General features: G+C 38.6%; 3 protein-coding genes and 1 non-coding gene across 5 annotated transcripts; 3 read left to right on the forward strand and 1 right to left on the reverse strand.

Annotated features, from left to right (window-relative positions):
* Positions 1-593: 593 nt before the first annotated feature.
* Positions 594-22,102, reverse strand: LOC149068319 (uncharacterized). 2 transcript variants are annotated; one of them, XM_089251720.1, is made up of 2 exons: positions 21,946-22,102; positions 594-4,442 (listed from the first exon to the last, which is right to left on the reverse strand). In XM_089251720.1, exon 2 carries the CDS (start codon positions 4,285-4,287, stop codon positions 2,824-2,826), a length of 1,464 nt encoding a protein of 487 aa, XP_089107846.1. In that variant the 5' UTR covers positions 4,288-4,442; positions 21,946-22,102; the 3' UTR covers positions 594-2,823. The 2 variants fall into 2 exon arrangements, 1 of the variants encoding a protein (XP_089107846.1); XR_016195208.1 differs by lacking the exon at positions 594-4,442 and adding an exon at positions 7,462-11,663.
* On the forward strand, positions 20,002-20,075 carry TRNAS-GGA (transfer RNA serine (anticodon GGA)). Its single transcript has one exon. It is a non-coding gene; the product is annotated as a tRNA-Ser (tRNA).
* Positions 22,103-29,309: 7,207 nt separating the features above from the next.
* LOC149068321 (uncharacterized) lies at positions 29,310-42,622 on the forward strand. Its single transcript, XM_089251743.1, has 2 exons — positions 29,310-29,494; positions 38,616-42,622. The coding sequence occupies exon 2, from the start codon at positions 39,434-39,436 to the stop codon at positions 40,658-40,660; it is 1,227 nt and encodes a 408-aa protein (XP_089107869.1). The 5' UTR covers positions 29,310-29,494; positions 38,616-39,433; the 3' UTR covers positions 40,661-42,622.
* A 1,574-nt stretch (positions 42,623-44,196) lies between these two features.
* LOC149068322 (uncharacterized) lies at positions 44,197-46,142 on the forward strand. Its single transcript, XM_089251925.1, has 3 exons — positions 44,197-44,319; positions 44,428-44,474; positions 45,632-46,142. The coding sequence occupies exons 1-3, from the start codon at positions 44,290-44,292 to the stop codon at positions 46,140-46,142; spliced, it is 588 nt and encodes a 195-aa protein (XP_089108051.1). The 5' UTR covers positions 44,197-44,289.
* The last annotated feature ends 22,885 nt before the right edge of the window (positions 46,143-69,027 follow it).

Below are 69,027 nucleotides of genomic sequence, written 5' to 3' on the forward strand. Positions count from 1 at the left end.
TTTGATCGTGGGAGGGGGGCACGAGCCCCCCCCCCCCGTGTGCGTCTCTGATCCCACCAGTATGCGTTAGGATTCAGAGGGGCAGAGCTGATGACGAAATTTTACTGGCGGGGGAGGGTCAAAAATGGCTAAAAATTTGCTTACTGAACGGCCCATAGGCGGAGATAGACATGAAAGCTGGGGAGGGCATGATGATGCCAATTCATATACATTAGATCAGTTGGCTCCATGATTGACGCTGGGAGCGGGCATCCCCTCCCCCCCCGTATCTCCGCCCATGGAACGGCCCCAAAGGTTTTATTGTAACCTTCTTCGATCGCTCGCCTGATTGTAGCCATAATGTAATAGCAGGCAATTTAAAAATTTTCGATGTCTGGAGTATCAAGATACACACATTAAATCGTTTAGTTTCACTGTTTAATTGGTTTCGCCAATCGGTCTCTTGATGTCTCTGAAATTTCTAAATCCTCTTCCGTCTTCAACAGAAGTATACAGAATCGAAAGCAAAATGTCTATATTGCACACATTGGCTTACGCAAAGTGGGGGGGGGGGGGAGGGGGGTTTGGGGTTCTAACCTCCCTCAAGCCAAGATTATAGTGTTATTTTGCAAGGGACAGAAAATGACCATATGGTGCGACAAAAACGATCAAATTATTAACGTATCTAATAAAATGTGTGTGTAAATATATGCAAATACATGTATGTATATGCATACATAAATGTCTTCAGTTTTTTTCTTCAATGTAAGAATGTAAAATACTTATTGTAAGCCCCAGGAGCACCGAATTGCTACTCGCGAGATGATAATGGTGCTCCCCAGAGTACGACGTAATTTGTTTTTACCTTCGAGAAAATAAATGCATGCTCTGGGGGTTGCTTATATAGCTTAGTGCTGCTACTTAAAAAAAAAGTTATGAAAATGGGTTTGTACACAGTAATTAGAGTACAGTAAACACAGGCTACTTTAACCCTAATGTGTAATTTTGATCCAAAATGAAAAAATGACTGAAGCATGCATTCTTTAAGCTGATTGCTTCAGGTTTGCACAGCAGTCGGCGATTCCGCCAGGCCGTAGTTAGGCAAACCCACCTTCAATAGAGCTGCTAGGTCGCAGCAATGCTGTTTTCATAACCCTGTTAAATACACATGCTTTGTTGTAGTCAAAGAATTCGTTTCGTTTGTGCGAGGATTTTCTTTTGACAAAGCACCATCAGTGTAAACTAAGAATAAATAAAGTGTATTTTTGCATTGACATGTGAGAGCACGTTTCCATCGGTTGTATTGCTTCAAGCATGTTTTAAAAATTATAGAAACTGGATTCGTTATATCGCAGTCTTTGAGAGAAAGACTTGGTCATAAAGTATCTAAAAATTACCTTAAATCTCAGTATTTATTTCATTTGTGATTTACTAGCATAAGATTAAACAAAAAAAAGTTTTATAAAAGCGGGCCACAGTAACAAGTGATTACAGTACATTTTATTATTCTATAGTTTCAGAGCAAAGAAGGATATCCGGGCCAAAGCAGCCCGTGCTTATGGCGCTAGACAAGCACTGGGTCTTTTGCAGAGTGATTCTGAAAAGATGGGGAAAACTTTAAGAGGTGATAGTACACACCAATACAAACAATTGTCATCAAAGAATGCATGGTCTAACATGAAACGCAAACGCGCTAGCATGTTTCAAAACAAGCCCGTGAAGTTATACCGTATGTTACAACTGTTAGAACGGTTGCACGTTGGAGTAACTTCACAGGGCTGGCATCCTCGTCTTTTATTCACTGTGACGCAGATCTTGCATACGGTTTCTTTTTCTTCAGATAAATTTCAACAGAAATGAAATTTTAACGTTTGCATTTCATGTTAGACCATGCCTTCTTTGATGACAATTGTTTGTATAAGTGTGTACTCCTTAAAGTTTTTCCCATCTTTTCTGAATTGCCCTGTATAGTTCTTTCAAACTGAGGACCTTTTTTAATTCACCTGATAAGTTCTTCATATCTCGATTTCTACTGCTCGCAGACACAAAATTGAAGCACCGAAATGCTCAGGACGATTTAAGTCATTTCAGCACTCATTTGCTTCATAAAGATCAGAAGCTCGATGGCTAAAGGAGTAACAGCTGTCGACAATAAATGATTGCTGAGACGAGACAAAATGCAACACTAGCCACCGTGGTGAAATCATAAACATAAAATCATTGCGCAACTGATGAATGGCGCACAAAAAAATGACAAAATGATCCGCATTCATTTAACTCATCAAAAAACTAATATATGACCAAAGTGGCACATGTTTTTCTGACAACATTATGAAAATAACACTTTGAATGCAGTCAATGGCAGAATGTAGTAATAATATGCATAGTATGAACGTACGAGTCCATGAAGAGTAGAGTCTGTTATTAGAACGCAGGGCGATTGAATAACTTTTAAAGACACTTTTGATGTGCTTTCATTTCCTTATGCCTTCTTTCCCATTCTTAATGCTACAGTCGATTCCTGTTTTAACGAATACCGTTATAGCTAAAATCTCGTTTTAACGAAAACTTTTCCAATCCCCCAGATGATTTTACATTTTGACATAGGAACAATCTAAAAATTTGGAATTCCTTTATAACGAAATTTCGTTATTACAAAATTATTTCTTCAGTCTCTTGGAGTTCGTTATAACAAGATTCGACTGTTCTTGCTGGAAGCTGGGGTTCATACTCTTAGAAGTAGTGGTAAAACTTAGAAATACTTTTATGCCAAATCTTTTGGCTACCACTTGAAATTTCATTCGAAATCAATCCACTGAAATCAAAAGGAAACTTGTGGCAATGTTACTCGCGTGGCTTCTCGCCAGTGTGGATTCTTTTGTGCGTGATCAAATGACTGGTTTTAGAAAATGTTTTATCACAAAGGTCACACTCGTATGGCTTCTCTCCCGTGTGGGTTCTTTTGTGTTGGTTCAAATTGTCTACTCTAGAGAATTTTCTACCACAGATGTCGCACTCGTGTGTCCTCTCTGTAGTGTGGACTCTTTTGTGCATGTTCAGAATGCTCGTTCTAGCAAACGTTCTACCACAGCTATCACACTCATGTGGCTTCTCTCCCGTGTGGATTCTTTTGTGCATATTCAAACTGCCCATTTGAGTGAAGGATTTGCCACAGATTTCACACTTATGCGGTTTCTCTCCAGTGTGGACATTTTTATGGATTGTTAAAACGCCTAGTCGAGAAAATGTTTTACCACAGATATCACACTGATACGGCTTGTCCCCAGTGTGGATTCTTTTGTGCATGTCCAAATTGGTGGTCCTAGAAAACTTTTTATCACAAAGGTCACACTCGTATGGTTTTTCTCCCGTGTGGGTTCTTTTGTGTGAGATCAAGTCTCCTACTCGAAAGAATTTTTTTCCGCAGACGTCACACTCGTGTATCCCTTCTTTAGTATGGACATATTCATGCATGTTCAAACTGCTGGTATTAGCAAGCGTTCTACCACAGTTATTGTGAGTTCTTTTGTGCATATTCAAATTGCTGATTTGAGAAAACGATTTACCACAGATATTACACTCATGTGGCTTCTCTCCCGTGTGGATTCTTTTGTGCATGTTCAAAGTGCTGGTTTTAGCAAACATTCTACTACAGATATCACACTTATGTGGCTTCTCTCCTGTGTGGACTAATTTATGCGATTTTAAATAGCTTATTTCAGAAAACATTTTATCACAAATGTCACATGAATGTGGTTTCTCTCCGGTGTGGATTTTTATGTGCCTTTCCAAAGCAGCGAGTCGAGGAAACGTTTTACTACACATACCGCACTCATGCGGCCTCTCTGTGGTGTGAACTCTTTTGTGATTGTGTAAATTGCCCAATTGAGAAAACGTTTTACCACAGATATCGCACTCATGTGGCTTCTCTCCAGTGTGCACTCTCTTGTGCCTGTGTAAATCACCTGCTGCCAAAAATGTTTTACCACAGATACCACACTTATGTGGCTTCTTTCGGGGATGTACACTTTTTTGTCTGTTTAAATCACTGATTTCAGAACATGTTTTATCATAGATAGCACGTTGATGTGTTTCTTCTGTAGTGTGGTCGTTTTTGTGCTTTTCTAAATCATACTTTCGCAAGAATGTTTTTCCGCAACATTCACAGTCATACAAGCTTTCTTCAGTGTTAGAGTGATTGGAAACAGTAGATTCAGAGCGTTCCAGTATTATGGATAACGGAGGACAACTGGCATTTCCTTCATCTACATCATCGTCACCTTGTGATCTCACAGATGATCCATCCATAGTATCAAAGATCCGCTTGAACAGAGCAGAAAAACCGAATCCTATTTTCCACGATTCTTATAAAGTTTTATATTGATACGAAAATGATCTCCGCAGATCCACTTGTGAAAATCGGCTGTTTCATCCTGAGGATTCTGGTGATAGTTCTCAACTGCCTGCAAGAGAAGAGGTATCACCGTCAGAAAATCTACAATCAATTTATTCATTTCTAGTTTATCTATGCATGGAGGTTTCAAAAATTATAGGTTAAAAAAAAGTTTTTTAAAATAAAATTGTGGCCACATGAGAGAAGAGTGTTTTTAAGAGATTCTTAAGGGAAGTCAACCGGCTGGAAATGTTTCAAAGCAGAAATTCAAGTGAAAATGCAGGATTTCCTGCAGCATATTGCTGGGGTGGGAAGAGAGGGGTGCTTGTTCCCAAAGTGATTCCTCAAGAGGAAACGAAGACGTGCGAATCCGTAGGAAATTTTAAGTCACTAATTTAATTCATCAAATGGATTGAATTCCAACTTCATAGAATTGCTTTTAATCATTTGCCATTTAATTGCTTTTAATCAAATGAATTAGAACCAATTAGAAGTGAAATATTTTCGAAAGCGCTAACTGGAAAAAAAAAATTGCCCAGTGAAATATCGTGGAACTTCTGTTAAAGATCTTAATTCATTCTGCCAACATGCTTGTTTTCCAAATCGCTTGTATTTATCGAATCAAACTTCCCTCCGTAGGAAATAATGGAAACTCGGATGATTCGCTCCACAATTATTCTTTCACATAAAAATTACTAATAAAAACGACATTCAGGTAATAATGCTACACAATAATAATAAATATTAGAATTAAATATATATAATATAGTAACTTTGTAAATAAACATACAAAACGATAATGTATATAAATTAACTTACTCTAAATGAGTCAAGAAAGGAGGAATATCATTTACGAAAATTTACGGAATCTCTGTTGTTTGAAAACTAATTCTTTTTGTGTGACTTTGAAAAACAACTTATCCGATAACACTTGCTTTTGCCTCCTTTTTAGGAGGCAATTTCCCATTTCCGAGAAATGGGAAATTGCATCACCATTAGACAGCTTTATTGCTCGCTTTGCTACAGCTTCATTGGCGTACGCAAAGGAGGTTTCAGGGTTCTAACCCCCAAGCCGAGGTTATAAGTGTTATTTTGTGGGGGGAAAATGTAAAACCCCCGCCAGAAGGAAAAAAATTTCGAAACACCCCTCCCCCCGACAAAATTCTGCATATAGCTTTATTTAATTGCTTTTCTACAAAATTTTGCACAGATTCGCACATTCTACACAACTTTATAATCCCATTTAAAAAGTGAGGAATTTCTCCCTTTACCTCTTTCTTCTCAAACAATATACCCCTCCATAAACTCTTGCTTTTGCACGCAAAGAAGATCCATCTATCCCTGTACAGACATATGACGTAGTTTCAGAGCACTTAAGTGGCCCCGGTCAATACCATCTAGGGCAGAAGGTATGCTCTAGAACAGTGCTTCTCAATAGTGGTACTGGGATACTTCAAGGGGGTCACGGAAGAAAATGGAAAAAGGAGCCATGACATGTGGTTTGGAGAGCTTCAGAGAGCTGAGAAGAAAAATTAAGGTGTGAAGAAATGAAGCTTTCATATTAGTGACAAAACCACCCATAAAACCAGGGCCGTCTTAGGGCATGGACCTACTCGGGCCTCACCACCTACATTTTGCAACAAGTTCCTTAGAATGGGGTTTTTCGCAGGTCCCTTCTCTATATTAAATTATTGCGCGAAAAACAAAAAAAATGATGAAAACCATATCAGGCCTCGGGCTGCAGCTCTGACAGTCCCACTCTTGTGAGGGTTCATGCCCGGGGGCCTCGTCCATAAGTGACCCCACCTTATATGATATTTTGTATAGTACAATAAATTTTGAAAATAAGTAGGAAATATGTAGGCTGTTTATTTCCTGCTAAGTATGACACTACCACACCATCACTTTGCCTGAGGGGGCATGATGTTGAGACGGTCCTGATAGAACTCGGACTAGAGGGGAGATCAATAAATTCTAGGCCAATTTTCTTTGCAAAATTTTCGTTCAGTATAAATTCAATAAAAAAATTATTTCAATACGTATAAAGGATTTTGCTTCTACATGAGAGTTCAAGACTCAGGGTAAGACAGGGGAGCCACAAGAGAAAAAAATGGTTAAGGGGGGGGGGGGGGGTCACAGGCAAAAAAAGGCTAAGAAACGCTACTCTAGAAGGTATTGCCCCGGTGCGGTTCTACATCACTCAAGTTACCCACAGCATATAATTACGGACCACTTGAGAGATGCGTGGCACAGTTCCAGAGCACCTAAGCTACACTGACATATTTCCGGACCACTTGGATTCGCGAAACATCATTTAGAGATCATTAGAGTGGCTCTGTAGGGCACTTATCAATAGGGAGAATGTTACTTCAAGTGCCCACAAACTATCGAAAGGTTTATCTTGTTTTTGGCGCACCGAGTAAGATATTAAAAATATTTCATATTTTCGTAAAGGGTGGTTGATGACGTAAGCATTATCCAAACCCCCCTCCTTCCTTGTCAATCAGCAAATCGGAAACCCCCTCCCCCCTCGATGCCAACGTAATACTTGAATGGCCCCTATAACAACACAATTTTTTCTTAAATTTTAATGAAGAGGTTAATTATTCAAGTACCGTGTACTTAGTGAAAAAATGTAGAGTTCTCAAGTGCTCAGCATAATCGCTACTACTTATTTTGGCCTCAAAAAATGTTAAATTTTCGAGATTCGCAGAAAAGTGGTAAAAATCAAATTTTCACATTCATTCATAAAGACTGATGAATTTTGCATTTATCACATCCATTTCTCAAATACAAAAAATTACATATCCTTCCTCATCAAGTATTGAGTGTGGCACACACAAACATCAAAAGTATGCCTATAACAAGCAAGCCTCTGGCTGTGCTAGGTCCTAGCAAATATATACGCACAGCAAGCACGATACCTAGTGGCAATTGAATAAGGTTTTTCAGTAGCATGTGTATCACGGGCATTAATATATGAGCTTATCGTGGGGCTTTTTTAATTATGTTCCAGTGATCCGGCACACCCTGGTTATATATGTGCCAGGTTAGCAAGATTCTACTGTAAATTAATCTGCAAAAAGAAAAAAAAAAAACTGTGAAACTGAAATCCGCTGTTGCTATATGTTTAATAAAAACGAAGCTCGATACAGAATACAACTATAAAGGCAAAAAACAAAGAAACGACATGAACTTATATGATTTCTATGAACATAGAGTTTCACATCCAGAATGTTGAAGAAACTAACAAAACATTAAAGCAACCATGTGGCACTAACTCTGTAACCACATTTATACAAATACAACACCACAATGACCAACGAGGAAAAGTTGGCCATAACGAATATGGATGTCATATATTTTAAAATACACATCTAATGAAACTTTTATGCCATAAGGCGCATTGCCCACTGGACCAATACCATAAGCGATGCAACTTGCCACTCATCAATGATTGGTAAAAAAACTTGAATTTGTTTTCTTAACCAAACCGCGTCGAGTGGCAGGTTGTATCGCTCCAGTGTGCAACCTACCTAAGTGTGAAATTTGCATAGGGATTTGTTTCATAATATTCTGAATTCTAGCTAAAGTGGTATTTTCTTTTTATAAGTCTTAACAAACTTCTCTCTACCCCCATATAGTTTTTCTTGTTCGTGTGAGTATTTCGTGTCTATTTAAGTTAAACAATCACAAAAATATTTCACCACAAACGCAGCACTCATGTATATTTCCTCGTGTGGATCCTTTCATACTCATTCAAGTGAGGCAATTGTGAAAACATTTTGCTACAAACATCGCACTCTCACATGGGTTTTCTTCATTTGTGTCCAACCAAGGGAAAAGTTGTCAGAAAACATTTTACCACAATCTTCGCACTTATATGGTTTCTCTCCAGTGTGGACACTTTTGTCTTTGTAAGTGAGCCCCTTCCCCCAATTTAGAAGACTCGTATGGTTTGCCCCGCTAGCATGGATGATATATCGATTTAAGGCCCAGATTGATATTCCTATTTCGAACACTGCGATGTATCGTTAATTTTGATGTTATATCAATTTCGCCGATATAGTGAGTGTGCATGTGTGTTGTTGTTATATTAGTATCACCAATGTAGTGAGTGTGTTTGCTCGATTTTGTTACATCAGTTTCTACCGCTGAACAGTTAGTTTTGCTTACTCAAAATAAGAATTTTTGAAGATATTTTTGTCAATTTTCTTTTCCTCAAAAAATAATTAGCATCATCTAAGCCTCGTCCTGGCTTATTGGGCTATACGACAAGATCTGTTAATTGTGAGAAATGGTTAAGGTTAGTGCTAATGGATAGCATGTGTTTTCTTACAAAGGTTTTTTAACAGCTGGCTGATGCGAAGGTATATTTTTGGAAAGAGAGAAAATTCAACTGCCCTTGCCAGGAATCGAACCCACGTCCTTTCACTTGCTGGGTGAACGCCCTAGACTACAGAGGCAACGAATATCTCAATCTTTCCCTGGAACTCGTGTACACTAAACGGGACCGTACATGGACGGTCAGATCTAACTCAGGCTAAAGCTCACAATTGCTGACAATGCCAGCAGATGGCGACTTATCTCAGAGGATGTCTTTTCTTCTCTGTAAATGAAAATTATCAATCAATACAGTCTATTATAGAAAGCAGCATGCATTAAAGCTAAAAAAGAAGTTTAACGCAGAATTTGAGTGAGCGTCATAGGAAGATACTGGGAGGGGGCACCTCCCCCATGTTTGAGAAGCCTGTATTCACTTATGGTCAAAATGACATGGATATATCATTACACTACTACTATTTCCTACTTTTTGGTAAAACTTCCTACTTTCTAGGTTTTATCCTACCTTTTTTCAGCCAAATCTTGTCAACAAAACTTTTGTATTTTTTTAATCAATAGGGAACCATTGAAATGTTACACAATAACACAAATGTAGTGGATCACAATTAATGGTTCTACCAAAGCAAAAGTTATATAGTTTCTTAAGGTTATTTGGGGATGTGTGTGAGGCTATGTGGTTTACTATTTTTTTTTCTATTGGCTTAGCATGATGGTTCAAAAACTCAATTTGTATAAATGTCTTGAGTAGTAATTAAAAACTTCTATCTGGATAGAAAAAATAATTTTGTATTTACTACTTCATGGTCTTGTACAGTAACTAACATTCATAATTTAAAATCATTGGTACACAGTTTGTGTATAGATGAAACAACAGTTTGCATAACAAAGCAGTTGGATACATAGACCTATTCTAGGTTCTGATGCTACCCAATAGCATTCAATTGTATTTTTAGAACATGCGGGCATAAACAATGTTCACAAAACTCTGGAAATGAAAATGCTTCATTTTTCAAAAACGATAACTTTGGCATTAAACACTGAAATAATAGTAATACTGATAAAATGTGAGCAAATTCCTTTCAAAAAAGGATGGCAAGCGCTTACAAAATTTGCACTGCGCTTTAGGAAGTGGTCTCGAAGGAGTGTCATTCTTAAGAAAACATACATGTCTTTATAATTGACTGTGCATCGAGGAAAAGAGTTGACAGATCTACAGACCTGATACCTTGAAAAAAAAAAAGAATGTAATATACAGATATATTGTGAGAAGAGGGAGAAAAGTGGACATGTGGTTGCTAGTACAATGTTTTAGCCCAAAATTATTTTTATCATGTCATTTCTGTCATTTTGCTTTGGCTTGAGTCAATCTTATAAGATACTAAAATGGTGCTATAAAAAAACTAATTTAAAAAATAAATAGATGGGTTTTCGATTTTTTTTCCTTAAGGCTATGATTTAGTTGTCTTGGGGGGGGGGGGGTTCGTCTGTCTTAAATCTAATTTTTCTTATTCTTTGTTTTCTAATTTTTTGAGAGGGAGCTCTGCATATATCGTGATGTAAAATTTTCAATATTGCCCAGTCCTAATGAACACTTTTGTGTCTTTGTAAGTGAGCCCCTTCCCCAATTGAGAAAACTTTTTACCACAAACATCACATTCACATATGGTTTGTCTCCCCCCCCCCTCCCCAGTATGGACACGTTTGTGTCTTTCTAAGTGAGGCCCGATAGCGAAAACTATTTACCACAACAAAAACATCGTATTCAAATGGTTTCTCTCCCATGTGAACTGTTTTGTGTACGTTCATGTAGAAGTTGGCTGAAAATTTTTCGCCTCAAATGTTGTACTCATTATGGGTTTCTCACCAGTGTGGATCCTTTTATGTTTATTCAAATGAGACTTTCGCACAAACTTTTTATCACAAACATCACACTCATATGGCTTTTCTCCAGAGTGCAATCTTTTGTGCACACTCAAGTTAAAATTGTTCGTAAAGTTTTTGCAACAAACATTGCACTGATATGGTTTCTCTCCCGTGTGGATTCGTTTGTGTCTACTGAAGGAAGATTTTATAGAAAACTTTTTACCGCAAGTATCACACTCATATGGTTTTTCTCCAGTGTGGATCCTTTTGCATGTAATCAAGGAAGATTTGTCAAAAAACTTTGTCAATATGGTTTCTCGCCAGTGTGGACTCTTATGTGTCTTTGTAAATAAGACAATACTGAAAATTTTTTACCACATATATCACACTCGTATGGTTTTTCTCCAGTGTTCTTCTGTGTTTTCTCAAGGAAGAGTTTGCAGAAAAATTTTTACCACAAAAATTGCATTTGTATGGTTTTTCTCCAGAGTGCAATCTTTTGTGCATACTCAAGTTAGAATTGTTCGTTTGTTCGTGAAGTTTTTGTAATGAACATCACACTCATATGGTTTCTCCTCAGGGACTCTTTTGTGTCCATCCAAGGAAGAGTTTCCAGAAAACTTTTTACAGCTATTTTCATACTCACATAGTTTCTCTCCAGTGTGGCCTTCCCAGTGTGTTTTATCACAGATATTATGCTGATGTATTTTTTCTGTGACGTGGTTGTTTTTGTGCATTTCTAAATCATACCTTCGCAAGAATGTTTTCCCGCAACATTCACAGTCGTGTGAGCTTTCTTCAGTAATAGAGTGATCAGAAATGGTAGATCCAGAGTGTTTCAGTGTTGTTGTGAATAACGGAGGACAACTGGCGTTGTCTACATATACATCATAATTATTGTGTAATCTCACAGACGATTTATCCATAGTATCAAAGATCTGCTTGAACAGAGTAGATAAACCAAATCCCTTCTATTTTTCACGATTCTTACAAAGTTTTATGTTGATAAGAAAATTATCTCTGCATATCCACTTGCAAAAATAGGCTGTTTCATCCTGGGATTCTAATGATAGTCTTTGATCGCCTGCAAAAAAGAGGTATCACCGTCAGAAAATCTACAACTGCTCTAGCTTATGATAGATAAAATAGAAATGAAAAATTAGTACAAACTTGCAGAGCTTTCAAATACTATAGATTGAAAGTTGCTTTTGTCAGCCCTTTAAGTGGTTTTTAAAACTTTCCTGATCCACATGACAACTGGCACAGTGGAAATCACTAAAAATTATAGAAATTGCCACCCATTTTCAAGAGGGATATTGTTCCCAATCTCTGTACAATGATAAGTGCTTTTCCCCCAAAAACTAAAATAAAAATGAAGAAAAAAAAAACTTGTTTTCTGTTACTTATGCTGTGAACATATACAACTCTGGAATGAAAGAGGAAAAAAACCTCCCCCCCACCCCCTGTTATAATACTCTGAACAGAAGCCGACTTCGCCCATTGGCAGTTGATTGGCAGGATGGGAAAATATATCAGGCAAAGAAAACCCATCACTTTATTTGGGCTCGTCAATGGCATTTTGAGAGAATTTTAAGAACCCAAGATATCTCAGGATTGTTGCTATAAGGGTTAAAAATAAAATTATAGCCACCTGAGAAAAGAGTACTTTTTAAGATATTTTTGTGAGGGAAGTCAACTGGCGAAAAGTGATAATTTTAATGAAATTACAGGACTTTGTGCAGAGTACATTGTTGGAGGGGGGGGGGGGAAGGGGGAAGGTGCTCATTCCCAGAGAAGTTCCTGAAGAAAACTTTTATAATGTAATACATTATGAAAGTTTTAAAAAGTTCTTTTATAAAACTTGAAAAACAACCAATAAGCCTATTTGGTAACATTTGCTCGAATGTAACCTTGTAATGTTGAATTGTCAAAATTCATCATAACATAACATTAACTTAACATTAAAATAGTTTTAATTGTAGAGAAAAGAAAAGATTATTATATTGAATGGATTTGCTTTGTTTTATTTGTACAGTGGAATCTTGCATAATTAATCATATGATTATATCTATATTTAATTGTATATTTTAAGGTATCATATAATAACAATAATAATAGTGGAAAGCAAAATCTATTCTATAGAAAGTTTAGGCCTTAAGATACAGTTGTACACGGTACTGCTGACTTGGGACCCCAGATGAGAAACACGGATTGAATTACAAAGGGTTGCAAGAGAGTTGTAAGGGTTGTAAGGAGATGGTCATCGAGCCATATAAGGTAATGTTTGTTTTTCAGGGGGTGTGATTAAGCCCTCGAGCCGGCCCTGTCCGCCAAATCTGGATTTTCGCGATGTGAAATTGTTACGATAACCACACGACCGCATAGTGGATAGATGACAAAACTATGAATATTTTAGCTGGAGTTTTTACAGATCCTATTTTTTTCCAACGATCTCCGAAAAATTTCGGTAATTTAAACGAGTAAACCAATCCCCTTTTCGGTGTATGCCGTCTTTGAACGCAGGTTGGCAGCCGCGAAATTACCGTTATTTTCAGTATATAACCTATAACCAGCAGGAGAAAAAACGGTCGGAAAATTTGGCATATTCATTCAGGGACTTCGATAGCCCGCCGGTTATATCAATAACAATACAGGACGTTATACTTCAAGGTAGTATAACTACTTTCCAAGGTCAAGAGATAACGCGATTGTGGTAGATGGTGGGAAGTGAAAAAAAATTTGAAGTTTCTCCCGCCCCCCGTATCTTTTTCCGTGTCTCGGAAAGAACGCGTCCCGTGAACAAAATTTTCATAATCCTTTTTCTAAATTAAGGGTGTTTGACGTACTACAGTGCATTAGCGGTACCTCCGCGAACCACAAACAAGAATTGGAGCAAATGCGCAGGGATTCGGCGCCTTGGAGCACCGTGTAGCAAGAGAACCGTTTCGGCACAGTTTGGCGCAGCTCTTGCACCCCTGCTATATAACCTTTTCAATTGTTAAAATTAAATATTCTTTTAAACTTAAAACCTTGATTCTGATTATTTTTGTTCATTGAAGTGTTGTGTTGTTTTCCTCTTGTCTTATGGAATGGTTAAACCCTTGTATTCGTCCTGTAATATTTATTCGAACCTGGGTGAATGGATTTCAATTTAGAATCAAAGATAAAATAAATTGAGAAGGGAAAGGATCAAGACAACCTTAACTAACTGGTTGAATTTTTCAAGTGTTATAAAACATTTTTCTATAACTTTAATTGCGTAATTCCGGCCATGCTGTTTTTTATTTATCATCAGAAATGCTGTGAGTAGTAATTTTCTTCGTTTTCTTTGATGAAAGTCACAGTTTCAAATTTACCTGTTTACGTAGACATTCAACTATCATGTAAGGAAGCCTACTTTGGTGTTAACGAAAATTGAATTTTTGTTTACATTATAACTTATTTCTAGTATAAATTCTAATAATATCCTCTATTTATATTATTTATTTGATAATAAATAATAATAAAACCATCATAATTTTATTATATATTAAAAAGAAATACGATAAACATGTTGGGGTAAATCGAGAAGCTATCCATTCTTAGAATAAGACAACCATAAGTATTCTTTATGGGCGTTGTATAATATTTTATCATGTGTATATATTGTTCGTAATTTGTGTTAATTGCATTTTCAATTGGGTTGCTGTATTTTTTAAATATATGACATCCATATTTTTATGGGCATCTTTTTATCAGCCACCTCGTTGGGCATTTTGCCTGTTGTGGCGTTGTATTTGTATTTATATAGTTCAATACGTCCGTCATGATCACAATGACATGCTAAATGCATCTCATTGACGATTTTAGCTAGGGCTTATTTCCGGAGTACGGCTGGCTTATATCAGAAGCATCCTGAAAAATCATGCTAGGGCTTATTTTTGGGGAAACACAGCATGTACTCTCAGATGAAGAACTAGAAAGAGCAATTTTTAAACAAACTGTGATGAGAAAATTCTTCTGCTTTTCTCTCTTCTTCTCTGAAATGAATAGCCTTAACCCAATCACAGTGAAATTTCAAGAGGAACATAAAGAGCAGTGTTTCCCAAGCGGGGTGCAGCAATATCTGCAAAGGGGTGTAGCTAGCGAGATATTATGGAGATGAATAAAAAATATATATATAGCAGTCCACTTAAATTCTTAAAAATTTTGTTAAGTCGAATTAATTTCTCTCATGCATGAGACACTCATCGGTGTAGGGTGACCATACATCCCGTATTTCCCGGGGCAGTCCCGGTTTTTACTGTTTCTCTGGCTATCCCGACTTTTTTGTAGAAATGTCCCGGTTTTTCACGTATTTTCAACGAAGCCAACATGATTTCTTATTCATCATTTTATTCATCAATTTTAGAATAAAATTTATCCTCTCAACTCAGAAAATATATTATGACAATTATGACAACAAATTAGAATATTCATCTCACATATTTGTCATGTTTTTCATTTTAATTCACTGCAATTTCAAGTGCAGATTCATTTCCCGTAATTGGCTACTTTTCTGTGATTTTCTCATGATTTGTTCACTTTTGTCATCCTTTTTGGCGATGTCCCGTATTTCGAAGCCCAATTTACAGCATTTTTCTTGAACAAATATGGTCAGCCTACTCATCAGATAAGTTGACATCAGATCTACGACAGTTCAGAGCGAGACAATTCAGTGCAGTGTAATTGTGTTTTGCAAATGAAAATTCCCTTCCCACTTTTCACAGACTTAGGACTGGCATACATACTTTCATTATGTTTTAAAATGACTTAGAAAATAAGGTGTGGTTAGAATTTTTGTTTTAACGCAAATATGTTGTCGTCATGAGAAATGTATTATCATGTCATAAAAAGCAGTTACGCTTGCAGCTAAAAATTATGTACTATTCCTCATAGAAATTCATCTGATGTCTGATTCTAGTAATTTGGAACTATTTGAATTTTTTTTCTTCAGTGTCCACAGCTCTTTTACAACGCTTAGTATTTCCTTGACCGAAGATGCACTGCTCCAATTTAATTTCTGTTAGTTTCTCCTCTTTCTGCTGAGCCGTTATGAATTTCCAAACATTGGGATGATGGATTTTGGTTAATGGTTTTTGCTAAGTCGTCAATAGTGGCATCGAGCTGATTCCATTGTTCTATAGCAAATTTTAGATCTCTCCGACGATTTCTTTGTGTTAGCCTTTCAATCCTACAACAGCAGTTAATTTTCTAATATTCAAAGCAAAATCACTGTTTGTCGAATATTTAGCTTGCAATCCACCTGTCTGCACTCGATGCCATAAACATTATCAAATATATTCATCATATATTATATATATATATAATGGTTAATAAAACAAAACTTTATTAATGCATTTTCACGCGGTGATTTTTGTTGTAGTAAACTGTATTTAATAAAGGTTCCCCAAGTTTTTAATATTGTTCTCGAGGGTGCCGTGAAGATTGGGAAACACTGATATAGAGAGAGTTTTTTTTTCACTTAAATCACTTAGGAGAATAGGTGTCAAAATAATATCTTATTCAAAAGATTCATGCCATAGCCCCCTAGGCAAGAGCTTTATCAGCCTCCTGCCAGGGTTGTCTTTAGGGATGGAACATGAGGCTTTGCACCTGTGTGGCAGGTAAGCTCGAACCACCCCTGGTGGTCAGACTCCATATGTATATTCTTTGAAGGGTAATCCACAATCAGGTGTACACAATATTGACCTTTGGAGGTGGCACAAAAGGCTTAGGAGGGTAGGTCACAACAAATTTCTTAAAAAGAATTTTTGAGTTCTTAGCCTGGAAATAGCATTGAGATTCACAGAAATTATAACGGCGTATAAAAGTATTTTCCTCTCGATAATTTTTTAAATATTTTGTCTCATCAAAAATAAATTTTTGGTCATTTGAGGAAAGGGCGGGGCATAGGGGCTCGTGCTCCCTCCTGCATATGCCTCTGATCCAATGTGTTAGGAGGTGGGGGGAGCAAAGCTGACAAAATTTTTCTGACGGTGCACAGTGTTATTTTGGCCACCTAAGGGGAGACAAAAATATTTTCTCTGTCTTAAATTGATTGAGATCATTTTTTTTAGTTTATCCCATGAATTACAGTGAAATTGCAATAAACCAGGCTTGGCAAGGTATTGTACAGTACGGCAATTTGATGAAGAGATAACTTCTACAGTAAAATAATAGGCCTAAACTTTATATTATATAAATTATATTATATTATTGATTACATTAAATATAATAAAATTTTCACACGAAAATTAGAAAAAAGCGATACATATATGACTACAGAATGAAATTAAACTTACGCAATAATCGAACACTAATAATCAAGCGCAGCTGCCCCTTTTAACATTTGATAACACATAACTAATTTAGCTGCCCTATCTGTGCCAAGATGATTTCTAACATAACAAAATTTGAAAATATTCTTTCAATTGATGCATAACTTCGGGGGACATGAAAATAAAAGAAAACAATGTGTTAAAGACAAGTCTTTTGACAAGCCTTCTTACAGTGTTTTTCCTTATTGCTGCCCCCCCCCCCATGTGATAAAATCATAAATATAGCTTGAATTTATTCGGTGAAATATTAGCTCCTAGCCTCATTAGAGCAACAATTTAAATTTAAAAAAAATTTTGGGTCTTGAAGTCTTTTATCATCACATAGGCGTAATCAGTGTTTGTGAAATTGTGTTCTGTTAGTCATGTGTAGGTGCTACATAGTGTCCTAATTTTCTTCAGATATTTTCCTTCATTTATAATTAGTTTTTAAAAATTGAAAAGCGAGAATTTAAAATAGAAAGTTCACTCGAAAATTTGAAGAAAAATTTTTTGAAAAAGTCAAAATAGAACAATTTGCATTTAATAAACACTACGGCATTGATATTTATTCCCATCATTATATTGCTATCTAATAAAAAATAACATTTATGTTGAGTTTCACAATAATGCAGGGCTCCCACTCAAAAAATTAGAAAAAGTAGGAAAAAGCGGGAATAAAAAATAGGATGGGGAGGGTACCCCCCTCCTTAGAAAACATAATCATAGCATAACAACAAAAAAAAAATCTTACATTTTTTTCCCCATTAATATATCCACCCCCCCCCCCCCCATAGCACTATTTCAGTATTCTATAACATTGACTCAAGTCAGAATGACCGAAATGACTTGGTTACAAAAACAATTTTTGGCCAAAACAGCAAACTAGCAACGCAACCACATACAATTCTTTTCTGTTCTCCAAAATATAAAAATTACATTTTATTTTTATTTTTTGGAGTCTTCCCACAGTCCAATATGTCAACTCTCTTTGACAATGCACAGTGAATTACGAAGGCATGTAAGATTTTTCAGAATGATGCTTCTTCGAGACCACTTTCAAAAACACATTGCAAAATGTGTAAATTAAAAGCTCCGATGTAAATAAGTCAAGGCGAACCGGATGGCTTTACTGCACTGCCATCCCTTTTCAAAAGGAATTTGTTTACATTTCACTGTTCAATACCAGTGTTTAGTAGTTCAATTATAGTCTTTGAAAAAAGAAGTACTTTCATTTCAAGCTCTTTGCTGAGTATTGTACATTGTCTTCCGTGTTTTTTGGGCATGCAGAGGCATAAACGATGGAATGCTATTGGGTGGCATCGGAATCACCTAACGTAGAATAGGCCTATGTATTCAACTGTTTTGTAATGCAAACTGTTGTTTCACCTATACATAAAATGTGCACCATAATTCTACCATTTTGAATGATTACTGCTGCTTACTATCCAAGACCATAGAAAGTAAATATAAAATTATATTTTCCATCCAAACAGAAGTTTTTAATGACTACTCTACTTGTTGAACCCTCAAACTAAGCAAATGAAAAATTAATCAACCAAATGGTCCACATACACCCCCCTCCCCCAAATAACCTTAAAAACGATACAATTTCTTCTTTAGCAGAATCATTCATTGCAATCTCTAACATTTGTAATATTTGGCAATACATCAATGATTTTCTGCTCAATTAAAACCAATTACACAAATTTCGTAGATAGGATTTGGTAAAATGTAGGAAAAGTAGTACAAAAACTAGAAAGTAGGACATTTTACGAGAAAAGTAGGATGAGTGGGAGCCCTGCCATAATGAAATCAATATAACTGTGACTATGTGCATTTGATACCGTCAATATAATGTATCTTTTAAAGAAAAGTGTTTGGATAGATTTTAGGCAGGGTTTTGGACAAGCACTGTCCTAAATGCAGTATCTGCTTTATAATCATGCATGCAAAAATAAGATGTGAAGTAAAAATATTGAAAACAGTGTTTATTTAAACAGTTATATGAGTGATATTAATTTACTATCAGATTTCTAGCTTAAAACTATCAATTTGGTGAAATGATTAACTTTAAAAAAAAAAAACCTGATGGCCATTTTTTGAAATATTTTTGATTTAGTTAGTTTTATTTTCCGCTAGTATTTTTTTAATATGTTAGTATCATGGGAAAAAAAACCCAAAAAACCAAATGTTTCCACATAACATTTTGAAACGTGGAGGTTTAGGACAGTTTATCCCGCATGTCCTGTCCAAAACTCCAACTGTACAGAAAACGTTATAAAATGCAGTATTTCTTTTTTTATGGAAGAAAATGCAGTACCTGTGATAAGCCTTCTTCGGCCCGGTATGCGGATTGGCTCCTTAAAATTCAATCATTGCTCGGTTACATTAAGATAAACATGTAATAAAAATTAGATTGAGTGTTCATTCTACCATATCTCGTTCCGAAAATTACAAATAATTGTGAAAAAAAAAAACATGCAAACAAGTGGACTAATAGAAAAAAGTGCTAATATGAAATTCATGGGAAAAAGCCTGCTCTTTATCACTGTTCGATGAATCTGGATTTGACTGGGATTTATGTAGTGGATTGGGATTTGCTTGAGTGGGATTTCTGTTGATATCTGTTATTTTGACGCCAGGCTGATAACATAACAATTCTGATTCTTTCATCCTGTAAAGACATAGAGTTTATGCTTGAAATCTTTTGCTCAAGGATGACGTCACTCTCCGCTACCATACGAAGGTTTTAACAACTGGCTGTTGCGAAGATATGTATATATATGTATATTTTTTTTGGAAAGAGAAAATTCAAAAAGTCCGGAAAGTGAAAGGACGTGGGTTCGATTCCCCGCAGGGCCAGTTGAATTTTCTCTCTTTCCAAAAATATATATATATATATATCTACGCAACAGCCAGTTGTTAAAACCTTCGTATGGTAGTGGAGAGTGACGTCATCCTTGTGTAAGTCGCCATCTGGTGGCAACGCCAGCAGTTGTGAGCTTGGCCTGAGTCTGGTCTGGCCGTCCATGTACGGTCCCTTTCAGTGTACACGAGCTCCAAGGAAATATTGAGAGATTCGGTGCCTCTGTAGTCTAGTGGTCTAGGGCGTTCACCCGGAAAGTGAAAGGACGTGGGTTCGATTCCCCGTAGGGGCAGTTGATTTTTCTCTCTTTCCAAAAGAAAAAATATATATATATCTTCGCAACAGCCAGTTGTTAAAACCTTCGTAATCTTTTGCTTGTTGGCATAACAGTTTAGATCTATGATATACATGCATGAAAGTGGATGTATATCACAGATAATATATCACATTTATATTCAAATACATATAAATAGCACGAAAGTGGCATGTTTTCGTGCTATTTAGCAGCATGTGTATCACGGGCCATATACTTATGCATAGAAAGGTTAATATCCATCAATAAAGCAAGCTCTTGATCTGCTGATAAAGAGGATGACTTTTTGAAGAATTGATTAGCACTGACATTCTTGATGGTTCCTCTGTTTGAAGAAGCATTTAGACTTATTTCGTTATTGTCACCCCGAATCACTTTTACCCGTTTTTCTCAGTGTAAGTTCGATAGTTTCGCACAATTCTTCTGGGCTCGTGGAGTTCAGAAGAGGTTTCACTTTTCACTCCAGGTGCAGGTGCTGTATAATCCAGATAGCCAAATCCAATATAATCCAGATCGCCAAGGGCGCTATAAGTCGCCAATGCCGGAGCTCTCAGTTCTGCGATCGGCACTCTCACTTGTTTTGCCGGGTTGTCATTGTTCTAGGTTGTTCCTCGGTAGCTTCTTTGTAGAAGCTTCCATTACCCATCCATTATAGATGGCGCTTAAAGCGCGGGCAATTCAAACGGATAACAGCGTTTTTTCCCTTTGTGCAGTAGCGTTGTTGTCTTGGATTATTCCCAATTACCTTTTGAGTAATGCCAATTGGGCTCTCACTTGCTTTGCCGGGTTGTCATTGTTCTAGATTGTTCCTCGGTAGCTTCCATTACCCATCCAGTATAGATGGCGCTTAAAGCGCGGGTGATTCAAACGGATAATGGCGTTTTTTCAATTTGTGCAGTAGCGTCGTTGTCTTGGATTATTCCCGATACGATTACCTTTCGTTAGTTGTCTTTAGCGTGTCTTTTCAAATGTTTGAATAGTCATTTAGTGTTTTTCGTTCCGAGCGTTAGGATTACATTTTCGTCGACCGGTAGGGCTGTATCCTTTTTATTTTTCTTATTCATTATTTTATTTAATTTCCGTTATTTATTTAAAAGAATCTGGATACCCGGAAATAGTCCGGGTTTTAATTTTTTTTTACGTAGAATACGCTTATTTTTACAACATGCATGACCGTTGTTTATTTAAATATACTATTATATTTCATTTGTTTCATGATATTTTTCATATTTGAATGGGTTTTTATTGTTTTCCATGCTGGCGATTTTTTTTTTCGGCGTCCGCAGTGTCTAACGGCCATGGCGACTTTTGGTCGGGTCGTCGGACATGTTTGGCGCCGAAAAAAAAGTCGCCAGAAATCGCCAATCTCTAGATTATGCACCTGTTCCTCCACATTACTTATTGTCCAAAATTTTGGGAACAGCTTCGGTATAAGGTTGGCGATTTTCCAGCGACTTTTTTTTTTCGGCGCCAAACATGTCCGACGACAACCATCAAAAGTCGCGAAGGCCGTTAGACACATTACGGGCGACGAAAAAAACAATCGCCAGCATAGAAAATAATGAAAACAATATGGAACTTTTTTGGAATTTTTTTTTTTTTTTTCGTCGCTCGTAATGTGGCTAACGGCCTTCGCGACTTTTGATGGGGGTCGTCGGACATGTTTGGCGCCTAAAAAAAAAGTCGCCAACCTTATACCGAAGCTGTTCCCAAAATTTTGGACAATAAGTAATTGGAGGGGGGGGGAAAAATTATAAATTACCAAAAAATGCGCGAAAATCATCGCCAACTTCAGTAATTGGCTGCAAAAACAGCAAACGCTATCACGATTTACAAAAAAATGGCTTACCCGTATTGCTGGATCTTCCTTCCAGACGATAATTAAGGAAACGTATTAACGATAAGGAGTTCAAATAAATCTAGCGACAGCCAGCCAATGAGATTTTTACATAATAAGCATCAATTCATTCACAGAAATCGTATTCAGTCTTCAACATCACGTGCAAAAGCTGTGAACAACAAACAGCACTGTTGCCAGATCGTCGGAAATTTTCCAGCTTTCAAAAGTAGCCGAGAATTAGCTGGAGAATATTGGAGCTTGTGCTACCACCTAGATATCAAAATACGAACTGCAGTCCGAATAACAGTTTTGACGGAGCAGTCGATTCTCAACGGGAAAAGCGATTACAAAAATTTTACCGAGCAGCGGGAATGGGAGAATTAATTTTGCGGACTAGCCGAAAATAAAAGAACAGCAGAAATAATTTGCGGACCGTCAAAAATTGAATTTATTAACAAAATATATGCAGATTGTCGGCCGACAAAAAACAGTGGACGAGGGGAAATAGATTGCGGATCTCGGCAAAAAATTAAATAAATATGAAAAATAACACTTGCGGACCAATGAAAAAACCGATAAATAGGAGAAACAATTTGCGGACCGGCAAAAAAAAATAGAAGTGAGGAATGCCTAATGCCTGAATTTGTGGTAATTTATCAAATTATCAAATTCACCAACGACGCTGGGTAATTATTATGCGATATTTCCCGGTAAAAGTGCTAAATGTAGGGAAATTTGTCAAACTTTTCAAAATTCTCAGTGATTATACATAATTATATCACATTTACGGTGCCATCAATGCCGTCTTAACGCATAGGCCACCGGGCTCGGCCCGGGGGCCCATGCCCGGGAGATAACGGCAAAACACAAATCTCGAAAATGAGCAGCCCGGCGACGTTTGGACCTGTTCCATACGATTTATCTACTCGGTTTTGTGGAGTTTGATATCAAACACGACGATGCTTCGACGAGCAGTTTTCGAGATAGCGAAAACCATGCATCTCGAATATGAGCGACCTTCGGACCAGTACCATGTAGTTTATCCACTCGGTTTCGCGGGGTTTGATACCAAACACGACGAAGATGCGACAAGCAGTTTTCGAGATAGCGAAAACCATGCATCTCGAAAATAAGCGACCCGGCGACCTTCTGACCTGTTCCATATGATTTATCTACTCGGTTTCGCGTAGTGATACCAAACACGACGAGGCTGCGACAAGCAGTTTTCGAGATAGCGAAACCATGCATCTCGAAAATGAGCGACCCGGTGACCTTCGGACCTATTCCATATGATTTATCTACTCGGTTTCGCGGGTTTGATACCAAACACAACGGGGTGGCGACGTGTACTTTTCGAGATAATGAAAAACTACGCATCTCGAAAACGAGCGACACGTCGACCGTCGGACCAGTTTCATGTAATTTATCCACTCGGTTTCGCGGGGTTTAATACTAAACACGGCGGGGTTACGACTAGTAGTTTTCGAGATAACGAAAAATCATACATCTCGAAGATGAGTGACCCGGCAAACTTCGGACCAGTTCTACATGATTTATCCACTCGGTTTCGCGGGGTTTGATACCAAACACGACGGGGTTGCGACGAGTAGTTTTCGTGATAATGAAAAACCATGCATCCCGAAAACGAGCGACCCGGTGACCTTCGAACCAGTTCCATATGATTTATCCACTCGGTTTTGCGGGGTTTGATATCAAACACAACGATGTTGCTACGAGCAGTTTTCGACATAGCGAAAACCATGCATCTCGAAAACGAGCGACCCGGTGACCTCCGGACCAGTTGCATATGCTTTATCCACTCGGTTTCGCGGGGTTTGATATCAAACACGACGATGCTGCGACGAGCAGTTTTCGACATAGCGAAAACCATGCATCTCGAAAATGAGCGGGCCGGAGACCTTCGGACCTGTTCCATATGATTTACCTACTCGGTTTCGCTGGGTTTGATACCAAACAGGACGGGATTGCGACGAGTAGTTTTAAAGATAACGAAAAACCATGCATCTCGAAAACGAGCGACCCGGCGACCTTCGGACCTGTTCCATATAATTTATCCACTCGGTTTCGCGGGGTTTGATACCAAACACGACGGGGTTGCGACGAGTGGTGTTCTAGATAACGAAAAACCATGCATCTCGAAAAAGAGAGACCCAGCGATCTTCGGACCTGTTCCATATGATTTATCCACTCGGTTTCGCGGGGTTTGAGGCCGAACACGACGGGGTGGCGACAAGCAGTTTTTGAGATTGCGAAAACCATGCATCTCAAAAACGAGCGACCCGGCGACCTTCGGACCTATTCCATATGATTTATCCACTCGGTTTCGCGGGGTTTGATATCAAACACGAAGTGGTTGCGACGAGTAGTTTTCGAGATTATGAAAAACCACGCATCGCGAAAACGAGCGACCCGGTGACCTACGGACCAGTACCATGTAGTTTATCCACTCGATTTCACGGGGTTTGATCCCAAACACGACGGAGCTGCGGCAAGCAGTTTCCGGGATAGCGAAAACCATGCATCTAAAAAACGAGCGACTCGGCGACCTTCGGACCGGTTCCATATAATTTATCCACTCTGTTTCGCGGGATTTGATACGAAACACGAAGGGGTTGCGACGGGTAGTTTTCGAGAAAACGAAAAACCACTCATCTCCAAAACGAGCGACTCGGCGACCTTCGGACCAGTTCCATATAATTTATCCACTCGGTTTTGCGGTGTTTGATACCAAACACGACGAGGCGGCGACAAGCAGTTTTCGAGATAGCGAAAAACCACTCATCTCGAAAACGAGGAGGCCCGGCCGACGCCGGACCAGTTAAATATAATTTATCCAATCGGTGTCGCGGGGTTTGATACCAAACACGCCGGGGATTGCGACGAGCAATTTTCGAGATAACGAAAAATCACACATCTCGAAAATGAGTGACCGGGTGACCTCCGGACCAGTTAAATATAATTTATCCAATCGGTGTCGCGGGGTTTGATACCAAACACGATGGGATTGCGAATATTAGTTTTCGAGATAACGAAAAACCACGCATCTCGAAAATGAGCGACCCGGCGAAGGTTCGACCTGTTACATACAATCTATCAACTCAGTTTAGCGGGGTTTTATACCAAACACCACGAGGTTGCGACGAGTAGTTGTCGAGATAGCGAAAACCATGCATCTCGAAAATGAGCGACCCGGCGAACTTCGGGCCTGTTCCATACAGATCTACTCACTCGGTTTCGCGGGGTTTGATACCAAACACGAAGGGGTTGCGACTATTAGTTTTCAAGATAACGAAAAACCACGCATCTCGAAAACGAGTGACCTGGCGACCTTCTGACCTGTTCCATACGATCTATACACTCGGTTGCGCGGGGTTTTATACCAAACACGACGCGGAACGACGAGTAGTTTTCGAAATAACGAAAAACCACCCATATCGAAAACGAGTGACCCGGCGACCTCCGGCCAGTTCCATATAGTTTATCCAATCGGTTTCGCGGGGTTTGATACCAAACACGACGGGGTTGCGAATAGTAGTTTTCGAGATAACGAAAAACCACGCATCTCGAAAATGAGCGACCCGGTGACCTTCGGACCGGTTCCGTATAATTTATCCACTCGGTTTCGCGTTGTTGGATGCCAAAATCGACGGGGTTGCGACGAGCAATTTTTGTGATTAAGAAAAATCACACATCTTGAAAATGAGCGACATTGAGACCTTCGGACCTGTTCCATACAGATCTATTCACCCGGTTTCGCGGGGTTTGATACCAAACACGACGGGGTTGTGACGAGTAGTTTTCGAGATAGCGAAAACCATGCATCTCGAATATGAGCGACCCGGTGACCTTCAGACCTGTTCCATACTTTATATCCACTCAGTTTCTCGGGGTTTGATACCAAACACGACGGGTTTGTGACGAGTAGTTTTCGAGATAGCGAAAAATCCCACTTCTCGAAAATGTGCAACCCGGCGACCTCCGGACCTTTTCCATACGATCTATCCACTCGGTTTCTCGGGGTTTGATACCAAATACGACGGGGTTGCGGCGAGTAGTTTTCGAGAAAACGAAAAACCACTCATCTCGAAAACGAGCGACTCGGCGACCTTCGGACCAGTTCCATATAATTTATCCACTCGGTTTTGCGGGGTTTGATACCAAACACGACGGGGTTGCGACGAATGGTGTTCTAGATAACGAAAAACCATGTATCTCGAAAACGAGCGACCCGGCGGCCTTCGGACCAGTTCCATATAATTTATCCACTCGGTTTTGAGGGGTTTGATACCAAACACGACGGGGCTGCAACAAGCAGTTTTCGAGGTAGCGAGAACAATGCATCTCCAAAACGAGCGACCTCCGGACCAGTTCCATATAATTTATCCAATCGGTTTCGCGGGGTTTGATACCAAACACGACGGGGTTGCGACGAGTAGTTTTCGAGATTATGAAAAACCACGCATCGCGAAAACGAGCGACCCGGCGACCTTCGGACCTGTTCCATACGATCTATACACTCGGTTGCGCGGGGTTTTATACCAAACACGACGCGGAACGACGAGTAGTTTTCGAAATAACGAAAAACCACCCATATCGAAAACGAGTGACCCGGCGACCTCCGGCCAGTTCCATATAGTTTATCCAATCGGTTTCGCGGGGTTTGATACCAAACACGACGGGGTTGCGAATAGTAGTTTTCGAGATAACGAAAAACCACGCATCTCGAAAATGAGCGACCCGGTGACCTTCGGACCGGTTCCGTATAATTTATCCACTCGGTTTCGCGTTGTTGGATGCCAAAATCGACGGGGTTGCGACGAGCAATTTTTGTGATTAAGAAAAATCACACATCTTGAAAATGAGCGACATTGAGACCTTCGGACCTGTTCCATACAGATCTATTCACCCGGTTTCGCGGGGTTTGATACCAAACACGACGGGGTTGTGACGAGTAGTTTTCGAGATAGCGAAAACCATGCATCTCGAATATGAGCGACCCGGTGACCTTCAGACCTGTTCCATACTTTATATCCACTCAGTTTCTCGGGGTTTGATACCAAACACGACGGGTTTGTGACGAGTAGTTTTCGAGATAGCGAAAAATCCCACTTCTCGAAAATGTGCAACCCGGCGACCTCCGGACCTTTTCCATACGATCTATCCACTCGGTTTCTCGGGGTTTGATACCAAATACGACGGGGTTGCGGCGAGTAGTTTTCGAGAAAACGAAAAACCACTCATCTCGAAAACGAGCGACTCGGCGACCTTCGGACCAGTTCCATATAATTTATCCACTCGGTTTTGCGGGGTTTGATACCAAACACGACGGGGTTGCGACGAATGGTGTTCTAGATAACGAAAAACCATGTATCTCGAAAACGAGCGACCCGGCGGCCTTCGGACCAGTTCCATATAATTTATCCACTCGGTTTTGAGGGGTTTGATACCAAACACGACGGGGCTGCAACAAGCAGTTTTCGAGGTAGCGAGAACAATGCATCTCCAAAACGAGCGACCTCCGGACCAGTTCCATATAATTTATCCAATCGGTTTCGCGGGGTTTGATACCAAACACGACGGGGTTGCGACGAGTAGTTTTCGAGATTATGAAAAACCACGCATCGCGAAAACGAGCGACCCGGCGACCTTCGGACCAGTTCCATATAATTTATCCACTCGGTTTTGAGGGGTTTGATACCAAACACGACGGGGCTGCAACAAGCAGTTTTCGAGGTAGCGAGAACAATGCATCTCCAAAACGAGCGACCTACGGACCAGTACCATGTAGTTTATCCACTCGGTTTCACGGGGTTTGATCCCAAACACGACGGAGCTGCTGCAAGCAGTTTTCGGGATAGCGAAAACCATGCATCTCAAAAATGAGCGACCCGGCGACCTTCGGACCTGTTCCATATGATTTATCTTCTCGGTTTCGCGGGTTTGATACGAAACACGACGCATCTCGAAAACGAGCGACTCGGCGACCTTCGGACCGGTTCCATATAATTTATCCACTCAGTTTCGCGGGGTTTGATACCAAACACGAAGGGGTTGCGACGATTAGTTTTCAAGATAAAGAAAAACCACGCATCTCGAAATCGAGTGATCCGACGATCTTCGGACCTGTTCCATACAGATCTACTCACTCGGTTTCGCGGGGTTTGATACCAAAAACGAAGGGGTTGCGACTATTAGTTTTCAAGATAACGAAAACCATGCATCTCGAAAACGAGTGACCCGGCGACCTTCGGACCTGTTCCATACAGATCTACTCACTCGGTTTCGCGGGGTTTTATACCAAACACGACGGGGAACGACGAGTAGTTTTCGAAATAACGAAAAACCACCCATATCGAAAATGAGCGACCCGGCGACCTTCGGACCTGTTCCGTATAATTTATCCACTCGGTTTCGCGTTGTTGGATGCCAAACTCGACGGGGTTGCGACGAGCAATTTTTGTGATTAAGAAAAATCACACATCTCGAAAATGAGCGACATGGAGACCTTCGGACCTGTTCCATACAGATCTATTCACCCGGTTTCGCGGGGTTTGATACCAAAAACGACGGGGTTGTGACGAGTAGTTTTCGAGATAGCGAAAACCATGCATCTCGAATATGAGCGACCCGGCGACCTCCGGACCTGTTCCATACGATCTATCCAGTCGGTTTCGCGGGATTTGATACCGAACACGACGGGGTTTGGACTTAGTTTTCGAGATAACGAAATACCACGCATGTCGAAAACGTGCTTCCCGGCGACCTCCGGACCTGTTCCATATAATTTGTCCAATCGGTTTCGCGTTGTTGGATGCCAAACTCGACAGGGTTGCGACGAGCAATTTTTGTGGTTAAGAAAAATCTCACATCTCGAAAATGAGCGACTTTGAGACCTTCGGACCAGTTCCATACAGATCTACTCACTCGGTTTCGCGGGGTTTGATAGTAAACACGACGGGGTTGCGACGAGTAGTTTTCGAGATAACGATGAACCACTCATTTCGAAAACGAGCCTCCCGGCGGCCTTCAGACCGAGAAATAATGAACCGTTATAACGAACTCACTAAGAGACCGGAGAAGTCACTTCGTTACAACAAAATTTCGTCATAAAAGAATTCCAGTTTTTTTTTTTTGCATTGTTCCTATGTAGTCTTATCAGGGGGAATCAGAAACCTGTCTGTTAAAACGGGATTTTCGTCATATCCGTATTCGTTAAAACGAGATTCAACTCGAGCAAATATGGTCACAAAAAGAGTGAACTTCGTATATTGGTCTCTGGATGGCAGCACCAGCTTAAATAATTTCAGGTAATTTTCGGTTACTTTTGAATGCTATTTAAGACTTTCTACAATCTGGCCACACTGGCGTGTAAGGGAAGTCCGCGCCGTGCAGACTTCTCTGCCCCTTTCGAGTTTTCCCCAGGTTTCTCACAGCTTTCGATTCCATTGCATTATGTTCATTTCAGCATTGGCTCCTTATCGATTGACCAATGTGTTTGTTGTTGTTTGGAAAGGCTGTCAACTTCGTACACTCAGAGGTAAGCCATTTTTTTTGTTTTTAATCGACGGTTGTTGTTATAAATTTGCCATAATACCCGGCGCTGCCCGGGGTTTCTTCAATTACTGGAAAGATTGAAGAAGTGACAAGCCATTATAAAGGAATAAACTATTATACATAATATTGGCAACATTGAAGAAGTGACAAACCATTGAAAATGCATATGCACGTATGACACTGGTGCATTTGCAATAGCCAAATTTCACTGTCTTGCAGCTCTATACCCTGTGGCATTTTTTTTATAATAAGGCACGTAGTTGTAAATAGGGAATATTTTTATTCAAGATATACGGAAGACTGGATGTTGTGAAGATATTTATTATTTGAGATGTTAATTTTTTTTTTAAGGAAGGAAAAAACTCATCTCTGCCTCTACCGGGAGTCGAACCCGGGTCCCTCGATTGCCGGACGAGTGCTCTGACCACTAAGCTACAGAGGAGATAGAGATTTCCCTTCGCTAGAGCGTATATATGCCGAACGGAACCGTGCAATGGACGGTGAAACCGATCAGCTAATAGCTCATGGACGACGAGCCACCAGAGGGCTATATATATGACGCTCTAGCGAAGGAAAATCTCTATCTCCTCTGTAGCTTAGTGGTCAGAGCACTCGTCCGGCAATCGAGGGACCCGGGTTCGACTCCCGGTAGAGGCAGAGATGAGTTTTTTCCTTCCTTAAAAAAAAAATTAACATCTCAAATAATAAATATCTTCACAACATCCAGTCTTCTGTATATCTTGTATTAACAAGTGGAGAGCGACATTCATGTCAAATATTTTTATTGGTTTGTTATCCAGTGACGTAAAATAATGATTTGCATAAAGTAACACAGTGCTACGCTACTGTAAAATAATGGAAATTAAAATTTCATATTTCTGTCGTAGTAATTTTTTACTGGAATTCACAAAAATACTAAAATATAAAACTATTTCTCGAACATCTTTGTAATTTCACTTACAATTGTAAACAACATGGCAGATAGATAAATGTACTTGAGCTTCATTATCGTGGAAATATTCTTTCTGTTTCTTTTTTATGAATACTCGTGATGTCTTATAATTATGTCTCATACTGTAAAACCATGGGAAAAAACAGCCCCGGAAAAAAATTAAAAGAATTCAAAATTTGAACTTTTACTTTCATGAAGCAAGCAGACCATCATTTCAACTTTTTCTGGGGGGGGGGGGGGGGCGGCAAAGCATGTGTACTCAATGTATGTGTATATATATACACTGCTGGCCACCGTAAATGCAACACCCTGAAGGAAGCATGCAAATAATATGAAATTTACAACATGCATTAGCGGAGGTGAGATATGCAAATGATTAGAATTTCAGCGCAGATGCACATCACGCGCGCCTGTGGCGCCACTTCAAAGCGCTATTTAGGGCTTTGAGATTTCGACGATTTGAAGTACGGCAATTGTGTTTTTCTTGTGGTTTTTTCAAAAAAACGATCAATTATGCCTCGTAGAAAACAGCGATCATCTTTTGATCAAGTATCCGAGTTCGACAGAGGAAGGATAGTGGCCTACCGAGATTGTGGATTATCTTTCAGGGAAATCGGTAGTCGTGTTAGACGAAACCAAACAACTGTAATGCGGATATGTGATCGTTGGATGCAGGAGGGTACGACGGACCGACGTGTTCGATCGCATCCACCTCAGTGCACCACTTCACATGATGACAGGCGTATTGTGCGTATGGCAGTGACGGATCGCTCAGCCACATCACGAACCATAGCACAGCACATTCAGTCTGTACCGCATCATCCAGTGTCTGCGCGTACCATTCGACGCCGTTTACAGCAGAGTGGTCTGTCCGCAAGACGTCCATTGCTTCGTCTACCCTTGACGCAGAACCACAGACGTCTCCGCCGCCAATGGTGCGATGAAAGAAGGATGTGGACGGCACAATGGAATGAAATTGTCTTTACTGACGAGTCACGCTTCTGTCTGCAACACCACGATGGTCGGATTCGAGTCTGGAGACACCGTGGAGAGAGGATGCTGAACAGCTGCGTTATGCACCGCCACACTGGTCCTGCATCGGGTATTATGGTATGGGGCGGTATTGGATATCACTCTCGCACTCCTCTAGTACGCATTGCCGGTACTTTAAAAAGCCAGCGCTACATCTCCGAGGTGTTGGAGCCAGTTGTCCTTCCTTACCTTCAGGGCTTGCCCACAGCCATATTTCAACAGGATAATACGCGACTACACGTGGCACGCATTGTCCAAAGGTTCTTCGTCAATCGCCAGATTGAATTGCTTCCCTGGCCAGCTCGCTCTCCGGATCTTTCGCCGATAGAAAACATGTGGTCCATGGTTGCTCAACGATTGACCCAGATTACATCCCCAGCTGCCACACCAGATCAACTTTGGCAACGCGTGGAAGCTGCTTGGTCTGCTGTACCCCAAGAACACATCCAAAGTCTCTTTGAATCAATGCCGAGGCGTGTGGCAGCGGTGATCTCCAACAATGGCGGCTACTCTGGCTACTGATTTTGGCAGGAACCACACTTCACAGAAGTCTATAAATTTAATCATTTGATGCTTGGTCAACATGTTATCTACAAAATAAATATTGTTGAAATATCTCTTGTCTTTCTTGGTGTTGCAATTTGGGTGGCCAGCAGTGTATATATACCATTTTTAGTGTATTTTCAAAAGCCAGGGGTTTTTCTGCCCCCCCCCCCCTAAATGACGGGACTGGAAGCAAGTTCGAAGAATCTCAGCTTATTTGACAAAGTTGAAATATTATTAAAAATGTTTTTTTTCCTGTGGAATCAGATGATTTTCTTTCGATTAGACAAAAGGGTTGAAGATGAATAAAACCCATTTTTGCCAAGCAAATTGCTTGTGAATAAGTTCTTAATAAAACACGTCTTTTCTTAATGAAATCCAACAACATAGGTTGATATAAGCTGTAGAAGAGTTGATCAATTTTGCCCAAGAATATCGCGAAGACACCAACGAATAAGGCAAATACACAAAAAAAAAAAAAAAATAAAAGTCCTAATGCATTTCAACACCAATGGGTGCCGTCTTCAGAAGAAAAATCGAATGGACCAATCGGATAGCACTATTCCGCAAATGTCCAACCAGGACGCTGCATTAGTATCTCACGCAGGCTCACAGCTTCATTCTGAACACGACGTTTGAAGTGAACAGATGTACTTCTTCCGCTGAGCAACCGAGCGTTAAGATTTGGTATTCAACCCAAGTGGGAAACTCTGTCAGTGAGACTAGTGGTTAAATTTTTCCTCTGAAGACTGCACCCATTGGTGTTGAAATGCATTAGGACTTTTATTATTTTTTGTGTATTTGCCTTACTCATTGGTGTCTTCTCAATGATATGAGCTGCACCACCGAAGTGAGAGTGTAAAAATTTCCCTCTCATTTTATTAGTTTTGGTAAAGGTCAGTTAAAAGTTAGTGCCACAAAGTTGCATTCCAAAGTATTAGATAGGGTATATGTAAATAGATCTCACCATCATTGACTGAGCTCATAGTATTTTAATTTTCAACATTTGTGTTAAGCATTTGTTAATTTTTTTTGTTTGGAATCTCTTAAATTAAAAGTAAACATTACAATAGCTTGCTATTTTAACATTAGATGATATAAGGACTATTTCCAGGGATTATAAAAAGAAATAGCAAAATTTGGGGAATTCACAATGTGGCCATATGCATGGTAATACAGCTGTTACAGCCAGGATGAAAGCATATAAAAGAGTAACACAATTATAGACCGTGTGTGTTTTTTTTTGTTTGTGGTATTATAATTTTTTTCCCTACTGCTTAAGCTGATAATCACAACAACCAAAATTTAAATTCTCCACTTCATATAAGAGCTGTTCAACACAAACTTTGAATATGTTTGCGCACTAAAGAACAATTGAGAAAGAAGACTAAGGGTTGTTTTTTTTCTCTTGTGTAGCATATTTCATTATTGTTGTTAAGGGAAAGAGCTTGTTAAAAACCATTGCTCAAACAGTTGTGTTCCAAATACGCTCCATCTTGAACAAAATGCTCTTGCACTTGATAGTATAAATATTATTGATTGATTTCAATGCTCTATTAATGTTATAATGGCTTCAATATTATAGAAATATAGAAGAAAATAATTCGTGTAAAACAGAGTTGGCAAGTTTTCACCGCAGTTGGGAAAAACCATGGTAAAAACTGCCCATTTTTTTTCCAGTTTTTATTGTTTATATTATTATCCAATTCTTTAAAAATTTACCTGTTTTGAATTTTTTTTTTCAAATTATTTCTGTGAATAAATAATTATAAAGCTTATACTTATCAATTTTTTATAACAAATCTGGATAATGCATATTTTATTTAGATATGTTCTCATATTTTGGTTGCTGAATATTCATTTTTATGCCGTGTAATTTTATAAGTTTCACATGGTTTTCAAGTTTTTATATTGAAAAAAAATATTTCGTAATTGAGAAACTAAGTTTGTGTGTCTTGAGTAAAAAGAATAATTTTTATATATACAAATTTTTGCGAGGTTTTTTCCATTTTTTGCAACTGTCCCGGCAAAAACCCAACCATAGTGAAAAACTGTATTTCATCAAAATTATAGTCATAATGATTGATAATTACATAACATCTACAATGTAATATTTTTTTTGCCTGGTTTTCTTCACTTTTTGCCACTGTCCTTTCAAAAATCAAACCGTAGTTATAATAATCATTTTTTATAAGTCTGATAATTTTTTCTGTAAGGAAATTAGATGACAATATGTAGCCACTTCCTCAAAGTGATAAACTGTAAAGTAAATGTGAGTGAAAGGTCAATTTCCAAATTGTTTTGAAATGGTAAAATTTGTAAACTAAAACACAGAGCTTTGCTTGAAGATATTCTTATGTGTTAATGAAATTATAAATTTTTTGATCAATATATACATCAAGATATTTTATAGTGGAAATTATACTAGTAGGTTGGCATGTACACGAGTTGATTATGGAAAGTTGGATTAAAACCGGTTAACTGAATATTTGTTCATGAAAAGTTAATTAATTTAGTTTTAGAAACATTTATCTCTAGGTTGTTATCAAGAAAGTAGTTTTGAAGAATCAGAAGGCCACTGTTAATAGTGTTAATGAGTGTTTGGTAATTTCCCCCATAATATAATATCACAGTATCATCAGCAAATGCTATTATTTTACCAGAAATTTTTTAATTGCATAAGTCATTGATAAATATGTATTATAAAAAGTAATGGCCCTAATGCGAACCCTGGAGGAGACTCCTGCAATTATTTTCTAAGTATTACTTAAGTGTTTATTACAGTTATTCTTTGGGTTCTGTTAATGAGATAAGATCTTTGAATGTTAAATGCATTACCTCTAATTCCGGAATATCATTTTGAAAGGGGGATTTGATGGCTCACACTATCAAATGCTTTTCGGATATCAAGAACAATGCTTCGATAAATCTAGGAAAACCTAGATTTATCGATGTTCTTGTGTAGGAATTCAGAAAAGTTTGGTAGAGCTGATTCTGTATTTCTGTTAGGAAGAATACTTTATTGATTGCCAGAATAGAACTTATTTTTGGATAAGAAAGAATGAATACTATTTTTAATGATTGTTTCAAAAATTTTAGAAGTAGATTATAAAATTGAGATGGGTCTGCAATAATTCAAGTTATTTCAGGGTTTGTACAGTCCTTGAAAATTGCAAGTTAATTTTCGAGTCTTTAAAAGTCCTTGAAAAATCGTTGCAGTCCTTGAAAAAAAAATAATTTTCAACTGCTTCATTTTTTTTTTTTAAATTATGTTGCCTAATATCTGGCAGTATAATACTGCATTCAAGATATTGCTTCAAAATGTATTTGATTATTAAATTAATGAATGCCAATTGGAAAAAAAAGGAAAAGTTGGCCATATTTCCTCAATAAAAATATGGGAAAATCCCTGATTGTCACCAGAAATGATGCCAAAGGTAAGCGAAGTTGCTATAATCACCAAAGGCAGAAAATGAAGAACCATTGCATTGAAGCAGTGAATTTAAATGAGTTCTGTGAAAAAAAAATTAACATTTACATGACAAATATGAGAGATGAATATTCAAATTTTAAGTCATAATTATCATACTATAATTTATAGGGTTGGGAAAATAATTTTAATACTTAATTTTAGTGAACAATAAAAATTCTAATTTGCTTTGATAAAAATTCGGGAAATAACAAAATATTTTTGTGATGAAGTCGAGATGGACAAAATTAAATGCAAATATGGGAATGTTCAAGGAAATACAGGTCATATGGGTCACCCTGCATATATGACTACATGCTTTCTGATTTTTTTTATCAAAGGTAAATTTCAAAACACTTTCAATACAACGATTTGTGTCATTTGTATACTAACTCATAATGGTTGTATTCAAAAACATAAGCAAGACCTTAAAAACTTGACGACATTGTGTACAAGTTGAAATGAGAACTATAACCATCTTAAGAATGATATATATTTGATAAATTTTAGCATTTCAAACTCGAAATTAAAAAAAAAAAGAGTAAATGTTAAATATATAAATTTAAAAAATCCAATTTCCTTTCTTTGAAAAAAAATCATAATTTTTTTTCCTTGATATTTTTTCCCTTAATATGAATGTCCTTGAAGTTTTGCCTGGGAAAGTACTTGAATAGTCCTTGAATAATTTACTTTCAATGGCTAACCATGCCCGGGAATCTTGCTGATTTTTCCAGGTTCCCATAATGAGTGTTCATCCCTAATTGGACAGAGTCTGTTCCACATCTGTTTTTACAAGGAAGAAAAGACAAGCTGAGTAGTCGCTAGCTGAGAACTCAGTTCTTTTAACCTTCAGAAACTATCTTTTGAGTGTCTTTATGTTATTTTAAGGCAGGGGTTCGCAAACTTTTTCCACCCACGGGGTCACTTTCCCTAATCAACACCTATCTGCAACATAGCAGTTTAACAAAGAATCTCTTCGAAAAACCTTCAAGTCAGCTATAACGTGGTGCCCCTGACAAAGGTTGGCAGTGCACAGTTTGAAAACCCCTGCTTTAAGGCATACATGTGCTCAACCCATGACCCACGGGCCAAATGTTGGTCACCTGAAACTTTATTTTTAAAATTAAACTGAGCACCACATAACGAGATCCCTTAAGTGCCCTGCAGCACACTTATAGATAACTGCTGAATTGGCTCGCTGCACATTCTTGCCTTATTTAAATGGGCCGTGGCACATTTCTAAGCACACTTAAGGGACTTGGGGCGCTATTATAGATTACTCAAGTAACAAGTGATAAACAAAATTCAGTTAGAAATGTTTCTCTTGTAATTTATTTATTAATTTATCGCGATACACACACATTTTGGTGCGTCACACAAAAAAAGTGGTGATACCGAAAACTTCATCAACACTACTGGTGATCAGTTGGTACCAAATACCAATATTATTAGCCGTCCTCGGAAGAACAAAGATATGATACAATTTATTTATAAGAAAAAAATATTTCAAATGAAATATTAAAATTATATTTCGATCTGCGGAAAAATAGATACTACTCTTCGAAATTTCTGTTTCGAAATCTGCTGAAAAATATATCGTCACAGAGGGGATTTATCTCAGTAAAGAATATCATTCTATCGCTAGGAGTTTTACACTGTAGGTGATTCAAAACAAATTTTGAAAAATTATCATTGGTGAGAAATTTATCGTTGTCCTACTTTTCCTACAATGTCCTACTTTCTAGTTTTTGTCATACTTTTCCTACTTTTGTACCAAAACTTATCAACAAAATTTGTATAATTGATTTTAATTGAGGGGGGAATCATCAATATAATGTCAAATAATACAAATGTAGTAGATTGCAATTAATGATTCTGCCAAAGCAGAAATTGTATCGTTTTAAAGTTATTTGGGGGAGGCGTGTGTGGACCATTTGGTGGTTTATTAATATTCCATTTGCTTTATTTTAGGGTTCAACTAGTATAGTAATGCTTAGAAACTTCTACCTGGTTGAAAAAAATAATTTTGTATTTACTACTTCCTGATCTTGGATAGTAACTAACATAGTGTTTCTCAACTGTGCAGGCCTGTGGCTAGGCCCTGGCATCAGTCAAACTTGGCTGTGAGTGATTCATTGTTTAATTTTTGTTCCCATTCATTTCCCATTAGTCGTGCTTATAACCAGGCCTTCCACTCGAAAAAAAAATACTCAACTGGGCCACAAGAAGCTTCCAGTGGTTGAGAACCACTGAACTAACATTCATCATTCAAAATTATGGTGTACATTTTGTGTATAGGTGAAACAACACTTTGCATAACAAAGAAGTTGGGTGTGCATAGGTTCTAGGTTCCCCCTATTCTAGGTTTTGTGACTGATGATAGTCAATAACATTCAGTTTTCTTCTGTATTTTTAGGGCATGCAGGCATAAACAATATTTACAATGCTCAGCAAAAAGCTAGAAATGAAAGTGCTTCATTTGTCAAAAAATGATTCCACTGGCGTTGAGTGCCAAAATTTAAACACATCCTTTTAAAAAGGGATGGATAACACAGTAAAATCATCTGGTTCACCTTCCTTGACTTATTTATATCAGACCTTGTAATTTCCACATTTTACACTGTGCTTTTGAAAGTGGTCTCGAAAGAGCGTCATTCTTAAAAAAAACTTACATATTTTCATAATTTACTATGTGCATTGTCGAAGAGAGTTGACAGACTGGACTGTGGAAGACTCCAAAAAAAAAAAAAAACAAATATATATATATATATACAGTGTATTGTGAGAGAGAAAAGAATTATCTGTGGTTGCTAATACCCTATTTTGGCCAGAAATTGTTTTTGCAACCAATTCATTTCTGTCATTTTGCTTTGGCTGGAGTCAATCTTACAGGATACTGGAATAGTGCTATGGAGAATAAATAATTTTAATTTTTCAAAAAAAAAATTTCAGGAATTTTTTTTAATTATGCTATTATGTGAGTAGCCCACTCAAAAATATTTACTTCAAATATATTTACGCTAATTTGTCTTTATCAGAAATTATAATTTCTACATTTTTATGAGTCATAAAATATTTATCAGTGTGTTGGCTTTTTTTTATTGCCAGGAACTTGAAAATCCGACAGATCATCATCTTCAAGGAAGCAGAAAGAACGAAAATATATTCCAACCAATATCTTCAAAGTAAATAAGAAACACTGGATGCATTTCTCCTGAAATGTCTGACTACATTTTTAAAATTGTGGAACAAACTTCAAGTATAATTTCCATCATCTTCCAAGATCATCTCATAGTTTCATATCAAAGTAAATCCAGTATGAATAGCTTGTCTTCAATGCCAATATGAAATGTAGATAGTGATTACATTAATACCTTGTTCATGACAATTTTGGGTACTCAGATTTCAGAAGAAGATTAAGAATCATCTGCTGAAGAACAAAGAAATACACGCTCCAATTTAGTTCAGTGTTGCATTCAAAATAATGCAAGACCACATAAACAACATGGCCTATCCGATGGGAGAGCCTTCCATTAATCCCATTTAGAGAGGCAATTTGTAAAAAGCAAATACAGGTAAAAGTGATTATTAACAGGCAAAAGTCTGCATCCTCAACCATACAAACACATGGCATGTAAAATACATTGAAAAAAAAAAACAACACCTAATATATGTTTGTCAGATTGATTTAGTAGACTATAAATTGATTCACAGTAGTCAAAATGTATTCACGTGTGATGCTAGCGATAAAAGGTTTTCATCGCCCATTGTATTTAGACAGCACAAGATGTTCATTCTGGAAAGAAATGATTAGAAAGTAATGTTTGTAAAGAAAGATTGGCAATTTGTTCGGAGATTTCGATTTGTTAAATCAAATACCTTCTGAAGAAAAGCCTCATCAAACAAATTTGGGCATTCCTGCAGAGATGCTATCTATAAATACATCTCAAGAAGCTCACTGTGCTGAAACTGTATATGACGGTGACATTTGTAATATAAAATTAACTGAAATATCCTCATTGAACACACGTGATATGTCCCCCGCTGTAGAGACACTATCCGAAAGTCATGTTTATGGTGAAAAGATTTTGGACGGCTCTTCCCTGAGTATATCAAAAAGAATCCACTCTCGTGAAAAACTATACGAGTGTGAAGTTTGTAATAAAAAGTTTTCTAAAAAGTCTTCCTTGAGAGTACACAGAAGAATCCACACGGGAGAGAAACCATATGAGTGTGATGTTTGTGGTAAAAAGTTTTCGCAATTGGCTGGTTTACAAACACATGAAAAAGTCCACACTGGGGAGAAACCGTATGAGTGTGATATTTGTGGTAAAATGTTTACACGATTGTATAACTTGAATGAACATAAAAGACTCCACACTGGAGAAAAACCCTATAAGTGCGATGTTTGTGGCAAAAAGTTTTCTACCACCTTTTTCTTGAATGTACACAAAAGAGTGCACACTGGTGAAAAACCATATGAGTGTGAAGTTTGTGGTAAAATGTTTTCTAAAATCTGTTCTTTGAGAATACACCGAAGAATACACACGGGGGAGAAACCATATGAGTGTAATGTTTGCGGTAAAAAATTTTCACAATCTTCTCAGTTAAAAAGTCACAAATGTGTTCAATCTGGGGAGAAACCATATGAGTGTGATGTTTGTGGCAAAAAATTTTGGGCTTGCCCTTCCTTGAGTGCTCATAAAAGGCTCCATACTGGAGAAAAACCATATGAGTGCGATGTTTGTGGCAGAAAATTTTCGGACAACTCTTCCTGTAGTGCACACAAAAGAGTGCACACTGGTGAAAAACCATATGAGTGCGAGGTTTGCAGTAAATTGTTTACTAAAATCTATTCCTTGAATAGACACAAAAGAGTCCATACGGGAGAGAAACCATACAAGTGCGATTTTTGTGGTAAAGAGTTTTCAGACCACTATACCTTGAGTAGACACAAAAAAATCCATACAGGAGAAAAACCATATGAGTGCGATGTTTGTGGCAAAATGTTTTCACAATTGTATAACGTGAAGGAACACAGAAGAGTCCATACAGGAGAAAAACCATATGAGTGTGATGTTTGCGGCAAAAAGTTTTCAGACAAGTATGTCTTAAGTAGACACAGGAGGATTCACATGGGAGAGAAAACATGAGTAGAGAAGAGCTTGTTTAGATTTATGAAGTAACACCATTTGAGTTAGAATTCGGAGAGTATTGTAAAATAAATCCATTCTGAAAAAAATGCCTATGCAAATTTCTTAGCCAGGATGTGCACTGGAGCGATACTACAAACGATCCAACCTGCAACTTGACACGGATTGGTTGAGAAACCAAAAATTCAGGTTTTTAGTCAATCTGTTGCAAGTTGCATAGCTTGTAGTATCGCTTGTATATTAATCGTTTTTAGAGTACTAACTCTTACCAAGTTTTTTTTTTCCTAATTTCTAACATCAAACTCTGTTCATAGAAAGTCGGGAGTTCGTTGCTTTTCTTCGTTTTTTGCCTTTGTAATATGTAGTCGAATTCTTGTGCATCAAGCTTCGTTTTTTTATCAAACAGGTGGCAACAGTGGACTAGTTGCACTGTTTTTGTTTATTATTTGTTTGCATGTTGATATACAATAAAATCTTGTTAACTGCTTTACGATTAAGGACGTAATAATTTGGATGCTCTTTATTTGAGGAATCGGCAGTAAACATGGCAATCTTGTCCTAACCTCACGTTTGAATAAAGGATAAAGAAAGAGTAAAACAGTATAATAGATAGGTTGATAGGAATGTAGGTGCAAAGTTATATTTCTCTTTTCACCCTCACCCAACCTGTTCTCTTTCACGCTTATAAAAAAAAAAAGGTACGTCATATGTGAAAAAAAAATCACTATCGGGGTATACAAAAAAAAGAGGAAAAAAAAACTCAGGGTTTCAACAACTCTTCGCGAGGATGAGGAGAGGAAAGAAAACGGGGTGAACTTGTTTGAATTTATTCCACTGGCGTATGGACGAAATATTACGTCCTTGATCGTAAAGTGGTTAAAAGAAGGGTCGATGGTATCGCTGCGTCGTATTTTGCTGCAAATGTTAACGGTTCCAGCACAAAATTAATTTAAATATGAAGCAACATTGCAATTCAGCTTGAGAAACAATCAACGACATTGCAGAAACTAGACGTATGCTTTATGGGAAGTGTTCTTCAAATATTGCTCCATAAGTAAGCTGGTAATTTTTTCCGAATTTTTTAAAAAACTTCTGTCAAGTAGTTTCTTCAAATATTTTATAACTAAACAATGGTAGTCTCATAAAATTCAGTGTCATTCTAGAACGTACTCAAGAACAGCTATAATAAATAAGTTATATAATAGTCGGATTTAACAGTTATACATAAGGTAGGCGTCGTTTTTATTTGAATTTGGTGAGAGATATTGATTAAAAAAGTGAATTGATGAATTTTTTGTTTATTTACTTATTAAGGTAGAAACAGTAACTGAAAAAGAAGAGACGACATAATAAAAATATTATAAGGTCATATTTTGTTTTATAAGTCATTAATGCTCGCATATTTCTAAGATTTTTAGGTAAAAAATCTGAGCCCTACTTATAACATACCAATGTACGGTTCGGTAATCAACGATTTCCGCTCCATTCACTCTTCTATATAGTTTTATCTCTATTAACAACCTGCTGAAGAACATACACTAGATTTCACGTACCAGAAACATTCCCAGCCCAGAAAATATTTTGGATATACCATACTGCGAACAAAAACCTGAAAAAAATGAAGCCATAAACTAACTTTGTGCCCCATTCATTAAATTTGGACGACTAAGGCGGCTGATTGGTGTGTCGGGTGATATGGACTATTATAAGTTGTCCTAGTTAGGCTAGAATATCTCTTCAAGATGGAAAGTTCAGGAAGATAGAAGAAAAAAAAGTCTAAAAATAGTGCGTGTCCTGTTCTCTGTGGGCTAACCTGGACCGTTTTGGGACAGAGAAGGAAGATTGCACCCGTCACCCTTGTAAATATACTATGACACCACACCACCTCGATTGATAACAAATACAATTCAAGAACATGAGGGTTTTTTTTCTCATTTATTGCTTAATGTTGACAGCTTTGAATTAAACTGAAATTTAAAAAAAATGCATATATATGTTCGATGTATCCTATATATATATATATATCTATATTGTTATAAATCTATATGAAGCTAGGTGACTTTTTTTTTTGCCGAAATCTTCGTTTTACCCTATTTTTGACTGATATTGCGTCAATCAATCTAAATGTTTGTCTTCAACCCGTGGCCCGCCAAAACATTTAGATTGATTGACGCAATATCAGTCAAAAATAGGGTAAAACGAAGATTTCGGCAAAAAAAAAAGTCACCTAGCTTCATATAGATTTATAACAAGCACAGACTGATCAGTGTACAGTATTTAGCTTCTTAATAAAGCCTTAAACGCAAAAAAAAAACCACACCATACACTTCTTCACCATGTAACTTCGAGTACATTCCATCCTGCTTGAGTGGGAGAAAGCAGAAATGAACGAAATTCCCATGGTATCGTATGTCTTGGGTGCATGGTTAGGAAAGGAGCAGATGAATGTATGCATCTTGATTGGTTGGAAGAAGGGATTTGTACAATATTGGTACAGTTGGTTTACTTGTGTTTTTGGTCTTTGAAGCCTTTTAGTCTTTAAATGAGTGCATGATGGCGAACCATAATAGCTGAAAAAGGAAAGTTGAAGAAAAAGTGAGATTTTTTTCCGAGAAAAGTGGTCATCCCTTTTTTTTCCGTCAAACAGAAGGCTAAAGCAGTTTGTCTAATTTGCAATGAGAGCGTAGCCATTATGGAAGAATACAATATTAAGAGACATTATACGATACCAAGCATAGTGCGAAATATTCTGGATTGGAGAGACATTTTCGAAGTGAAAAATTCACTGAACTGAAATCGAAGCTGAACTGTCAAAAGTCATTATTCTTCGGAAGAAATTAACAGTCTGAAAATTGTGTTCGTGTTAGTTATATAACAGCAGAAAAAATTGGTAAATGTGGGAAGTCCTTCGTTGATGAAGAATTCGTTAAAGAATGTCTACACCAGGAAAACATGCAAAACATTTTTCCGCCAACTTTGAACATGTAATGTCTGTTGAAGTGAAAGCGGTTAACTTCATTCGATCCAAATGACTTAACCATAGACAGTTTCAAAAATTCTTACAGCTGTATTCACCATACTGTAGTTACCAGGAGAGTAGTGTAAGACGTGGCTGAGGTAAAAGGAGATTGGTATTCTCCGTAAAAAGTTACCCAACTCAGATAGTAAGTGTCGATGCTGATGATGCTCTACGGTCATTTGTTGAAGAATTTCTTCTATTACATTACTTTTTTACATTACCTCTTACATTACAACCATGGAAAAGCAAGTACGAAAAAATTTCTCGGATGTAGAAAACAATATTTTGATTGCTCTTGTAAGCGAGTATAGTGACGTGATCGAAAATAAAAAAACTAACGCGGTTTTTAACCGACAAAAAGAAAATGCATGGGAAATCCTGATGGAGAAATTCAATGCATCGCCAGGAGTGTTCCCCAGGACCACCAAGCAATTGCACGATAGGTACCGGAATATGAAGAAACAATCGTTGAAGAGTGTGGCAGAAGAAAAGAGGGAACTGTTCAAAACTGGCGGGGGTGTACTGCAGGCCCCTATCGTTACGCCACTGCAGGAGTGAATAATATCCATAGGTGCCAGTAGAGTTCCCCTGCCAAGCGCAGTCGACTCTGATGCTGACTATCAGCCCATTGATGTTGAAGGTAAGAAATCATTCTGTGTTTAAACTGTTGTTCCCCATTAATAAGCAACATATGGAAATTTTAAATTTTTGTTTGGAAACTGATTTTTGTTTTTTGTTATCTTTACAGTCTCTTTCGCCGAATCAGAGGCACAAAGCTACTGTGAAGACGATGAGGTAAGATGATACGAATATTTACTGTTATTCAGGAGAAATGTCCTCGCCTCACATTTCTATGTACATATATCAAGTTCTTTTTTTAATGCAGCTTTCTGCAATTGCATGTCAAAATAAAATGTAGACTGTGTGAAATATCATACAAAAAAAAAATTAATTAAAATAAGTTTCTATTGCAATTCACACAAAATTATTTTCAGTTCACTTATGTATAAGTTGATAGTAGAGAAAATATTTTTGTGTTTGCAATGTAAGATGAAGTTATGCAATGAAAAGAGTTTCACGCAATTACAAATATTCAAAATATTGTCGAATCTAATGAGGGGAAAAGTTTCACCAACAAGAAAAGCTATTCATGAACGTGCATAGAGATGTGAAGCGAGAATATTCTCCTGGATGTTAAAATTGAATAGTTTAGACTGCGTTCTAAAAATTTACTACTTTTGTTTACATTATGAAATATAATTCAGTTTTGAAGAATAAAAGTTTGAGAATAATCTCTGTTACTGTGGGAGGTCGCATTAGCTTTTTGTTATGAAGCTTTTTTGGAAACTTTTGAACATTACAACGATTTTTATAAAGTGATTAAAAATTTTAGAAAATTTTTCTTCACAAGAAATCTCCAAAACAATATTTGAAAATTTCATATCTATTCAAGAATGTGTTTGGAATATTAATTATGAATATTTACAAATGCATTTCATAATTTTCACCACAGGTCTGCATCTGTTTGTCTCATTGCCCCCCCCCCCCCTCCCCACCTTCTCAGGCAAATAATATGCTCTAATCACCCTGGTGTTGCTTCTATGAGAAACACTGCTTGTGCTATTATTGTCCTTCCTCACATCTGGTCCCCCTTATGCCAGAGGCATGAATGTGCTCATTTGTCATTTTTTTTATCACCTTGTTTGTGCGAGACTTTATTTTGCTATCTTAAGTTATGCCTGATATGCAAATGTGTATCCCTATTGAAAAATTTTAGGCAATTAACCTCGTACATGGATAGTCAACATTCAAATTGCATTTCCCCCGTTTGTTTTTTTCCCAGTGAGAAAAGTATCATTCATGCTTTTGGCATGAGGGCACTGATGTATAAGTAGCAATTTATCAACCACCTTTATGTATGATGCATTCATTACACTAATGTGTCGTTGCAGGATAGCAACAACCCTGGGGAAGGACCGTCTTTCGAGGCAGGCGTGTCATCATCGCAAGCCTCAACACCACCTTCTAGAAAAGGCCAGAGCAGCTCATTTCTGGAATACGACCTCGGAGAGGGGACATCTTCCCAACTCCCCAAAAACAGTATGGTGCGACCACCACCACCAACAGCAGCAGCCACCTGCAAAGAAAGCAAGAGGTTTTTTTGGCGGGAGAGTTACCTCCACACAAAGAGTGATGAAATGGCCCCCAGCGAGGAAGCAGATAGCTGTTCCAGCATCTGCAGTGTCAGCCAAACGAGTATCTGAAGCGATACGGGAGAATTCCCGAAGAGAGGCTGAACTGCATGAACTTAAAAAAAACCAGCAAATTGAGCAACATGCTATAATTATGCAGTTGCGAAGAAAAGAACTGGAGTCACATAATGAACTGCATGCATTCAAGAAAAAAATTCTTGAAAAACAGTTAGTTATTTTTGAGGCATTTCAAAAGATGATGGAGAATTAATACATTGTACATATAAAATTTAATTTCATTTCAATTTTTTTTTCATTCCTTTTTTTAATATTATTCATTTCTTTTTTAATGTATTCATTTTGTTTTTAACTTTTCATTTATTCATTTCATTTTTAATTTTCCTTTTTTTCTGTACATAATAAACATATTTCAATTGAAAACCTTATGTATGTCTCCATAGGCGTCCACAGAATTTTCTCAAGGGGAAGTTTTTATCCTGGAAAATTACGCTATAATCTAAGCTTGCTCCACCCCCCCCCCCCCTGTGCATACAACAATGAATGTCTATAGTATTTGCGATAAATGAGCACACAAATGAGACGACTGCCTATAATTTGCGAAGAAGAAACATAATTGAGTGCTTGCGTAGCAAAAAAAAAAAATTAACATGCTCACATCAACTGCAAATAGAGCTAATTTTATATTTTGTATGTTGAACGGTATGTCTTTTTTTCTTCCCACCCCTCCATCAATCAACAATGAAAATTAACAGTAGCTTACCAAGCTTGTCCTAAAAGTTGAATTAAATACAACTAAAAAAAAAAATGGAGTACAGTCAATCCCTCTTTACTATGCTTGCTTTTGTAGTCCCAACTCAAAACTGATTCTGCTCAAAATCTCCCTTTCAAAATTTTTTCTCACATTTCTCATGACATACCCAAGTGGAATCCACTGCATAACCTTTTCACTGTTTTTCAGGTAAAAAACATTCAACAAAATAATAAAGCCACTGCAGAAGAAAAAAGATTGGTCATCAATAAAAAATTTTAATTCATATATTCAGGCTAATAATATAACAGTGTCGTGATGATATCACCAACCCTGGTTAGCACCATAACTTTTCAGTGAACAAATTTTCTGTATAGGCCAAACCCTCAGCTAACTAAAAATGTTCAATAAAAAATCCGCAGTTTCATTTTTTTTTTTTTTTTTAAAGTTCTTACTGAGATTGTTATACATCGGCAATGATTGTCAGTGTTTGGCTTCGGGGCGTACAGCGATTATGTAAAAAAAAACCTGTTGTAGCGCCAACCGCTGTTCGGATGTATACAAGGTGAATGTGTGTTTGATGAATACCTGCACAAGTGTAGGACTCAAAACAACCAATGTATTCAACGAAACAAATTTATTGATGAGGCACCTGTGTGCTGAAGGTTGCAAAGAAAAAAATTTCAACAGTACCTTTTTTATCACAAAAAAAAAAAGAATGAGTAACTTTGCCTGGTTTTAATTTATACAAAAATTGCCACGTTTTTAAGACAAATAAATTTAATTGGTCGAATGGTCGACGCGTTTCGGCTCTTCAATGGAGAGCCGTCATCAGGACTTCGTGGTGAGAATTCACACGAATGAGTCGTGGAAGATGATGTTTACGTCTGGTCATCCGAAGAGTTCGCCTTTGTATTTGCTGCGTCCGAGTGGTCTTTGGATGCGAATTGGGGAGCCATCTGTTGTAAAGTGTTGAAAGTTTTTTCACGACTGAGGTTAATAAAGCCTGTCCAAGCTGACGAAATAGGTGGTGTGTTTCTTCCATCATTAACGAGGAAATTCTGGCATGTTCTGATGAAGTATCCCTCGAGAAAATTCAATTCAGAATTGTGTGTTGCTTTTTTAAAAACAAACGCTTTATCAAAATCAAAATAATGTGAATGTTGCCAACAGTGTTGGGCAGTAGCCGAATTATCCGTCCGTCCCTTCTCAACATGCTTTCGGTGTTCGAGAACTCGAATATTTAGATTTCTTCTAGTTTGGCCAATATATCCATTTTCGCAATTCTTGCACGGGATGAAGTAGATACCAGATTCTTTGGAGGGTGAGATAGGATCTTTCAGATGGGAAAAGGTGAGTATATTTGTTGGCTGGAATATTGTATGGAAGTCAAATTTCTTGAAGATAGAAGAGATCATGAAACTTGAAGAAACGAATGGAAGAACAACGGTATTAGAAAACTGTTTTGAGTCAGCTGGGAGCAGGTTCGTGGTGCATGTCTGGGTCATTTTTCTGAGGACCTTGTCGATGATAAAAGGTGAAAAACCCCGATTAGAAGCGATGTCACGAAGGATATTGAGTTCATTCTGGAGGCAGGCTGAATCACTGCAAAGTTTTAGTGCTCGATGAACAAAAGAAGAAAATGCCGAAAGTTTCTGATTGGGAGGATGAAAGGATTTTGCATGAGGTGGCATGGAGATAGCGAATGGCTTACGGTACACATACCAGATTCTTTGGAGGGTGAGATAGGATCTTTCAGATGGGAAAACCCACCACTTCAAACTTTGGATCAGGTATGTTGATGATACATTTACTTTAGTTGATGAGACTGATGTTAATGTCACTGAGTTATTCAATTTTATGAATTCTATTGACCCACATATTGAATTCACCTATGAAATGGAAAAAAAAAAAATAATATGCTGCCTTTTCTCGACGTGCTCATTAAAAAGACAGACACTGAATTTCATACATCTGTGTACCGTAAGCCATTCGCTATCTCCATGCCACCTCATGCAAAATCCTTTTTGTTCTTTCAATATCTGGAAAGCGGGAAGATTGTAATTCAAGTAATTGTTAGTTTTTTTATAATTGCATTAATTTTCTCATCTCAAAACTGAATGCATATAAAATGGGTTATTTATTGAGTAACACTAATGTAAGGCGCTGAGCTGCAATAGTTCATAACAACGTGTGAATTTATGTAGCGAAGCTTCTCTGAAATGTAATGCCAACCTCGTTATAGCACTCAAAATTCTTCAAGACAGATGGCGGGATTCAACAGGATTTGACTGTATGTGTGCAAAATGAAACAGTCTATACAAGGTGCTTCAAAAGTCACAGCAGATTTAAAGATCAGCTTGTGAATCTAACCGCTGATGTCACATTGAAATGGCCTCCCCCCAGAATGAATAAATTTGTTTGGAAATGAATTACCAGAGAAAAAATGCAAGCAGACCAAATATTGTGGCTTCAACTCCGTTAAAATTATACATTTCTGTGCATCTCGTGAATGTACAGGGCAATTATAAACTAAACGTATCAACTTTTAGGGGAAATAGAAAACACAAATGCAAAACAATAACACGGGACAGTATGACCGGAAACCCCAACCTGATCAAGTGAAGGATAAACAAAAATGCAGAAATGGCAATCCTATAATGTCCTGAAAGTCATTTCTCGATGACTTTCTTGAAAAGCTTCTCTTTCATCAGCAGAAGTTTAACTTTATAGTTCGAATAGTTTTGATTATTCAGCTTGACAATATTGTCCTTGATGCTGGCCATTATCGTTGCGAAGGTTCCTGATGCACACGATAAGACGAATGGAAACTAAACTTCTAACGAGATACCACTACTGCATATTGGCGCGAAAAAAAAATCGAAAACGCAACCGTCTCAAAAGATACGTCTCTGGGCCCATAACCTGTGGGCGGGCAGAGTGTGGAAGGGAAAGAGACGACGACGAGAGAGAGAGAGAAACGAAACACACGTCTAGTCAGACGAACGACATTTTATACAAGCAAAGAGAATAACTCATACAGCAGTGGTCGAGTTGAGGGAAAAAAGAAAGCCCCCCCCCCCAAAAGAGGGAAACGTTGCGTATATGGGGAAAGAACATGAATAAACACAGTAAAAGGGGGAAAAATGATATTATTCCAACAGAAACATTCTTAATGGCATCGTTACTGGGAATGCCAAGAACAAGAAGAATCTTTCCCTAGTTCCTGGGCAACCTGAACAAACACCCTCCCCCCCAATGATGAATCCTCTGTAGACCTCCTTCTGTAGTAGATCTCTACAGACTGCCACGCCTCGTCTCACTTAGCGAGGCGACTGAACTGTTTTGTGTTCACTCAGCGTGTCACATGCGTTATCCTTGAGTGATTTGCTGGACTCCCGTACATAAGCGGATAGATACACACTCTTCGAACGGGATTTATGTAGTTCACCGAGGGTGTGCATGTTGATCGTGGGAAATAGCCTTTCTACTTCCTCCACGAATCACCAACCGCCCCCCCCCCCCGTTCTGTATGCCGTTGACGAGAAAATGCGATGATTTACGGGACAAGCAAAAGCTACTTCTCGAGAAAACAATTTTCTTGTATGACCAACTATTATGTGCGTAAGTGGGATATTGAAAAAAGAGCCAAATCTTTTTGGTGTATTTTTTTACTAATATAAATCAGAGACATACACATCAATAAGTATTCAAATCACCTTAAACATGACCATAAGTGGTGAGCTGTGGTCCCAATCGCCACTGTAATAGTGGCCCATACCTCCTTCGTCTGTTTTCGCCATCTCCGCAGCGAGTTCGCATGAAGCTATCATAAACACAAATGTCACAACAGGTAAATTGCCCAACGAAGTGGCTGGGAAAAGATACTTCAAAAACGAGCTGGATTCGGACGTTGGTGTTCAGGTTGAAGCATTATCACCTACACCAATTTAGTTCACGGCAGTGGCGGCTCGAACTTACCCGCCGCACGGGCGCGAAAGCCTCATATGCCGCCTCTAATTGTGACCCTGGAAGGAGGCAATGCCGTGTTAACGCATGGGCCCACCGGCTCGGGGCCTTAAGGAAAAGGGGGCCTCAGAGAAATTAGATCCGGTTGAAATTTTCGAAAATTTGTCAAGTAGGGCCTCAGAAAAATCACTTGGCCCGGGGGCCCATGGTGCTCTTAAGACGGCCCTGGCAGGATGCTAACAAGGCTTCAGGGAAGGGGACCTCGAGGTAAACCTGAATTTTTTTTTTTTCCAGAAGAAAGCCGCACATCGTTGTTTACTGTGTGTGCAAAATGTGCGTGACCATACGTCCCGCTTTTGAAGTAGAAGTTTTCTGGTTTTTTTTTCCCCCCTGAATTATTTTACCTTTCTTAACAATGCCAGTTTACTTAATCCTTAAAACAGCACTTATTTTTGTGAGCCGTCATCACTTATCCTGTGAAGATGATTTATAACCAGCTTATTAAGAAATATGTTTTTCATAGGTCTTTCTGGTACTCCAGGGACCGCCAGGTCCGGATTAACCATTAAGCATAATAAGCACGTGCTTAGGGCATCAGTACTAAAGGGCCACCACAAACAAATATCAAATGGTATATTTTTAAACGTACAATTTTTTTCGATCAATCCTGTAGAAGATCCTAAAATTTTAAGAGCACTTGATTGTATAGTTGAAGATCATTATCACAAGGATGGCACAAAAAGATGAGAAACTAATAATATTGCAAACTAGTCCACATTATTTTGCTGAGTTTTTTGATTAGCTTTCACAATTTTCATAAACTACGCCCAGGGCTGTCTTAACATTATCATACCCCCACATACAAAGCGATTTTTCTGAGAGAGCCGCTACTACCAGGGCCGGACTTAAAGGGGTGCGGTCGCACCGGGCCGCCAAATTTCAGGAGCCGCAATTTTTCCAAATGAAACCCGTTCCTTTTTCAGCAGATGTTTTGGAAATTTTTGATTAAAATTTAATTTTTTTCCCATTAAGCTACTATTGATTGTGAAAGGATGCTTTCAGTTTAAAGACCTTATAATATCATTTTTAGTGTTTTTTTTTTCAAACCGAGCACAACTCAGGTCTATTGCCATAGGACAATTTACTACCTAGTGAGTTGTGCCGGAATTATGTGTGTACCTAACAGTCTGAGTGCGTATCTAGTGTTGTGTATGATTTTTCAGGGCTGCCATCTATATCTCAGAAGTGAAGTGAGTGATGTGTAGCGACTGAATATTTGTACTGTTTGTAGGCCTGTTGCTCTCTGTGGCGAGACTTTTTAACGGGGAGATCGGCTCGCATTTGCGCCTCGAAGTTGGGAACCACAGAAAACCAACTTCAGCCGACCACCACTGTGGCGACGGTGGGGCTCGAACCCGGATCCCCGCGATGCGAGTCCGTCACTATGACCACTCGACCACCACAGCGGCCATTTTTAGTGTTATTAGGTATGGCATTAGCTTATTTTAAAGGGGGGGGGGGGAAGTGTATGCAGATGGGGGTCGCATTCTTTACCCCCGAAAAAAGTCTGGCCTTTCTTTCTGCCATTAAAGAATAACAGGGCTATATTAACCAAGGGAAAAAAAAAACATCAGAGGGCATCAAACAAAAAGGGGCACCACAAAAGAAATCTTGTAATTTTTCCCCTTGAAAACCTCCCCTCTCGTTGGAGTTACCATCTGGTTTGTAGTATGAACATCTCTAGATGATGACTGCCCCTTAGTGAGGCAACTTCGACACTCCTCCGGAGTGTTAATTGCATGCCTTCCTCGAAACTACATCACCGCACACCAACTCCGGTCCTATATCGCCATACGGCAATTTCCAACCAGTGGAGTTGGGTGGGAAATGAAGGCTTCATCCATCAGTGGTCGCCCTAGGCTCGGTAGGTAAAGAACTTGCTTCTGATGTTCTATTCCCGGATTCGAACCCATGGACCTTGATGGTAAACTTCATAGTGGAAGACCAGCATCTTTTGCCACACTCGGGCACGGAAACTCTGAACTGTCATTTGACAATGTTTCCCTAAGGAGACTTGAGAACTTTTTAGCAGTTTCCAGCCATAAACACCCCATCTGAATTATTCTCTCATATATTCCGGAAGATGGATATACAATGTGTAAATTCTAAATTTTGACAATTTTTACTACTGAATTTCCGAAAAAAATAAGATTTTTCTTCTCTACCTCTTATAATATGCAAAGCTTGGACATTTTGAGCATTGAAAACAAATGAAATGTTTTTAAAAAGATTTTCCAACTCTTGGTATTAATTTTCATCAGAAAGTACCCTGAAACACCCCCCCCCCCCCGTTTCAGCTCCATTTAAATCCGATGGAGGAACACATAGTGAGGCGACCACGAGGTACTGGAGTGGCATAACAGCGACGAAAACAATTGTATTGTTTGTTTATTTTACACCGCACTTACTCGAGCAGCGAGACAAAGAATAGGAAGATGCTACTCAACGAGGTGCGGGAGTAGAACAAACATGTTTGTTTTCACCTCGATCTGTTAATTTTTGTTATCTGCTGATTGGTCCGTTCTCCTTTTTTTTCCTTCCTTCTTCTACTTAGGGGTCCTCATCATCACACCATTACATTTCGTAACCTCTCCGGCAATTTTCTATATCGTCTTCTTCTATGCGCGTACGTCTCTTCCTCAACCCCCTATGCATTTTTTCTTTCTAGTCGCAACTCCCGTACCGCTTAACCTATTTGCTCCACTATAATTGCAGTCAAAGTGATCTGAGAGAGGGAAGTTGGTGTTGCAAGAGTAAACTTTACTTTGACCAGATGGTGTCAGCATATAGCCCCCACATCCTGCAGCAGCGTCCCCAGGCTGAGATATTTGGCGGGCCTCCTTGTCAGATGTTTCACAGGTCCCAAAGTAGTGAATTTATTGCATGAAAAACAAAAAAAAGTAGTAAGAATCGTCTCGGGTTCCCGGCTGGAGCCCTCTCAGTCCCACCCTTGTGGGCGCAATGGGTGTTAGACGTGGTGTTTCAAATGAACGCAGCCCTATGCCACAAAAACAGAGGAAAATTAGAAATTTTTGCTTCTCCGCATGCTTCACATTATATGTTCGACTCAGGCATTGGACTGCATTGTGTATGCATAGATACAGATGATCGTTCCAAGAGGTCATCAGTTGACGTCATGACTCACCCAAGGCGCAGTAGGAAAAGACAGCTCTGGGGTCCATGTTATTTTGATTTTGCACCACATGCACTGCAAACAACCAAGGCTATTTATTTTACATATTTTTTGGTATTCGATTAAATTGACCAGAGGCCCTCAGAGGTGTGCGATAGATGTGTCACACAGCACAGTGCCCCCGTGCTTGGAGAAGTCCCGCATATGTGGGAATATAAAATAAATTTAAATTTTTTACAAAATAGGGAACAAGGCACCTACGTTTCTACTGTAGAAACTATAGTAATTATTCCAAATAATACAACAAGCAAACGAGAATTATCCGCAACTCGAGGAAGCCCCACAAATCATTTTCTCTTCGGGCTCCTCGTCTGTTAATGGTGGCCCTAGAATTGACCTGAGAGACATCAAATACTTTATTATGCAAGGCCGTAACTAGGATTTTTGCCGCTCCCTCAACTTTAAAATTTAATTTTATATCGGCGTTCTATGTTCCACCCAAAATTGCCGCCCCCTAAATTTTTCCGCCATGGACAGTTGACCCTCCTGCCCCCCCACCCCAGTTATGGCCCTGTATTATGGGCTTGCAATAAATTTCACTCTGATAATAATGCAGTTATTATAAACTCTAATTAAAACAATAGGCGGATTGATTACAACCAATTTTTAAGCTAGTTTTTGGACCTTTAATACCTAAGTTGTTGTTTTTACTTATTTCCCCTTCTTTCCAATAGAAAATGCCTAATTTTAGTGCCTATTTCGACAATTTTTAGTGCCTAAACTTCCGGGCTCTATTGATTACGATCTCAACTATCAACGCGTTCCTGAAATAATGAAAAAATAAGTGTAATTAAATCTTTTTAAACAACTTTTTATATAAGATTTATGTTCGTAACTCGAAAAGTTGAGGAGCGACTCAATAAAAATACTTTGGAGGGGGGGCCGCAAAATGTTTTCTGCACCGGGCAACGAAATTCCTAAGCCCGGCCTTGGCTGCTACCTATTTGCTTATTTACTCTTGAAAATCGGAACCAGATCTAATTGTCACTTGACACTCCGGTGCCAGAAGTGCCCAGATGGGCCCATGCAGTAAACCAAGTTCTACAGAATAAGGACATGGTTTTTGTGGGTCATTAGTAGATCAACTGTTTAGTTTGATCTATAGAAGCAAAAGAAATGCTACCAGGTGTAAATCACAAACTTGAGAATGTATCTGAAAGAAAAAATACCCAATATAACGGTGATTCGTCAGAAATAAGATACCTACTGGCAGGGCAGCAACAGGATACTTGGTTAGCCGGAGCAACCACTCATTCAGGCACCCCCCCCCCCCGTAATGCTGAAGGATAGGTTTAATGGTGAAATTTGCGTCCCCTTTTGTGATGCGCCCGGGGCACCAGATCCCCCCCCCCACTATTTGCGGCCCTGCCTATTGGTAATATTATGACCATTCTAATATTCAATGGTTTCTCCTTGGAGTGTTGTCACAGCCTTTATCTCATCAACCGTTTGTCGTAGTGTTCTAATTTTGAAAATTCTCAAAATGTGACCAGAAATCACCATGTACGAGTTTTGAAGATTAAAATAGTGTACACAAAATAAAAAATTTAAATTTTTATACCATCCCCCCCCCCCTCCCCCCGTCCTCTAACTTTCAATTCGACAGTTGTTGGTTGCTCTTTCTCGTCTGAGCCCAACAAACAAATTACATGTTTTTAACTGCATTATTCCCTGAAATATTTTAAATTCAAAAATCGGAGACAGGTCCGGGCTTAGGAGAATTTCGCGGCCCAATGCAAAAAAATTTTATGTGGTTTGCTCCCCGACTTACAAACTTTTCGAGTTACGAACGTAAATCTTGAAGGGGAATTTTTTTTCACAATGAACACTCATTCTTTGTAAATGTTTCTCCCTTTATACATTCTGGTTTTTTTCTTTCTTTTTTTCAAACACCTGTTCTCCATAACCAAACTGTTGAAGGGACATTACCGGATTTTGTAATCGGCATGGGGTCTCCCATTCGTGTCCTTATCAGCACCTCTACTTTATCCATACTTTTTTTATATCCCCCCCCCCCCCATCAATGACCCTTGTAAAGTGACTTGCTTGGTCTTTCTTAAAAAATTAATTCTTTTTGCTGGCTCCTTCTTCTGAACTAATTATACAAACAATTATGAACTTTTCACAGAAACTGAGATAAACTCCTTTGTTGGTGAAAGCTACTTTCCTTCTTTTTCATTAACTGTGGTTAGCAAAGTACCACAATAGCAATGTCACATTAACAAATTAATGATTGGGAAGACATTAAATGAAATTTAAACAAATATTACGCAATGAAAAATTAATTTATCCTGATATCAAATTTTCTATATCAAATAATAAATAATTCCGACAGGTAAATTTAAGTGAAACAATAATTCGATTTGGTTATATGGATCGTTAACATCAAGTGAAGATGCTATTTATTTTAATTGTTATTTTTGTCTAGCTTTTTCTCTGTATTATTTAAAAATTTGCCATTGAATTAAAGTGAAAAAAAAAAAACACGTAGAATGAAATTCTCTTATATTAGCTTTGGGTTGCCATAATTCATTTTTTATTTAATAAATAAATATATTTGCACCTATTTGTCCGATATACTTCGTTCTTTTTATCTTTCTTTCAGGTCAAAAGAAATAAGAAGATTTACGTGTATCGCAAGAGCAAAGATGTCATAGGGTCGAGAGCATTTTACTAGCTTTTAGCTATTGCTCTCTTCCCTGTCCCAGCTTTCTTCACCATATTATGAATTAACTATTTTCTACCGTGTCCTTTCAAACATTTTTTTCTTTCTCTTTGCATTTTCTGTCAAATATTGTAAATATGTAATTTAATTGTAAACTCTAATTTGTATAGCATTATTGAAATTGACTGGGGACAAATAAATTATGTTATGTTATGTTATTCCATTACATTCATTTTTTTTTTCACTATTTCAGGAACGCGTTGATAGTCTGGATCGTAATCAAACACGGTCCATTGAGAGGGAATGCAAAGAATTAAAATTTAATGGCATTTAAATTAATTTTACAAAATTCATAAATTATTAATCATAGTTAGCGCGTGGTCCACCTGCTGACACTTCATCGGGGCTCGAACCACATTGAACAGACATAAATTTTTGTCATACTTTTAAAGCGCTTCATCATCTCTTTATCAAATATACGTTGGAATTCGCTAACTTTGACCATTTTTCGAATTTTTTATCGCTGTTTTTGGTTTAATTAATGTAAATTAATAGAAGTTAAAGGAATCAAGTACTGGAATTCTATGTCCCTCACAAGTGTGGGGCTGACAGGCAGGAACTTCGTGATAGCATCATAGGCCCCCGAGCCAAGGGATTTTTTAGAGGCCCTACCTGAAAAATTCAACTAAGTCTCGTTTTTCTGAGGCACCTCTTCTCTTGAGGCCCTTCGGGCACGGCCCGAGGTGGGGAGGCATATGTGGGGACGGCACTGCCTAAGGGGTTCGCACCAGGCGTCTTCCTTTTTCAGTTTTGAATCTGGTAACCCTATCTGAAGACCATATAATCTGTATTTTCACTTATTTGTTCGATCATCCATATTGTCCGAATGTTTTTGTGGAAAGAAATAATTATTTTTTCTACATAAAATTGATTCTTGCAAATGCACAATTTTTGTTACCGAAATTTTCGTCTCATAAAGAAATTTTATGCTAAAAATAACAAAGAACTCTCTCTCTTTTTCATCATCGCATGAGTTGCCTGAAACTTCGAGATTAGATGGCAGCACGAACACCATATAAATGCGGAATGCAAACATTTTTGGCGAGTATATAAATCAAGCCTCCATCGAGCTTATATAACTGGAGAGAGTATAGTCGTCAGCGGTCTCCGCCTTGGCAGCGCTGAGAACGGTGTCCCCCAACATGATTCCTCGGAAGATCACGTGACACAGTGAAAAACAAACACAATCCCCGTTATTTTATTATAGCATCTACTGGAATTTAAAACAATAAATGAAAGAAATAATTTCAGCATCGATGAAATAATTCCAAACAGGGGCGTAGCCAGAAATTTCGTTCGGGGGGGGGGGGAACCAGACCCCAAGTCCCCCCCCCCCCGCTACGCCCTTGATTCCAGAATTAATGTAAGAGATAATTTCAGCATTAATGAAAGATAATTTCAGTATTAATGAAAGAAAATTTCAGCATTAATGAAAGAGATAATAATAAAATTAATGAAAGATAATTCCAGAATGAAGGAAAGACATAATTCCAGCATTAATGAAAGAAATAATTTCAGCATTAATGAAAGAAACAAATCCAGAATTGATGAAAGCAGTTATTCCAGAAGTAATGAAAGAAATAATAATTAATAAAGGAAAAATAATTCCAGAATTAATGGAGGAAAATCCAGAATTTATGAAGGAAAATTCAAGAATTGATGAAAGAAGTTATTTCAGCATTAATGAAATAAATAATTTATTCTTTTTCATCTTTAGATGGTTCTCTATCCATTTTTTAATCTTTAAAACGCAATATTTACAGACTCAAATGTACATTTCTATGGGCAAATTGCCAGGCGGGAAGTTTGTTTCACCGAGTCACGTGATTTCCTTGCAATTGATGCCTGCCGTCGCAGCGGCTGGATGCTCCCTCCAGTAATATGTATAAGCTCGATGCAAGCCTCAGAATATCCGTCGTCTGCTTCTCTCCAGGTTACTTGTTTTGGACGTCTCCTTGTGTCCTTAAAAAATAACCGAACTGGCAGTTCGAACTTCCAGTTCTGTTTGTGAGCTTAGCTTGTAGGGAACCTAACAAACCGACTTCTTGTCTGTCGTCTGCTCATTAAGAGGCTCTTTGTTTTGGACGTCCCCTTATGCTCAAATAAAATAACCGAACTTTCAGATTAAATTTCCAGTTCAGTTTATGAGCTTTGTTTATAAGGAACTGAGCGCAATAAAGAATATAGTTTTTTACTTTAAACTTCATCATCACCACATGAGTGAATTTTAAATTTGAGATTAGATGGCAGCACATTACTATCAACCTTTTTTGACTGCTGGAGCCCTTTTTTGTAAAAAATTTCTTTGGTGGAGCCCCAGTAAGCCTATTTTTTATTTATTCATCAAAGTTACTGATTTATTTTTATTGTTTGAAAATATGTATAATTATATATATTTTTTCAAATTTACTGTTTTTTTAATTTTTCTCGAGCGGTTCTCAACCGGTCGGCTATAGAGTGTGGAAAAATTCACTTTTTACGATCTTACCTGCCGTCTGCTTGTGTGGAGGTCCTTTGTTTTGGATGTCTCCTTGGTCTTGAAAAAATTACTGAACTGGAAGTTTGATCTTTCAGATCAGTTTATAAGCTTTGTTTATAGGGAGTAAAGCCGAATGAATAATTTAGTTTTTTATACCTAAGCTTTTCGTCATCGCCACATCATAGGCGGGGATAGACTTGGAAGTCTGGGGGGGGGGGGGCACGATGATGATGTCAATTCGCATATGCATATGTACATTAGATCAGTCAACTTCACCTTTGACGCTCCCCCGTATCTCCACCCATGCACCACATAAGGCACTTCTGCTTTTGAAAGTAGATAACAGCACCAACAATATTTTTGAAAAATGAGTGTCTTAAAGCATTCTAGAGTATTAAATTAATTTTAATTCCCTTAAAATTGTTAGTGCCATTGTGAATTCGTTGCAAATGCTAAAAGGCAAAAAAAAAAAAAACTGCCATTGGCGGACGGCGTAACGTTTCGAGTCACCCGGTATATACGGGACTCATTACTTCCTAGATACAATATCTATAGTAGGGTTTTCCAACGTGAAAGCTCGTGTGGAACCTTAACAAATTCTGAATATTTCTTCAATATACAGGGTGTCCTAAAAGTCCGCATTCGCTCTGCAAAACAAGAATCCTCACTTGCAGTAGATAAAAGTGTCAAAATATATATAGGTCTTGCATTTGTGAGTTACACATAGTGTGACCATATTTTACGGGACAGAATTATTTTTTCTCAATATTCGGTTATTTCATCGATCTAATAAAAATGTTAATTTTGTCAAGCTTGCTAAAAAAAAACTCGCATTGAAAATTTTAAATCGTGAATTCGTTATTTCAATATGATCATTTATATACATTCAATCGGTGTAATTATTGTGGGTGACAAAAATATATCACTATAATAGTTTTCATTGCATATTGTCATCTCAAAAGTCCTAAACTTTGATGATGGACTAATTGTTGACAGAGGTCACAACCAGATGCTTGGTCAGCCGGGGCAAGCACGCATTAAGGAGCCCCCCTTTTAATGTTGAGGGAGAAGTTAAAGAATGAAATTTTCGCCCCCTGTGGTCCGGCGCCCGGGTCGCTTATAAACAATCCCTACATTTCTAGCTACATTGTAGAAATTTAGCGTATCGTGATTGGCCGCAATGAGTGATGAACCATTACGTCACTAATGGCGAAATTTTTGCTGTCGACGTTTAACAATAGATACATTTAATTGTGCTTGAATTCGACATTCACCGTTGGAGTAATGTACGAGACTCATGTGCGGAAGGTTGTGTGTTCGATTCGGTCTGAAACCCGTAAAAACTTTTTCCCATCTTCGCTGTCGTTTACTGATTCACTAAAAAATGTTTCCATTTTTGTTTCTGATTTAATCAAATGCGGTTCACATGCATCGAGAAGACAATATTAACGGGTTGTGAAGCGAGCACCAGTGAAGCTGGACCCAGCTATCATTTACTGATTCAATAAAAAATGCTTTAATTTTTCGTTAATGAACTTTGAAATTCAGTTTCGCCCAAAACTCCGCCTCTCGTGACGTCTTGCTAGCTTTTTTGCTCGCAGTAACTAATCACCGGCGTGCTAATGCTTCCTGTGTTACGAAGAAAGTAGAGATTGTAATTACGCACCCCCGGGTCACCAGAACTCCCAAGTTTTTCCCTAGTTACAGAATAGTTGATAATAATGGCTCAGAATAGTTGGAAAAAAAAACCACTCCTTTAAAACACTAAATAGGCAATCAGAAATGAAAAGCTTGAAGCGACGCCCTTGACAAAGGTTGGTGATGTCCCTGAGAGACTGAGAAACTAGTATTTCGGTTCTCTTCTTTTAAACAACTTTTAGAGAGTTGGACTTGATGTCCAACTATTATCTGCTTTGCTTAGATATGGGAAACAAAACAAAAAAAAACTTTTTCTTTCAAATCTCCAAGAAGAGCAATATAAGAATACTAAAAATTTAAGCAACGGTGTTATAATGCGAATTACAGTTATTTAAGTAATTTATAATATTGTTTTGAAAATGTTGTGGCTAATTTTTCTTCAAGAATTATCATTATATGACAAACAAAATGCAATTGAAACCATTGAATTTTTTGTGAGGTCTAAGAGTGGGGGTCATTTTCAAAAAAGTTTCAGTTGTACGTTTTTCCCCCTTATACGATGTTTCCACATGGCCTCTTGAACGTTGTGTAAACGAGGCTCCATTTGTGGTAACGAATCTGTAGAATTGAAGATATAACCTCAGGCTTGATTTAATATAACCTCAGGCAAGTTAGAAAGTAAAGCTTTTCCTTTTTCTCTGTCTTAGGATTGCTATTTAGGATTTGCTAGTCAGAAAAGTGATAAAAATCCGACACCATGAATCTCAATTGACGATTCCAAGGAAGAGGGGCAGGCTGGGGTCGGCACAGGATACAAAGTAACAATTTAATACTTCCGAATCTTTGAAGGAAGACCCTCATAAAAATCCTCATGTAGTTCTTGAGAGTTTTGGGAACACCAATTCCCAGGTAGTCATCTTGATTGTTGTTGTCTGAAGGACTTGTGTGCGAGAATAGGAAGAAAGAAAGAAAGTAGCTAACGAGAATATTGTTTGTCTTCTACTGGTCGATTATCCAATATTTTCTCTGAATTATTTTAGAGTACCCGTTCTCAACAGAAATAAAAATATAAAATTGCTTCAGGTGAAACAGCAACAAGAAAAATTTTGAAGCTACCAGGGTTCCGGGATTTTTGGGGTTCCATCCCTTTTGATTCCGCGAAACCCCAAAAAAACTCTCACGGTTGGTAAAACCCTGATCTATTGAACGTACTGGTCTAGCGGGAAGACTGGATGCATTTATCGCACCCACGTCCTGTAGCAGGGGTCCCTAGGCTGGGATCTTTGTTGGGGCCTTAGAGGCCAGATTTTTCACTGGTCCCTCGATAAAGAATTTATACATAGTATGAAGAAAACAAAAATTATAAGAAACTAGGCTGAACCCTTTCAGTCCCACACAGGCCGTGCGACCTGTGCAGCCACCTGAGGCACCTCTCTAGGAAAGGGTGCCAAATTTGAGTTGGAAGGTAAAAAAAAAAATTGTTGAGCTGGAAACGTCATCGGAGCACCAAAAATAGATCCCGCACGGGCAGATTCCTTTCTTTTTTTTCGGCCCTTACCCATTTGTACATCAAGGCCACCTTAAGAACATCGTAGACCCGGGGCCACAACTAGAGGTTTGGTCAGCTGTGTCAAGCGAGCATTTTGCCACCCTCTTATAATGTTGAAGCAGAGTTGGAAACAATTCAGAAAAAGAAACCATAATCGGTGGTCTTAACTAGGGACGGTTCTTTGGCCGTGCGACCTGCGCGGCTGTATGGGGCACCGCCAGGTGCGGATCCAGGTCGATGTGTCGGGAGAAGCGAATTATGTAAGTTCGTTGGATCGTTCCGTATTTTACAGGGCAGGAAAATTTTCCAATATTATTCGATTCTTACCTATCGCCCCCACCCCTGGATCCGTTCCTGAGCAAAAAGCAGCTGCGAATGGAACAAAGGCAGAAATATTCAGCTGGGAAGGAAGCTGAGACAGACATCTTAAACTGCGAAATGAGTGGAGGCAGAAATATTCAGCTCCGAATGGAGCGGAGGTACAGGCATCTTCAGCTGCGAATAAAGCCGAGGCAGAGATCTTCAGCTGCGAATGGAACGTGTATAAAATAATAATAATAAAGCCGTGGCAGAAATCTTCAGCTTCCAGTGGAGTGAAGGCAGGCGGATCCAGGGCGATGTGTCGCAGAAGCGACTTCCTGTTCTGTGTAGGTGCATTGGATCATCCGTATTTCACGGGACAGACAAATTTCTCCCATATTATTCGGCTCTTGGGAGGGGCGATCGCTCCCCGTCTGGATCCGCACTTGGACACTGCTCTAAGAGGAGTGCGAAATTCGAGTTGAAAAAGTGAGAAGCTTTGTCGGAAAAAAACGTGGGCAGGGGACACCAAAAATAGGTTCCACTCGAGTCACCCCTGTTCTTAACGCATATTGGTGCATCAGGCCTTCCCCCTACTCTCCACAAGCAGGACCGCTGTGTCAGATTTTTCAACCGGACATAATTTATAAAAAACCATGGATCCCATATTCTACAGCATAGCTCCTAGGCTGGGATCTCTGGTACGCCTCCAGGCCAAACTTTTCATGCCCCCCCCCCCTCTCGTATTAAGTTTAACGTGCAGAGAAGTGATATTGAAACCATATGGGTTGAACTTGAGAACAAAAGACGTCATAAGCTTATTGTTGGGGTTTGTTACAATCCACCGAATAGGGATCAAAACTATATCGCCAAAATGCATGATGAAATTTCCTACATGTGTAAGCGAAAGAGGGTTCTCATACTAGGGGATTTCAATTACCCGGGTATTGATTGGGAGAACCTTTCATCTGGAAATCAGTATGAAAGAGACTTTCTTAAGTTGGTGCTCGAAAATTTTTTGTATCAGCATGTATCAGAAGCCACTAGGGGTACTGCTATTTTGGATTTAGTTCTTACTAGTTCTGAGGATCTAGTTGAACATGTTTCGGTGGGGGAAGAGTTTTCTTCCAGTGATCATCGTATCGTCAGATTTCTCTGTAACTTTTCCTCGGGTAAGGTTGATAACAAAAGATTGGTTCCTTGTTTTCGGAGAACTAACTTTGATGTTTTGCGAAGAAGGTTAGCGGAAGTTTTCAAAGACCGGTTGGAATCAGTAGGGGTGGTAAGTCAATGGGAAGAATTTAGTACGAAGCTGTCCTCTGTTTTGCACGACGTCATACCCTTTGTTCGAAAAAAGCGTGTTTGTACATCACACCCTCTATGGTTCACGGATAGCGTGCGGAACCTTTATCTTGAAAAGAAAAGAGCATTCAGAGAGTATAAAAGTGGACGAGGTGACCTATCATTGTTTACTGATAAAAGAAGACTGTTGAAGAAATCGATAAGGGATAGTAAAAAGCAAGTTGAATCTAGGTTGGCAGATAACATTGGCTCTGACCCAAAATCATTTTTTCGATACGTCAATAATGGATGTAAGGGGACAGTTGGCCCCCTCTCGATAGGAGGCTCAAAGGTAGAGAGCAATGTAGGCATGTGTAGTGCTTTCAATGACTTTTTCGCGTCGGTTTTTAATGGAGATAATGATATTCGATATACGGGTGTTGCATGGGGTAATAAAACGCTCAACGATATTCAAGTGGAAGACGTGGAGGTCCTAAATCTTCTAAGAAATGTATGTGCAAGCAAAGCACCAGGACCAGATGATATCTATCCCAGGGTTCTCAGGGAAGGTGCTAATGAATTGTTGGGGCCAGTCGCACAGATATACAGGAGTAGTGTTGCTGAGGGTATCGTCCCGAGAGATTGGAAACTGGCTAACGTTGTTCCGATATTTAAGAAGGGTAGTAGAGAAGTGGTGTCTAATTATCGTCCAGTGAGTTTGACGAGCTCCCTCTCGAAAATTTTGGAAATTATCATCAAAAGGCAGTTTGTGAAGTGGATAGACGAGAATAATGTATTGTCGGATAATCAGCATGGGTTCAGGAAGGGGAAGTCATGTGTAACTAACCTCCTTTGCTTCTATGATTACGTGACTAAGGCTTTGGGTAAGAGCAAAAATGTCGACGTTGTTTACCTTGATTTCCAGAAGGCATTCGATCGGGTCCAACATGGCAAACTCTTGAAGCGTTTACACGAGATTGGAATAGGGGGCAACTTGCTGAATTGGATAGAATCGTGGTTAAGAGACAGGTCGCAACGAGTTATGGTGAACGGGGAATTCTCTGGTTGGACAGACGTCACAAGTGGAGTTCCTCAGGGAAGTGTCCTTGGCCCCATACTTTTTTCACTTTTTATCGATAAACTCGATCAGGGTATCGATGGAATTACTAGCAAATTCGCAGATGATGTGAAGCTAATGAGGGTAATCGGGAATGAAAGCGATAGGGAGTTGCTCCAGACCAACTTAAACAAGATTGCAGCATGGGCAAATGAATGGAGCATGACGTTTAGCGTAGATAAGTGCATGGTCGCTCATTTTGGTTCGAACAACCCACGGTTCTCTTACGAGTTGAATGGTGTCACTATCCCGGATGCAACTAGAGTCACCGATTTGGGAATTCTCATTGACGAGCGACTTAAGTTTTCTGAACATTGTTCAGCGGTGGTCAAAAAATCGAATAGAATGCTTGGTCTCATTTTCAAAAAGGTCTCTTCGCGTTCTCCTAAAGTCATTCTTCCGCTTTTTCGAGGCTTAGTTCGTCCTGGACTGGAGTATGCTGTAAGGTTTTGGAGACCATACCTACAGAGGGACATAGACTTGGTTGAAGGGGTGCAGAGAAGAGCTACGCGTGTCCTTATTGGCACACAGGGCTTGAGTTATGAAGAAAGACTTCATTTTTTGAATATGTTTACATTGGATGAACGCAGGTGTCGAGGAGATATGATCGAAGTGTTCAAAATTTTCAATGGGATGGATAGGATGGACCATGAACTTTTAGTACACCGCCAATCGACTGCTTTTACAAGGGGACACCAGTATCGATTGGTGAGGGACAATGCAAGGTTATGGTGTCGCAGGGAATTTTTCTCTAATAGGGTTGTTAATAAATGGAATAGCTTACCCCCGGAGGTAGTAAATTGTAACACAATTGACACGTTTAAAAAGAAATACGATAAACATGTTGGGGTAAATCGAGAAGCTATCCATTCTTAGAATAAGACAACCATAAGTATTCTTTATGGGCATTGTATAATATTTTATCATGTGTATATATTGTTTGTAATTTGTGTTAATTGCATTTTTAATTGGGTTGCTGTATTTTTTGAAACATATGACAACCATATTTTTATGGGCATCTTTTTATCAGCCGCCTCGTTGGGCATTTTGCCTGTTGTGGCGTTGTATTTGTATTTGTATTTGTATTTGTATAATGTGGGAAAATATACAAAAAAATGATAATTATCGTCCTGTCTGCTCCCCTATAGTTGAGGCCCTCGGGAACAGCGTGTCTTGTGACCCGGGCGTCGGATCAGAAGGGGTGGGCACCAAAATGCGTCCTTGCCCCAGCTGACAAAGCATCTAGTTGCAGTAGGTGCAGTCCAGCCTACTTTTGTGGGAAGGGTCGCAACTAGTGGGCGTGGGCAAGCTGGTCCAGTGCCCCTGGCACCGGACCGGAGAGGGCACCAAACATTACAAAGGGCGGCGACAAAATGTGATCTAGCCCGGCTGACCAAGCGTCGACCCTGCTTGTGGGAATGAGCCTATGGGGGTCCGCCCAGGGACGTAGCTTACCTTCTTGGGGCCCCGGGGCAGACTTTCTTGGTGCTTCTTGAAAAGATTCATTATCATGCAAAATATATATATAAGTGTATATTTTTTGTAAGCCCCCCCCCCCATTTGCTCGATACAGGACTGTTGCCCCTTTTACAGCCAGGTCCACCCGGAGGGGGGGGGGACTCAGAATAATACGATTTGGCGAATTTTTTTTCGGAGCATTTTTCATACTAATTATTAGATGAACATTTTCAGCCAGAAGAGAGGGGGTTGGGGCTTAGATATATCACTATGTTCGGGTGCTAGGGCCGTCTTAAGAGCACCATGGGTCCCCGAGCCAAGTGATTTTTCTGAGGCCCTACCAGGTAAATTTACATAAATCTCAAAAATTTCAACTATATCTCATTTTTGTGAGGGCCTCATTTCTCTTGAGGCCATGCGGGCCGTGCCCGGGTGGGTCCATGCATTAAGACGGCACTGCTGACAGGGCTCCAGCCCTGGGATCCGGGACAATAACCATAATTTTTTTTCACGCAATAAATTCATTACAGAAGGGCCCATGAAATGTCTGTCTAGAAAGGTTTCTTTTAAAAAAATTGCGGCCCCTGAAATTTTGCGGCCCGGTGCGACCGCACCTTTCACACCTCTCCCACTAAGTCCGGTCCTGATCAGAGACAAGTTGGGAAGAGAACAGCGTAAATGAGGGAAAGAGGCTTGTCCCTTAGTTCACATGTTCTTTCCCAACTTTTAGCAGATTTTTGTATTTGCAACAACTTTTTAATTGGGTTTTTTAGGATACGGTGTCCATGTAAAATCATTTTTTTTTTATTTTGTGACACACTGTATTTTCATTCTCAAAACTGAAACAGAGTGGTTTCCGGACACATTTTTTGAATTTTTCAAATTGGAACCCCTTACCTCTACGACAAATAGTTGATGAAATGAAGGACGAATCAACAGGGGACACCCTACATAGTAAATCCATGGTCTATCTGAAAAATGAAAAAAAGTTCGAAAACGTGCATTTTGGCAATTCAAAAAAAAGAGGTAAAATTGACATGCATGTCTCTATCTTGCATAATTTTAAAAATTAATCTTTTAATAAATTTTTCATAAGAATTTTTAATCAAGAAAAGTGTAGAGATCAAGCTGAATATACTTGGGGATGGAAAAACCAATAAAATTTAACATTGTAATTTCAAAGCCAGAATCAAAACACTGAAAGGAAAATTTAAGATGCGTTGAGTTAAGAAGCAAATAATGTGGGAAAAAAACCCTTTTTGATTGAGGGCCCATTTTTCCTCGATTAAAGTATGTAAAAATATATGATGGCTCATCATCTCTACTGTGTCTATAGACACAAATGTGGTAAGTAGCATTAGTTTTAAAGATGTTATCAAAGACTTCGAGCTAGAAAAAGTAGAAGAAAGTCACGGATCCACAGCGATGAGTCAGGAGGGGTGGCTAATTGTGTAAGATTGTAGGATTGTCCTGTATTTTACCACATTATCCGGGTTTTGGGAGGGGCGATTACTCTCCACCCGACTTTTGGATCCATTGCTAATCTTGGATTAGTTACTTCTGAAATACAAAGTTTCATTCAATGTTTTTTTTCTCCATTGATAGATTCAACATTGTGTAAAATATACGTATAAGGGGGGGGGGGCGCACCAAAATCATTTAAGTGCTTAGGGCCTTCAAATATCTTAATCCGGCCCTGGGGACCACACAATGAGAAGCAGAATTTTTCCTCTGCTTTCATTTGTCTATTGCGGAACAAATTCTGGAGGAGGGCATGCCCCCAGTCTATCTTTTGTAGGCCTTCCTAATCAGACTTCTCACGGGGCCCGTCTATAGTTAATTTATAGCGTGAAAAAGCCAAAACATCATAAGAATAGTCCCAGACCCTGTCAGCCCCGCCCTTGTAGGGGGCCCATGGGTGAGGGAACCAAAATGCACACTTGCCCCTTGTGATACAGCACAGGAGGGGCGTTTGGCCATACGACCCATCGCGGCCGGCTGGTATTACGTTTGAGAGGCGTGTACGCAGGATCGATCTGTCGAGAGAGCACAAAAGGTTTAGGGGGTGAGTCGCAATGAATTTCTTAGCGAAAGCAATTTTTTTGGCTTGACTTCTTAGCCTTCAAATAGCGTTGAAATTAACACAGAAATTGATTAAATTATATCTTAGTTTTTTAGTTTTTTTTGTAAATAATTCGTCTCGGGGTATAAGGACTAATTCCCCCTCCCGCGGGTATGTCTCCGATCGCAATATGCGTTAGGAGGAAGGAGGATAGATTTGACGAGAGAGAAAAATTTTGCTGACTGGGGCCAAAACTTTTCTTACGTGATACTAAATGCCTTCTTACGTAATACTTGAATGGACCCTAAGCTAAAATCTCTGCTGTGGCATGGATGCCTTTGTCTCATCGTTCAGAATTGGCAGGTTACTATAGTACAGTATTGCCCAACCTTTACCGTTCCCGCAAGGGCCCCGTTCGATCCATTTTTCTTCATATGGGCCCCGCTTGTTGTGAAACGGACAATGAAAACAGGTATTAAAAATATTATTTACAACAGTGATTATTCTGGAGGCAGGCCCGTCATTTGTAAGAGGGGGGGGTGGTCAGGGGGACCGT

The sequence above is a fragment of the Pholcus phalangioides genome, unplaced genomic scaffold (assembly GCF_987345545.1).
Source record: "Pholcus phalangioides strain wild (caught in Gottingen) unplaced genomic scaffold, Ppha-v1.0 ptg000027l_1, whole genome shotgun sequence".
NCBI lineage: Eukaryota > Metazoa > Arthropoda > Arachnida > Araneae > Pholcidae > Pholcus > Pholcus phalangioides.

What these genes read in the sequence shown, in the direction of transcription:
- LOC149068322 (XM_089251925.1), top strand. Translation starts at nt 44,290, where the DNA reads ATGCTGACTATCAGCCCATTGATGTTGAAG. An exon ending in TCAGCCCATTGATGTTGAAG is followed by an intron (nt 44,320 to 44,427) that starts GTAAGAAATCAT and finishes TTATCTTTACAG; the next exon opens with TCTCTTTCGCCGAATCAGAG. An exon ending in GCTACTGTGAAGACGATGAG is followed by an intron (nt 44,475 to 45,631) that starts GTAAGATGATAC and finishes GTGTCGTTGCAG; the next exon opens with GATAGCAACAACCCTGGGGA.
- LOC149068319 (XM_089251720.1), bottom strand. Translation starts at nt 4,287, where the DNA reads ATGGATGGATCATCTGTGAGATCACAAGGTGACGATGATGTAGATGAA.
- LOC149068321 (XM_089251743.1), top strand. Translation starts at nt 39,434, where the DNA reads ATGCTATCTATAAATACATCTCAAGAAGCTCACTGTGCTGAAACTGTA.